Below are 69,187 nucleotides of genomic sequence, written 5' to 3'. Positions count from 1 at the left end.
TAAAAGGACCTGATGATCTGCCTCCCAGGGCTGAAGCCAAAAACTACGAGCCCCCCTGGGTTCAGATGGCCCGGACTCAAATCATGCCTCCGCCACTTTCCAGCTTCAGGTCTCAAAAGGGCCCCTTAATGTCTCTGCGCTTGGTGTTCTCGTCTGTAAAATGGGGGTGCACTGTCGTTCCTCTCAGTCTCTCTGCCTGCTCTGCTCTTTCCCCCTCCTCCTCCAGTTCTGAAAACATTTCTTTTATGTCACCGCGACCTGCTCTGGCCCTTGAACTGCCCGCACGCTGCAAAAGTCACCTCCTGCACGCCCATGCTGTGGTCTGTTTGAACCTGGGACTCCAGGCTTAATTGGTACCCGCCACCTAGTATTGTTGTGAGGATTAGATGTGTTAGTACGTGGAAGGGAGTTACAACACTGCCTGGCATGTGGTGAGGGCTACACATGTGTTTGCTAGCATGTTGTCATCATCATCATCGTCATTGTGGCCATCATCATCGTCATTACTATCATCTTTGCAGACGGTTCTTTATGTACCAACCTACCCTCCTCTGGTCTTTTCCATCTAACCACCCACAAATCCACCCACCAATCCACCCACCTATTCATCCACTCCATCTACCCACCCATCCACCCACCCACTCCATCCACCTGCCCATTCGTCCATCCACTCCAGCTACCCATCTATCCACCCACCCATCCATCCACTCTATCCACTTATCCACTCTATCCATCTATCCACCCAACTACCCACCCTTCCACCCCTCCACCCACCTATCCACTCATCCACTCTATCTACCCACCCATCTATCCATCCACTCATCCATCCACCCGTTCACCCATCTACCCATACACCCATCCATCTGTCCTTCTCCAATGGGAATATGCCCATGTGCTGTTAGGGAATCTGCATTTTATACTCCACTTTACATTCTGTTGAACAAAATGGCCCTGGTCTGGTTAATAGGGGCGGGTGGGTGGAAACCTCACATCACTGAAGTGCTGTTTTCCTGGGCTCTGCATCCATGGGCAAACCAGACTTTGTCTAGGTGCCTTTGGGTGTAATCAGTGTTGTAGATCAAGAACATTTGTCATCAGATATGTTGGCAGTAAGAAAGATCATTCCAGGAAGATCTGCAAAATCAAAAGTAACCAAATAACTGTTTATGCCATTTTTATGTTTCCCATCTCCCTCATCGGGCTGGGGGTTCCTGGAGGCAGAGGCTGTGTCCCCCTCTTGTCCCATCAGACAGTGTTTCCCTAGACAGGGGTGGTCCTTCTTTCTCCATCTCTCTCTCTTTGCCATGACCCACCCCAGACCAGTGAGCCGAGGGAGTTCTGGTGGGGCATCCTTTATTCCATCCTGCTCAGTGGCCGCACAGAATGAGAGGACCCCATGGCTGTGGAGGGCTGCCCTGTGATTCCTGAGGGAACCTTCCGCCTCATCACCTGCCACGCCCCCACGGAGGGAGCATGCCACCTGTAATCCATCATCTCCACTCAGAGGTCTAATGGACATGTCTAACAAGTCCAACGTGGAACAGCCAAGCCCCCACTCAGCTTGACCACCCCCCACCTTCCAATCTCTCTGATGACAACTCGATCCTTTTTGCTGCTGGGGCCCCAAACACTCCAGTCATCCTTGCGCCCTCTCTTTCTCTCGTACCTGCATCCAATCAGTCAGCAAAGCCTCTCGGTTCCATCGTCAAGACTGATTCAGAATCCAACCACTTCTCACCACCCCTATTGCTACTCCCCAGGACCAAGCGACTGTCATGTCTTGCTTGGATGACGGGGAACAGTGCCCCTGCATCATCTGCTGTTACCCACACTTTCCTCTTGTAGCTTATCGCCTGTCTCCCCAGAATACCAACGCCTCCAGAGCAGGGATCGCAGTCTGCTTTGTTCGTCCCCATCCTGAATGAGTGCCGAATACAGAGCAGGTGCTCGATGAATGTCTGTCAAATGAACGAACGGAAGTCCATAAACACCCTGGGAGTAGGCGGGAACCAGCATTCGCCAGAGCCCTGCAAGGGCTGGCTCCCACCTAACCCTAAAAAGGGGGTTTTCAGAAACGAATCAGCCCCCCTCAGCCCGTTGCTCTGAGCTCCTTCTCAAGTGCCCTCCCCACTGGCTGGCCAAGGATGTGTAGCCAAGGTGGCTTCTGCCACCTCTGGAGTTGAGGTACAAGGGCATAACCTCACCTTTGGGGGGTGGTATGGTGCTGTGAGTCAGGTGGGCACTTCCTGTCGGTGCGACCTGCAGCCCGGATTCTCTTCCTGTAAGGTGGAGATACTAGTGATAATCCCTGGCGTTTCCTCTAGTGAATGCCAGGTGCCAGGTACTGCACCGGGCCTCTCACACTTAGCCCATGTAATCCCCACATCGACCCAAAGAAACAAGTACTATCATTGCGACTTTCATCTTACACGGGAAATGGAGCCGCAGAGCCGTGAACTACCCCAGCGCGTAGGCTGGGCTGCATCGGAGCCCAGGCAGTTCAACTGCATTGGGCTTTGTACACTGCCTGATCTCCTCGCATATGAGATAAGATCTGTAAACTGCTTGGTCCAAGATCCAGTCAACCCTTGGAGGACGCTGACCTCGTTAACAGTGTGGGGTCAGGCACCAACTGTGAGGATGGAGGTGGAGCCAGGGAAGGGGGACGGGGGCTGCTGCCCCACCAAGGGCACCAGCTGAAACCTTCTTCTCCAACCTCCAGAGAAACCTCGGCGCCTCCTCCCCTGACCTCCTGGACTGACAGGCCTGAATGAGAAGGGCTGGGCGTGGAGCCAGGAGGTGGGGACTTAGCTCAGGCAGGCTAATCAGGTCTCGGAGTGAAATTAAAAGGGAGGAGGAAAGCACCGACCCGTCAGAACTCACACTCCTTCCTGGCTACGAGGTGCCCAGGAGGGGAGCTGGGGAGACAGGGCGCAGGAGGGCACAGGATGTCCACACAGAAAGCTGTGCGGCTGTCCCTGAAGAAGCCCACCTACGCAGTGTGTGTGGTGGGCGTCAAGACGTATGTGGATGTTCGCAGGTGAGACCTGAGAGGTGCCCAGCTGGCTGCAGAGGGCTGGGCTAGAAGGAAGGACACCAAGGCAATGGGGTGCATGCCTGGTGCCTGTTCTAACAGCAGAGCAGGTGGAGTTGGCTGCAGAGCCCGGGAGGAGAGAACAGCGTTCACCTCGGGGCGCTGGCTCCTGGGCCCAGGGTCAGGACGCTGGGCTGGAGCCCTGGTAAGAGTTCAGGCTCTGAGGTCCGGTCTGTGCACTCTGGTGCCCAAGTGGAAGTGTGTGGAGCATCGGGATGAACTGTTGCCCAAGGCGGGGAGCAGGCCTGGGCGTCCCCCGGTTTCTTGCCAACGACCTATCTCTCTGAAGTGGAGGGGTGGGTTGTGTGGCAACCTGATCCTTGGAGGCTGACCAGGGCGATAGGCATCAGGAGGGAGTGGTTAGGGGATGATGCCATGAGTTAAAAAATGAAAAGAACTTGCAGCAAGATCTGGAGTTTGTGTTCGCCAGGGTGATGGTGGTGGTGGTGGTGGCAGCGGCGGTAATGGTGACTATGGTGACATCTGAGGGGCAGTGGAATCATCAGCTTCTCCTCTTGACCCAGATCCTCTCTGTCCTGGCTCTGCCCAGATCAGGGCAGGCCCGGGGATCTGGCCCAGGCTCAGTTTCCGCCACCTGGCCACTGATGGAGTCAGACCTGAGGGTCTCTGGGGGCCTCTCCAGCTCCGACAGACTAGCTATGGATTCCATCTTGCTGGATCAGATAAGGCTGGAGCCCCTGCAGATGGGGGGCTCAGGGCAGGAACCCCTCCCAGAGGGGGCTGGGGCTGAGCTCCTATCCCCCTTGGGTCTTAGTACCTGTGTTCTCCCAGTCCAGTCACTGAACGCTGGGCCCGGCTTCCCAGCTGGGCCAGGGGAGCCTCTGCCCCAGAAGCCCTCCCCACCCCGTCTCCAGCCGTGGAGCCCCAGTGACAGGCTGGGGAAGGAGATCTGGGAGCACCGGAGGTCAGAGGTTGGCTGGAGGTCACACTGGGGACCCTGCTGTGGGGTTGGTTCTCTCAGAACTAAGTGGCCAGCAGAGACCCCATTTTCTCTTGCCCCCTTTTTTTAGAGTACATTTTCCAATCACAATTGGCATGAATATTATGTTCGTTTCAGGTGTGCAGCCTAGTGACTAGACATTTATATAACGTATGAAGTGATCGCCCCCATGCATCTAGACCCATCTGACACCGCGCATAGTTACGACAGTACCACTGATTATCGTCCCAGTGCTGCTGTACTTCCCATCCCCGCCCCTTGCCCTTTTGACACAGGGCTGCCAGACTTAGCAATGAGAATTGCAGACCGGTTAGGTTTGCACTTCAGATAAACAGCAATTTTCTTTTTTAGTGCAGTAGTCCTGTCCGCTGTTTTGCCTTCTACGACTTCAGTTACCTGTGGTCGACTGGAAAGATTAAATGCAAAGTTCCAGAAATAAACAATTCATAGGTTTTAAGTTGCGCACTGTCCCCGGTAGTGTGACGAAATCTCGCATCGTCCCCTTCCATCCCGCCTGGGGCGTGAATCATGCCTTTGTTTAGCATCTTCGTCACGTGGCCTCGGCCTCATCTGACGTCGTCACAAGGAATAGAAGGGTGGGTCCCGGACAATGAGATATTTTGACGGAGAGAGAGGCCACAGTCACATAGCTTTTATTTCAGTACCTTGTTATAATCGTCTCATTTTATTATTAGTTATCGCTGTTAATCTCTTGCTGTGCTTCATTTATAAACTAAGCTTTATCGTAGGTGTGTGTGTGAGAAAAGAGCATGGCGTTTATGCATAGAAGCACCAGCCATGGTTGCAGGCACCCACTGGGAGTCTCAGAACCCCCTGCAGATAAAGGATGACTAATACATTGAGTGGAACATACTTGTATTCAAAAAGTCTGCTGTTTGGCTGAAACTCAGATTTAGCTAGGCCTCCTGTGATTTACCCGGCAACCCCGTTTCAATGCCAGGAGAAGGGGAACGGTCTCTAGGGGACCTCCTCCTCCTGATTGCCGACCCCTGTGCTCGCCCTGGGGGGCTGTCTCTGGAAGGTGATTTCCAAACCGCTGGCCCTGTGCGGTGCCCTTGGCTAGGGCCAGAGGCATCTGACTGGGAGCTGGGAGGTCTCTGACGGGGTGCTTGGGAGGGCTTCCCCTCTGCTGCTGGCTTGCTGTCGGGCCTGGGCCACACCACTGGCCCTCTCTTAGCCCCAACAAGATGAGCTTCGTCCCCTCTGGTTCAGCAAAGAGTAGAAGGGCCCAGACTCTGGAGCTGGATAGACCTGGGTCCTCATTTTAGCTCCCTCTACTCATGCAGAGCAACTCTGGGCAAGCTGCCACACTTTTCTGAGCCTCAGTTTCCTCATCTGACAAACAGAGAAACAATAGTAAGCACTTTAATGGGGCAGGAGGAGGATCTATGAGATGTGTGTGTGTGTGTGTGTGTGTGTGTGTGTGTGTGTGTGTAGGGCCCCTTGCATGCTGGGTGTCCCGGGAGTGGGAGGTGCTCACGGCAATGACGGTCCCCTGGGCCCCCTTTTCTCCAGGATCTGCTCTTCCCATCATGCCTCAGAGGGTGGGAGGAGCAGAAGACGGACCAGGGTGCACATGGTGGGACCACAGGACGATGCTGACTGTAAATCTCCTTTGGGGTCACCAAGCACCTTAGCGTCCTCACGTGTGGCCTCTGCCCAGCTGAAGGGGACAAAGAAGTTGTCTGTGTTGTTTGTAGCTGCAGTGTTCTGCTTGATTGTGGGAGGGGCTGCTGCTTCAGGGTCCTGAGTGAGCACTTTGAGTCCCTCAGGACACTTCTGCCCCAGTGTTGGTAGTGATTAGGGTTGTTGCCACCAAGACGCTAAATTAGAAAACAGAAGTTTATTCTGCAGTGGATTGGAGGTCTGCCGTGGATGCAGAAAGGAGAGTGTGGAATTGTCAGGAAAGGTGGGAGATGTGGAGATGGTGTTGTCAACCTAGAAAAGCTTTAAGAGGAGCCTGCATCTCACTCCCAACAAAGAAGCTGCACTCGATAATGAGCTTGAGGCTCCCCTGCCCCCATTGCTAGCTGCCTTGCCAGCTGAGGTCAAATAAGAGGTTTCTATTTAGCCCTGCTGGTAGAAAGGGGAAGGCCCCCAGAAGAGGTGTGCCAGTCACCTGAGTTTGGAGTCTGAATTCTCCAGGGGAGCCTGGGGAGGTGGGCGTGTGGTTTGATGTCATGGGAAGTGATTAATTCTCCCAAGTGCTGAATGGACTGGCGATCTGGAGAAATATTTGTGTTTGGGATAATTGTGTGCCCCAGGGTGTCTCAGCCCAGGGAGCCCTTAGAAATCCCCTGACTTAGCGTGCGCGGCAGATCCTACCCCCCACCACTGCAGTGAGCCAGCTCACCACGCTGCCCCCTTGGGTCTGGCCAGATTGCCCTTGCTGTCCATGTCCTTGCTTGAAGGTGGTCCCCAGAGGACACATGCCAAAAAGAGAGGGGCTGGGCAGCATGGGGAACCCATTAGTGGCCCAGCCTGGCCCTCCTTGTCTTCCCAGAGGCCAGAGCCCTGGGCTGGAGGCTATAATAAATGTTCATTCTTAGGGATGGAGGAGAAGGCTGGCTGGGGTGCGGGGCGGGGACATTCTGGATTTTTCCAGCCTCCCTCAGTCCTGCAAAAGCATCAAAGCAAAAGGGACCCTTTGGATCAGAGGTGCCAGACTTTGGAGGTCACGGTGGGGAGGTGGGTCTCTGTAGGACCTCTCAGAGAGCCAGAGAGAGGATCCAGACCACTTCATTTTGGGGGGGGGCTCCCTGTACAGAGTTATAAAACTTGTGGTAAATATGTTCTTAATGTTTACAGGAGTAAATTAATGCTTTTACCGTGCACAGAGGTACAATGAGGTGTAACTGTGCTCCTTCGTGGTGATTATTGTACAAGATCGATGCCTCACCAATCACCGTGACTGACAGGTTCCCATGGTGGGGCTGGGGCACGGGTTTAATGCCCATGAGGACCTTTTCTCCTCGCTCCATCCTGTTGCCACGTCACATTCCTTTACTGATGTTAAAGTTTAAATTTGAGGGTTCTTGGAGCATAGGAGGCCAGAGTTTCCCATAAGTCCCATGGGGCCATGAGAGGCCTGTGTGCTGTGGACTCTTGATGTGGAAAGGTGTGTGTGTTCTTGAAACAAAATATTGTTCACCAGGGAGGGCCTCGGAGACTGGCCACCCTAGTTCAGGTCTTCCTGTTGCTACCCGCCCTTTCTGGACCAGCTAGGCAAGCTCCAAGGTCAGCCACTCTCTCCCGCCCTCCTCCGCCCCACCGCCCCTCCCCTGCACCCTCTCCCCTTCTGATCGTTTCCAGCCTTGGCATTACCTTCCCCTTTTCCCCTCCCAGCTCCCATCACTTCCAACCTCCAGTTTTCTCTCCTCCTTCTGAGACCCCACCCTTCTGTTCCTCATGGGCTGGGGCCACAGGGCTGCAGGCTTGAGACAAGCCCCCTCTCCCGAGCTGGTGCAGCCTGAGAGAAGACTATTCCCGATGTAAGACATGAGGTGGGGGCCGTTCCCTTGTGATGGGGATTCCTCTTTGATCCCAGAATGCTTTCCCTGTGATGTGCTGTCCTCTGCTCTGTCCAGAGAAGCTTTCAGTCCTCCCTCTGTGGCTTCTCAGCAACTGGTCAGCTCTGCCAAGTGGTTCTGATGCTCAGAGAAGGGGGTGGGACGTGGAGCCAGAAGGACATGAGAGTCAACTCGATGATGGCTGGAAGCAGGACCGCTCTTAGTCATAACTACTGGCCGGGGGGGTCAGCTGGTCCTCACAGACTGTGTGAACTTGGCCATCACTTAGCTTCTCCGAGCCTGTTTTTTTCCATGCTAGATGGCGATACCTGTTGTTTGTACCTGAGAGTTTGGCCCCCACTTGAAAGATGCAGAATCTCATCGCCCACAGAGCCCAGGCACACTTGTCTTCATCTGGCACATGGGGAATCTGTGGCTGAGAGCGGGGGAGGGACTCGTGATTCCAACTGTCCATCTGGGCCCTCTTTAAGGGACATCCTGGTCCCCAGCCCCTGTCGGCCTCTGCTGGGAAGGCCTCTGGGTGAAGCTGCTGCCCCTCCTCTCCAGCCCCCATCCCCGGGCAGGCAGCGGTCCACTGAAAACAAGGCCTGGCCAGCCGGGGCCCTCCTTCCAGGGCCTGGATGTGCCCCTTCCTGAGCAATGACAGGGAGACGGCACCGAAACTGTTCTCTCTGGGTAGGGGGGGGGGACACGGCCACAGCCTCTGTGATTCTGGACTTTGGAGAAAATGCCTGTGGAGCTGTGGATTGTCAGCCGCAGCCGGCACTTGACTGGAAGCCACAGCAGGCCAGGGTCTGAGCCTGTGTGGCCTGTACCCCACTGTGGTCATTTAACAAACCTTAGCAGCCACTTGCTCTGGGACCAGCTCCGTGCTGGGCTATGGCACAGGGAGATGCTACAGCCCATGGTGGGGGTTCCCCTGGAGCCAGAGAACTTCAGGATGTGGGTGCTAACCACCGCATGGCTCATGCGTTTCTTGGTCAGGTCGGAGAGCGAAGGGAGGGGCAAGAATCCTCTTCCCCGGGCTGTGCCTGCTGCCCCCCACCCTTTGTGGCAGTCGTGACAATGATGGCAGCGGGGTCTCAGTGCTCACAGTGCTCACTGTATTGTGTCAACTGAATCTCACAACAAGCCCACGAGGTCGGGACTGCCATGCTCCTAATTTTGCAGACAAAGAAACTGAGGCCCAGAGAGGTCGAGAGACTGGTCTGGGAACCTTCTGTGTTTCTGGGGCTCTGCGGGGGCAGAGTGGGGGCAGGATGGGGGTGGGCTTTGGGGTCAGACCCAAGCAGTGTCAAATCCCTGCCCTGCCACGGTTACCCTCTGGGTGACTTCCCTCTGATTATCAGCTCATCCTCTGCGAAAGGGGAGAGGAATGCTGACCCCCTTCGCAGCAGGCAGGGGCCGTGGGGAGGGGCTTGGGGTGGAGTAGACCTGTGCTGTGGACTGTGATGTACTCGCCAAGCGTGGGCCCTGCCCTTGTCACCCTGAGGTGGTTCCTCCCTCCTTTCTGGGGCTCAGGACGTGAGTGTTGAGACCCTGTGTGCCCCTGGGGATCCGCTATCCTTCGAGCCTGGGACCCGTGGGGGGACTGCCTGGCTCTGTGGGACTGTCGGCCACGGTGGGTCTCAGCTCCAGGCAGCAGGTTCCACAGAGCTGGCTGCACCAGCGAGGCCTTGCTGGGTCCTGCTGACTGGTCCCCCGATATCTCCTGTGGCTTCAGTTCAGGGATCTTTAATCCAGGACACTTAGAAGGTGGCACCCCGGGGGCTCCTGGACCGCAGGTGGCTCGCCAGGGGTGAAGGGGAGCCCTGGCTGCCCACTAGCTTGCTCTCCAGCCTTTCTATTCAGTTCTGCATTGTTCTTCCCTCCTGACCTTGCCTCTTTCCTCACGGTGCCCTGGGCAACTCCCCAAGCACACTGGTCCTTCGCTTCCTGCCCCCCTTATCCGCCCACCCATCCAGAGGCTGGATCCCTGCCCATACCCTAGTTCAGGGGTCGGGCCCTTCCAGCCCCGGAGCCTGTCCCTGAGGGCTGGGGAAGTCCCAGTGGCAGGTCGGGTGGAGGGCATGGGAGGAACTTCATCGTGGTGGCTGTGTTTCTCCTTCCCCTAGAAACCGACTGGGAAACTTGACTTAAGGTGTGGCCTGCGCAGCCTCAGTGGGTGGGAGCTTCTGGGAGACAGGTTCCAGCCAAGCAAAAGGAAACGTTTTCTAATTACCTGAGCCCAAAGCACAGAGAGGTGTGAGGCGGTGAGCTGTCTGTCGCGGGAGGATTCGACCTTGGAGTCCTGTGCTGGGAGGGGCTGGCCAGGGCGACCCCTGAGACAAGGCCTCTGCAGATCCCCGGCCAGGGGCGTCCAGGCTTTCGGTGTCTCTGCGTCCCACTGGAGGAAGAAGAATCGCCCTGGGCCACACATGGAATGCTCTGTAACATGTCATCATAAAAAAATCTCATAAGGTTTTAAGTAAATTTACGATTTTGTGTTGGGCCGCGTGTACAGCCATCCTGTGGGCCATGGGTGGGACACCCCATTGTACGGTCTCCTCACCTTCGGGCAGGTGGAGGCTGGGAGGTCACAGGCACCGTTCTCTTGGCCTGCCCTGGCCGCACCCCTGCAAGGTTCAGGCGTGTGTATGGGGAGGGAAGAACATGGCTTCTCTGCCTCGGTGCCCCCTGTTCTGCCTGGGCCTTCTCTACCAGCTCTCAAGGAACCGTATGGAGAAATGGGTGCCATGGAGTCTCAACATTTCCCTTCTTCCTTCCTGGTCAGCGCACGCAATGCTCATGTTAACGTCAGCAGGGCAGAGCACGATAGAAGACAATCCTCCTCCCTTTGCCAGTTGTGTGACCCCAGGAAGTCACCTAATGCCCCCGAGATTTCTTCATCTGCCAGATGAGGGCAATAGCACACACCCTGGAGGGTCGGTGTGCGGTGCGGGCGAGATCACAGGTGTCAGAAATGGAGCACGTGCCTGGCACGTCCCGTAGGTGCTTGAAAGTGCTGCCCAAATATACTCACCCCAGTGTTACCCGTGAGACGTGCTGTCCCTATGCCTTCACGGGTGGGTGGGCACCTACCTTGCCTAAGCGAGTGGGCATGGCTGAGGATTACCTATTGATTTGCAATTCTCTGCCCACTCCCCACCCCCCCACCGCACCTCCTCTTTGAGACTCTCTGAGAATTGACTCCATTCTCCTTGCACCTCTTTCCTGACCTGGAGCCCCAGGCCTGCTCTGGGCATGCGGTGAGGGACGCAGCAGGGTGGGTCAGGCAGGACGCTGCTGTGGCCGGCACAGAGGGACTGTGCAGGGGCCTCACGGGGGTCTGGACCTGTGCCGTGGGGACGGGGAGAGGACATGGGGTTCCGGCCGGAGTGGGCTGAGGTGCACGGAGGAGGAGTGATAGGAACAGTGGCGATGGCACCTGACACTTATTAAGCACCTACTGTGTGCCGAACACTTTACTTTTTATTTGTATTTTTGTTTTAACACCTGTTTTTTCGTTTGTCTTGTAAAAGATTTTATTTATTTATTTTTAGAGAGAAGGGAAGGAGGGAGTAAGAGAGGGAGAGAAACATCAGTGTGTGGCTGCCTCTCATGTGGCCCCCACTGGGGACCTGGCCTGCAACTTAGGCATGTGCCCTGACTGGGAATTGAACCAGCAACCCCTTGGTTGGCAGCCCGTGCTCAAGCCACTGAGCTACACCAGCCAGGGTTGAACACTTTAAATATATCAGTTCATGGAATTTCCCAGCAGCCCTAGCCAGTAGCTCTTTGGATTCTATCCATGTGACATGTGACAGAGGAGGAAAACCAAGGCTCAGGGCAGTCAGGTGACAAGATTTGAGGCCCCCTTCCCGAGTCTACACCCTGCTCCACAGAGAAGGTGCCGCTTGAAGTGGCTCTTCAAGAATGCAAAAGATGGCCCCTGCCACACCCCACCGCCACTGTTACTTCCTGCAGAGATGGGGAAGGGCACAAGGGGCAGAAGGCAGGTGAGGGCACAGCTCGTCATGGTGACCCTGGAAATGATGATAAAGATCATGACCGTCACACTGCTGGGGTGTCTCCTGTGTGGTTACAACTGTAGTTCCCCTCATTGACACGGCTACTTCAAATTCATCACTTTGCCTGTGAGTCTGGGGACACGCCAGGGATGCACCTGGGGGCTTGGTCAGGTCTGGGGGCTGTGCCAAAGCGAAGCAGCCAGGCAGGCAAGGATTAGGAAGCTCCCTCGGGGCAGACTGGAGAGCTGGTGAGGCAACCCCACTGGGGGGCACCCTGGGGCCCACCCAAACACCCATGCCTTCCTGTTCCACCCCTAAGAGCAGCCCTTAATCCACAGCACCCCACACAGATCTGGGAGCCTGCGAGAGGAGCAAAGGCCCGAGCCTGCCTGGCACATGACCTGCTAAGTGTGAGCACTGGTGGAAAACCCAGTCCCCCTGCTTGCGGGCTGCGAAGCTCACGCTGGGGTGGCCTCAGCTCTTTTGCATCTTTTTACTCTGAGAGGCAGCCACCTGGATGGAGGTGACAGGGGCAGGGAAGGCAGTGGGGCCAGGACTCAGGCCTCTCTTATAGGGCAGGTGACCCCTGGGCCTCAGCCCCACCCATCATGTGCCTCCTGAAGGAAGCCACTTTTCTCCAAGGCCTGTCTGGATCTTGTACCAGGGACTCACCTGGCACTTGCAGGGGAGAAAGAAGCCGAGGCCAGGATCCCAGCGCCCCAGACAGGGGCGAGCTGAGGTGTGAGCTGCTGAGCTAGGCGAGGGGGCAGGAAGGAGGTCAGGCCAGTCTCGGAAGCCCCTAAGACCCCCAGAGGAGTGGTATCAGTTCTTTACCCTCTTCTTCTTCTTCATCATCATCAGCAGCAGCAGCATTGTTATTGTTGTTATTACTATTTTCTACCAAGACTCCAAATACGGGGTTGTGTGGCCAGGGCTGTGACTTGGAAATGTCAACTTTTGCCCAAAGCTGGGGATTGGCTTCCCCAAACCCCCCACCCCTCAGAAGGGCTGTGCCTGGAGATGGCATCCCTGGGTGGGGTGAGGCAGGGGTCTCCCACAAGCTGGCAACCCTGCTGCCACCCGCTGGCTGCCTCAGCTCGTGTCTGCTTGCTCTGGGGATGTGCAGGCAAGGGCTCTGGGGCCCGGCAGGTGGGGTCCAATCCCAGCTCCGCCGCCTCCCAGCTCGGCCGTTCCAGGAAAGCCAGTCCTGGTTGCCCTGGCCTAACGCATAGAACCAGGGTTTGCAGTGCCCTGGTCCACGCCAGACACCGAGCTGGGCACGGGCGATGGATGAAAAATGCATCATCCAGTAAACACGCTGGGTGACAAGTTCGTGGTTAAAATGAAAATGGGTCATGGGGTTAGGGAATGTGGGGTCCGGGGTCATTCACGTCACCCTGTCTCACTAGGCAGCTGGGGTGCCTAGTTAAGGAGATGGGGAGCGGGGAGCGGCGGTCAGAGGGTATTTGTTGGGGGGAAGAGAACTACAAACGCAAAGGCCCACAGTGGAGCCAGCTGGGAAGCCGGAGGGGCAGCAAGGGGCTGGGTGTCCAGGAATGAAGGGGTACTACAAGATCAGTCATCCAGTTTGGGGCAGATACAGAGGCTCTGTGGAAAGGTCACGAGCAAGAGGGACATTCCGTGACTTCTGTTTAAGCGGCTCTGTGAGCAGGAGCAGAGAGAGCAGGGGGAAGCAGCCTATCATAAGATTTGGCGTGGAGCAGGGTGTTAGCCATGGAGAGGGAAGGGTGTTTATCTTCTGGAGCTGCAGGGGAAGGTTGGGAAGGTTTGTGAGCGGCAGGATGTGAGTGAGAGGGAAGGAGACAGGACCAGGATAAGTCCGAGGGTGGTGGCCATGGGCTGTCTGGGGCAGGTCTGACGGGGCAGGAGCGAGGAAGCACGGGTTTGCTTTTGGACACGTTGAATTTAAAATGCCTGTTAGGCACCCAGGAGAGATGTTCAAAAGACAGTTATGGTTCTGCAGGTAAGAAGTGGGGGTTCCAAGTATATCCATGTAGCAAGTGGCCACCCCCCGAGGGGTGAGTTTTGACAGAGAGCAGAGGACTGAGCCCTGAGCCCTGGGGCCAGGCGGGCTGGAGCCAGCTGGACACACTCACGAGAGTGCAGTGGAGGATCTGGTAGCAGTGAGTGTGTCTATTCCAATTACACACTAGTGTGATGGGTCCCACTGTTTTTGAGCAAAAAGGAACAGCTCACTATGACTCACAGAACAGACTGGAGCGGGTGGGGGGGCCCAGGGAGATCGGAGAGGAGGCTGTCCAGCTGCCCGGGGGGTGCGGGTGGTGGCGGAGGGACTGGCCAAGTGGATTCCCGAGGGCAGCACGACAGTGGGGAGCCTGGAGGTGGTTGCTGTCTCGGCTCGCTGGAGTCTCGGGGTCTCTGCGAAGCCCAAGGGTGGAGCATCGTGGTTCACCCCATTCCCAGCATCCCTGTCTGTCTCTGTCTCAGGCCCCGAGGGAGGGCTGCTCAGGGGCCTCTATCTCTTAACTGAAGCTCAACACTGCTGCCCTGCTCCTACCCCACAAGCCGCAGATGGGGAGACCACAGCCAGGGTGGGGGTGATGTGCCCAGGGTGGGTCCCAGGAGGGCCAGTGGATGCAGCCCAGGCTGCCCCACGCCCAGCCAGGCGGGACTTCCTGCCAGAGGCCCGCCCCCGCCATTCCCCAACCCAGCTGTAGGGGGTGCTCTTTGGGTGGCCTGGCTGCCCAGCCACTACCCCACTGTGGTCACCCTCCTAACCCTGGGCCTTTGCCCCTCTCCTTTCTCTGTCAGCGATGTGCCGAAGGGCGCCAAGACCTTTGGGGTTTCTGGGAGCTCCGGGGTAGAGATCTTTATGGTCCACGACCCGGCAAGAGTGACAGAGCCTACAGGCAAGTCCCACTGGCCCCTGGATGCCAACGTGGATGTGACTGTATCCGTGGACACAGCCAGTAAAGACTTAAATGATCTCAAGGTAAGAGGCCCTTACCTGCGGTAAGGGGCTGCATCTCCCCCCTTCCCTGCACCCAAGGTCAGAGCCTCCCGACCCATACCTCACTTTCATATGTCTCCCCACGCAGCCAAACCCCACGAGGCTTTCGACACCTCATCCACACAACACACCCTGATACAACTCCGTAGACACCCCAAACATGCCAACCCACCTCAACACCCAACATGACGGATACGCACGCAAATAAATTCTGTTAAAACACAGCCTGCCTCCTCTCCCCTCAGACTCGCAAACAGCCCCCCGTGACCCCTGTGTTCAGCCTACACACAGGCCCCCAAGCAAGCCCCCCACTCTCGTGTAGGCAGGACCCCCGCACACACACAGTGCAGGAGCAGGTACATACCTGAGTGTGGGTATCTCCCACACCTGACGCTGCGGGAAGGCTTCTCTCACACAGATGACGCCTCCTCATTTGCCCCTGGCCACCTACCACATACATAGTGACCCACCAATGGGACAGGACAAAGCAGGGACTGTGCAGCCTTAGAGAGCAAAGGCCCTGGGGCCCGCCATGGGTTCAAATCTTACCTCCTCTGCTTCCTCGCTAGGTGCCTGTAGGCGGGGCCCTGAGTAGCCTCATTATGAATGGGCCCATCTGCTGGGGCCATGCTGGGGGACCTGGGTAGAACACTTGGTGTGGGATCTGGACCATCGGAAGAGCTCATGACCACTAGCTGTTATTATGGGGCGGAGGCTGTTGCTCCCATTTTACAGGTGAAGAAACAGAGGCCTTGAGTAACTTGCCTAAGTCAATGGCGACAGCCGTCCCTTCTCCTGACATCCCCCGTGAATCCCAGGGGGCCAGCGGCTCCTTCTGTGACCCACCCCGCCCTGCCCAGCTCTCCTTGCTCCTCGGCACAGCCTGGGGAGCCAGGGAGGTATCCACAGCCTCTCTAGCTGGAGAAAGCAGCCTGGAACCCAAGCCTGGGGCCTGCGGGACATGGGTCTTTAGCCACAGGGAGGGCCTGGGGACCCCCATGCCTTCCTGGCCTCTAAGCAGGGCTGTTGGGAGGTGTGAGTCACCCCCATTCCCTGGCCACTGCCATCTCTGAAGGGGCGGCCATGCCATCTTAGAGCTGACCCTGTCCCTGCAGGTGAAGGTCTCCTACTTCGGGCAGGGTGAGGACAGTGCCCTGGGCCACAGCGAGCTCTACCTCACGGGCGTCGGTACGTACCACCTCCCGGCCCTCTGTAAATCCCCGCTGTCCTCCATGTTGGCTGGTGAAAGTCTTAGGGGAGCCACTGTGAGCCATGGCCAGCTTCCTCCACCATGGAGGAGGGTGGCATCCTCAGGGAAGAGGACCCAGCGATACTTGGGGCTGCGGGAATCTAGAAACTGCTCTGCCCACATGTCAACAGCTAGATCCACAATGAGCCCCTTTCATCTGGAGTCCCAGCTGTCACATGCACTAGAACCCCAAGATCCAGCACTGAACCTTGGACGGCCACGTGCCCCTTCAGCCTGAGCCCTGGGCAGCCATCACCCAGAGCCTCAGGCCTAGCCCCCAGCCACCAGAGTCAGGGCCACCGAGAGCTAGCAATTCAGCAAGTGTAGGTGAGCAAGCGATTCCAGATTGAAAGCATCCGTCCCTCCAACACCCAGAACCCCACGGGGTGGCCACAAGGGCCTCCCAGAACAGGGCTTCCTGGTTCTCATGGGCTTGGGCAGGGGGCAAAGCTTTCCTCGACCTGGAGGCGGTGGCTGTGAAGATGGGACTGGCCGAGCCCTTGGCGACTCCTCCCCGTCCCTTTCCAGACATCTCCCTCGATGTGGACACAGGCCGCCAGGGCAAGGTAAAGAGGAGCCGAGGTGACAAGGTGAGACTTTCCTGGCTGCCTGAAGACAGCAGGGTTGACAGGCACACCTGGGAATGTGCCTGGGGTGGGGCGGCCCTCCTTCCAGAAGGGCGATGGGTTCCTGGGGTCCGTGGTGTCCAGCAGAGTAGGAAACCCGTCTGAGGGCCAGCAGACCGGCATAGGCAGGAGTTAACTTACACCGGGGGGTGGACCTGCTGTGTGACTTCCAGAAAACAGCTCACCCTCTCTGGGTCTCTCTTATGCCACCTTGGAATTGGGACTGGTCCTTTTGCTTGATGTACCTTCTATTTCCTAGGCTGTATTTGGAGCCCCAAACATGGTAGGTACTTCATAAAAGGGTGTTGAGTGACTGAATGAAGGCAAGGGGGAAGACGAGGCTTCTAGTAGGGGAGGCAGGTGCACAGCCCCTGTTAGGCCCTGAAGAGGGAGCAGGAGGACGGGGTGGGCTCCAGACATTACCCCACAGGGAGTATGTGGAAGATGTAGTTTGAACAGAGGAAGGCTGGGTTGCAGGGCTTTGTGGACCAGGTGAAGCTGGGGCTCACTAGTTGCCCAGCGGGTTGCTCACCACACACGGTGCTCGGACGAGGTGGTGAGTGGTGCCGTGGTACGAGTCACGTTTGGGGCTGGTGCAGGGCAGCATCTGCCCAGAGGGGCAGACAAGAGGGCCACAGAGGCTGGTGGTGGTCCTGTACAGCCCCCCAGACCTGCATTTGGAGGACCTGGGGCTCACTTCCCACAATCTCCTTCCCCTCTTCTGTGAAATGGGAAAGTGAGCCCTGTGTCACAGGGTCCGGTGGGCATGGAGTTAGAGGCACGTCAAGAAGAGCTTTGACCACAGAGACTGGGCTCCAGCCATCAGTCCCGCCTGAGCTCGGACCTTCTGGAAGGGCCTGGGCGGCTGTGCAGGTCAGGTCCCAGGACAGTGCCGGGATGAGCAGGGTCTCCTGGGGTTCTGCACTCCTGTCAAGGTCAGGGCCAAAGCTCAGCAGGCTTGCCAAGACCATTTCTGAGTGTGGCGGCTGTGGCTGGTGGGACCATTGTGCACTGTAGTGCGGTTGTCTGCTGCACCGGGGTGCAGCCACTCTGTGTCCAGACCTGGAGCCCAGTCCCCAAATCCAAGAGCCCTTGGTACACCTCTAAGCCAACCCAGGATCCAAGTCTTCAAGCAAACAAAGCCACCAGCCTTAACCTCACCCAGAGCCCCTTCCCAGGGCCCCCTGGGTGCCATTGACCCCAAAGTCTCTTATTTTACACCAGAAAACCTGGCGCTGGGGCCCTGAGGGCTATGGGGCTATCCTGCTGGTGAATTGTGACAGGGATAGTCCCAGGTCCAGCGGGCTTGACCTTGCCAGCATCCAGCTGACGTCACTGGATGGTGAGTAGCGGAGGGACGTGTGGCGTTGTCCAGGGTTGATGGCGTGGGGCGGAGAAGGGCTGTGGTGGGCGGCGGGGAGACTGCTGGGGGGGCAGATGGAGGGTTATCTTAAGGGTACCACTCTCTTCAGACCTGAAGGACATGTCCCCAATGGTGCTGACCTGCGACGGCCCCGACAAGCTCTTTGACAACCACAAGCTGGTCATGAAAATGCCGTTTTCTGATTCCAGAAGAGTGGGGGTCTTCTGTGCTCGGGGTGAGTGGCCTGATGGGGCCTCTTCCCGCCCAGCTCCAGCCTCTGCTTCCCACACTCTTCTTTCTCCTCCGTTCCACACCTTTCCCCTCCTTCCGGCTCCGGTCGTGACTCTCACTACAGCTCACAAACAGCCATTCCCTCTGGACACGACAAACCGCCCAGGAAGGAGGTTCAATAACTAGTCCCCTTTTACAGAGGGGTCAACTGAGGCTCAGATGCATGAATTCACCGTCATGAGGTCACACAGCCCTTTGTGGGTGGAGCAGGCATTTAAACAAGGTCTCTTGAGGAACAAAGCCCCTTCTTTGTCCCCTGTGCCAGTCTCCTCCCGCCTCCCTCCTCTGGCTGCTCAGCGTGCGGTGAGCCCTCGGCACCCAGACAAGCACTGTCCCAGCAGGGCGAGGTGCGGCAGGAACGAGCAAAGCTGGGGCCCAGGCCCGTCCTGAGAACGCTGCTCTACCAGAGATTTAATTAATCAAAGTCTGCGGCTTAAAGAAAATACCAGTCCTTAACCCTCAGGTGTCCTTACTCATGTTTATAAACAGCAAGACGCCTCTCCCGCCCCTTCCTCCTTCCTCTCCACCCACCTCTGTTCGAATGGACCCAGAACTTGTTGTTCTGGCCAAGTGAGCCTGGCAGGAACCAGAACATTCCTCCAAAGGCATCCGTGGTGGACGTTCAGGCAGGGACCTGGTCTGAGAACCTTGTGACACCAGAACGGGAGCGAAGCCTCAGTGACTGAACTGACAGCCTCTCCTGCTGTGAACAGACCGCACCACGGTGGCTTTTCCCAGCCCAGCCATCCGTCAGGGGAGGAGAAAAGGAGGCGGGCTGAACTAGTATGTTTTTTTAAACTCAATTTTACTGTTCATTTTTTAAAATTGAAGTGAAATTCACATAACCTAAACTTAGCCATTTTTAAAGTGAACGATTCGGTGGAATTTAACACATTCTCAGTGTGGTACAACCACTACGTCTCCCCAGGGCTGGCACGTTTTCTTCACGCCCCAGAATAGAGCCCTGTACTCAATCCCAGCCCCTCCCTATTCCCCTCACCCTGGCAACCACTAGTCTGCTTTCTGTCTCTGTGGATTTGCTTATTCTAAACAGCTCCTGTGCATGGAATCAAACAATACATGGCCTTTTATGTCTGGCTTCTGTCACTTAGCGTAATATTTCCAGGGTCTTCCGTGTAGCATCTATGAGCTCTTCATTCCTTTTTCTGGGTGAATAATAGTCCACTGCATGGTGTTGTTACAATTTGTCTATCCATTTGTCTGCTGATGGGCATTTTCATTGTTTTCACCTTTCGTACCAGCTGCTTTTATCTCCTTCCCTGGTTTAAAGCTCATACTGACCTCCTGAGAAATACAATGTTAGCCTGTTTTACAGATGGGGAACTGGGGCTCAGAGAGGCCGAGTCGCTGAGCCAAGGTCACACAGCTTGTGTGTGTCAGAGCCGGAGAGGAGCCTACGCACGTCTAGGGCAGAGGAGGCTCTGCCCCTGGCTCCTCCCCTCCGGCCCTCACAGCCCCACACCCCCCAGTGCTCACTCCGGTTCCCTTAGGTGGGAATTCCCTCTCAAACTACAAGCAGGTGCTGGGCCCCCAGCATCTGTTCTACGAAGTCGAGCGGCAGCCAGGGGAGCGCAAGATCAGCTTCTACGTGGAGGGGCTCGCCTTCCCCGACGCTGATTTCTCGGGGCTGGTCTCTCTCAGCATCAATTTGGTGGACAAGGCGGTACGTGCAGCGCTGGGGTCTGGGGTAGGGGCTTCAGGGCTTGGAGGACCAGTTTGGAGGTCCCAGGACTGGGCCTGCTGGGGGCGGGGGGATCTTGAGGTCTGATGGGGATCCCTGCAGGGCCCACTGAGTCCTCTTTCCCCCTCCCCCCAGACCCTGCTCGAGGTACTCATCTTCACAGACACTGTGGTCTTCCGCGTGGCCCCCTGGATCATGACCCCCAACACCCAGCTGCCCCTGGAGCTGTATGTGTGCAGGTAAGGCCTTGCCCCTCATACAGCTCCCCTACCATCTCTGGAATCACAAAGATGGGACCAGAATGCTGGTCTGTGGGTGACCCCTCACTCAGACTGGGTGGGTTCACTGAGGCCCCACTTGCTCCGGGCAGCTGAGGTCTCCGACTCACCCTCTATTCCCTGCCCTATCCTGCCTGCAGCAGGCCCGGAACATTTTGGGTTCAGTCGAGGCAATGAGCCCAGGCCTTGTTCAGGCTTCCGGTGGCTGCGGGAGCCCTGGCCTTGCCCTGATGTGGGTGTGCTTCTGGGTCTGCAGAAGAACACGGGAACCCAGACTTCGTGTCCCCTGAGAGCCCTGGCCCACCCCAGGTCCCCGGGCCTTCTGCCATCTCCCAGAATCACTGTCAGGCCCCTTGACAGCTAGTGAGCCTCGACTGGCCAGGCCGCTCCAGGCCTCTGCATCAGAGGTCAGATCAGGGGAAAGGGTCGCAGCTGGCTGGGGACACAGGGCAAAAGGCAGGAAAGGGTGTGGCCGACCAGGTTTGCTGTGCTTCCCCGGGTCCCGCTCTGTGCCGGTGTTCAAGAGAGAACTCTTTCTTGCCCTGTGCCACGCTGACTCCTTTGTTTAGGTCAGTCGGGTGGAACAGGACTAGAAGGGCGACTTCTGCCTTAACCAGTGAGGCCCAGTCCTGTCACTTCCTCCATGGCTGTGTCTGGTGGCTTCAATGCCCTACCTCTGGCTTGCCCCCCGCCTTGCACCTACCACCTGATGTGATCCGGGGACATTATCTGGCTCTGTCATAGCCTGTGAGCCTCTCTAAGACATGGACTGTGTTTGAACCCCCACCTCCCGGGGTCACCCAGCCCAGCACAGACTAGGTCAAGGCTACCCCATCCATCCCCTGCCTCCTGGCCCCGTGGTCAGAGGCCATGCTCACCCTCCCCGCTCCCTGGGTTTTGCAGCGTGAGAGACCCTCACAGTTCGAATGAGAAATTTCTGAGGGACTTGTCTGACCTGGTGTTGAAAGCCAACTGCAAGATGATCACCTGCCCTTGGAATGAAAATCAAAATGACCGCTGGATACAGGTGGGTGCTGGAGCAGATGCTGGGCGAGTGTGGCGGCCCAGGGCGGCCCAGAAGGCCTGAGCCCCGTCCCTCACCTGGCTTCGGAAAAGGGGCCTGCACAGGTTCCTAAGCACCTATAGGGAAGCCAGGCCATTTGGGCTCCAGGACTCAGGGTGGGGGCGTGTCAGGTTAGGGGACACTCCTGCTGCCTGCATCACTGCAGTCTCTTCTGCTGCTCTCCAAATGCCCTGGTCCCAGAGTACTTCCCTGGCCGGGGTCCCAAGATACCTCAGTGCCCCGAAGCCTCTAGATCCTGGGGAAAATCTGCTGCGCCCGCCCTGCCCCAGGCCTGGGGTCACCTCGTCCTGAAAATCCACACCGAGGAGGACACCCCTGTCTTTTTGTCTCCCTTCCCAGGACGAGATAGAATTTGGCTATGTGGAGGCGCCTCACAAGTCCTTCCCAGTGGTCTTCGACTCCCCCCGAGACAGAGGGCTGAAGGACTTCTATAAGAAGATCTTGGTATGTGGCTGAGGGCAGAGTGGGAAAGCCTTGGGTGGCTTCTCCTATAAGACCCCAGTCGGTTTTGCCTGGTCCCCGTCCTTTAGGGGGCAAATGAACATAGGTGGTGGGCTGTGGCAAATGGGGTGTCAGTGGGAGGTTTGGGCAAATATGCAAATGACATGTAAATCTCCCCATGTTCTGGGAGGGGCTGGCTAGCAAAGTCTACTTTGGGGGACTTTCTCCCCGCCCCAGGGGGCTTGACAGAGGGATCAGCCCTGGGGAGGTCTTGCTAAAACCAAGGCTCTTGCTTTTGTGAGCCAGGATAACAAAGGTTTTCTGAACACCTACTGTGTGCTGGGCATGCGCTTTTTCCTCACACTACTGCAGCTCTCACTACTGTGTACTGAGTTTCAGGCACTGCCCCAGCTATACAAGGTTACTCATTTAATCCATGAAGCACAGCTAAAGTCCCTCTTTACTGAGGCTCAGAGACCTTAAGTTACTTGCCCAAGGCCACAGCTCGTTAGTGGAGGCTGCCTGCATAGTCCCTGCGCTTATCTGCTGAGCTACACTTGACCGTCCTAAAGCTCCCTAAAGCTCGGGGTCTCTGCCTGCTACCAACCCCCATGCTCCCACCGCCCAGACAACCCCAGTGAAGGGACAATGAGCCCTGCAGGCTGAGCCTCAAGGGGTGACCTGGCCGGGGCATTTTTCATTAATTCCCCCCGTTTATCATTTCCTGTCTTCCACTTTCTTTGGGTTTGATTTATAGGTTTTTTTTTTTTGCTAGCTGGAAACGAAAGCTAAGGTTTTCAGTGTTTTCTCTCCTAATATATGTGTTGAGAGCTAAGCAATCCCTGCGAGAACAGCCCCACTAGTCCTGTGCAAGAGTTTTACTGTGTTGCATTTTCACTGCCTCTCAGTTCAAAGTATTGTCTAATTTCCACTTTGATCTTGTCTGTGACCCGTGGGTTTTTCCGAAGGGTGTTGCCTACTTCCCAAACACTTGGGGGTTTTCTTGTTACTGTTCTGCTGTTGGGGGGGGTCTGTGAAAGGTGGACAGAAGTTGTTTTTCTCTCTTCCAATTCTAATTGACCCCTCCTTCTGGGGGGCGGGGTCTTGCTGGTCCTCCCCTAGGGTCCCGATTTTGGATACGTAACCAAGGAAATCCTGCTCGCTGGCGCCTCCGGCCTTGACTCCTTCGGCAACCTGGACGTCAGCCCACCGGTGACGGTGGGCGGCAAGGAGTACCCCCTGGGCCGGATCCTCATTGGCAGCAGCTTCCCCAAGTGAGAGGCCAGGGCGGGAGGGTGGCAGAGGGCACAGGGCGCCCACTGCAGCATCCACCCTGCCTCTCCCTCACGATGCTCTAGTCTGAGAATTGGCTTAGCGTCCTGTGTGGAATCCTAGAGTTGTCGATTTGGAAGGTCACAGAATCTTAGGGGAAACTGCTATTCATGGTCTTTTGGCTTGCCTAGTATTCTGTGAGCTTAATTTAAATATGTATTTGTGCATATGAGGAGGCCCCCCATAAAAAGCCAAATCTCCAGCCTCTTGAAAAATCAGAAGAGTGGGGGAGGAGATAGCTCTGTTACCCTCTCCCTGCTGGAGACCCACACAGCTGCTCTCCTAGCAAAGCTTGAAAGGGCCAGGCGTCCACATGGGCCGCAGGTGAGTGGGCGGCTGGTTAGGACACCAAGGCAGAAGGGCCTCAGGGCCTTCAGGTGATCATTCTAGTTCGGGGAGGAACCTGAAAGAAGAGGCACAGGCTTTGGGATCAGATGGACCTCGGTTCAAGTCCGGTGTCTTCTGCCACTTACTAGTGATGTGATTTTTGGGTGCATCAAATAACTGGTGTTTACTGGAGTGCCTGGCACATAGTAGGTACTTGATTAATTCATTAAAACTATTTAGTGCATGCTTACTACGTGCTAGGCACTGTTGAAGGTACCTGGGGTACATGATTCAATTAATTAGTTTTTTTTTTTAAAGATTTTATTTATTTATCTTTAGAGAGGAAGGGAAGGAGAGAAAGAGAGAAATATCAATGTGTGGTTGCCTCTTGTGAGTCCCCTGCTGGGAACTGGCCCACAACCCAGGCATGTGCCCTGACTGGGAATCGAACCACAATCGTGTGGTTTGCAGGCCCGCGCTCAATCCACTGAGCTGCACCAGCCAGGGCTAATTAGTTATTTTTTAATGCTCCATGCCTCAGTTCCCTCAACTGTAAAACAGGCCTATTAAAAGTCCCGGTCCCAACTATGTTACTGGCATTACTAGGCATAAAGGATTCCTGTTAACCATGTCTGAATACTTAGGCATTGTCTAGCTGCCCCCACAGCAGTGGGTCTGCTTGGAAGGAGGTTGGAACTCACTGGATGAAAATTACTGATCACTTACCTACTATGAACATAACACTTTACCCAGGTTTCCTCATTAAATTCTGACAACACCCCCATGAGGTTGGGCGGATTGTTATCCCATTTTACAGAGGAGGAAGTTGGGGCTCAGACAAGTGGAGTGAATGTGCTCACTTATGTGTTCGTTTACCACTTTGATAAACAGTCATTGAGACTTCTGACAGGTCAGGTCAGGGACCCAGTGCTGGGGCTGAAACACATGTCTGGAGGCTCTCGGACTCAGAGTGAGGACCCCAGCTAGGGTGGTGTGGGGTCTCCAGGGCAGCTGTGCCCCCGCTCCAGCAGAGGTACCATCGGAATCCAGGTCTCCTCTTTGGGCCCCAAACTAAAATGTAACACCAGGCTTCTGTCCTGCGTTCCTGTCTTGGGCTCTGTCCTCAGCAGGGAACAAAATAGATAATCCCCATACATTCCAGCAGGGAGGGACGGATGGTGAGAGAACGTAATAAGTAGGGAAATAGTCTAGCATGTTAGGTAAAGAAAGCCTTAGTGAGAAGTTGACATTCAAACAAAGCCCTGAAGAAAATGAAAGGGTTACAGATGTAGGGGGAGAATGTGTAAGGGAGTGGAAACAGCCAGTGCAAAGGCCCTGAGGCAGGAGACAGAGCACAGCAGGGAGGCCTGTGGGTCTGGACAGAATGAGCAAGGAGTGGTTTGGGGGATGAGGTCCGAGAGCTTGGCAGGGCAGGGTTCAGATCATGGCTGGAGCCTGTTATGTGTGTGTATATCATAGATTATCACAAAAATTACAGTGGATAGTGTGAGGAGCCTCAGGCAGCACCGGTGCTCTCAGCGAATGCCCCGTTCACCCTCTGCATCGTGGGTTCTCCTAGCTCCGTGCTCACATTTAAAACGACCTTTGTGCAGCTCTGCCTCCTGGTGGTGGCTTTTATGTAATGCAGAGAAGAGGGTTGATGGCCTCACAGGATCGAAGTTGGCTGGTCGGTCTTGGAGCCTCGGAGAGAGGGTTTCAGAGCATCCAGAGGCACCCTGCCCCTCCTCAACCTCGTTCGTCTCTGATTCCTGCCACTTTCTGCTCCTAAACAATTTCTAAAGTCTAACTCTCTTCCACCATCTCACTGGGTTTTAAGAAATCTTTAAAAATTGCTGGCACTGTGTTAAAATAACAGTAATACAGAAAATTATTTTCTACTATCCCAGTCCCCAAACCAGAGCAGTATCGCCATGTGTCTCTGCTTGTTGGGTCTTCCTTCTAGTCTTTGTCTATGACATATTTGCATTACATAGACTGTGGCCTCTCACATAGCTCTTCCAAAGAATTAATATCATCCACTAATGTTTTTTGAGCATCTATTATGTAAGAGGTACTGAGTGGATATAGACAAAAACCCCAGACATCTTGGAGCTTGCATCCTAGTGAGATGCCAGACAATAAACAAAATATCAGGTGTGCCAAATGGTACCATATGGTGTAGACCAAAATAAAGCTGGTGAGGGGGTTGAAGAATTGTTGCAACTTCAGACACTTCATAGTGGAAGAAGGTGACGTTGAGTTAAACTTGAGAACAAGTGAGGGAATGAGCCATGGGGGCACGCATAGCCACTCTTAGTTACAGGAACAGCATGTGCAAAGGCCCTGAGGCAGAAATGTACCTGGTATGTTTGAAGGATAGCGGGAGGCCTGCAAGGCTGGAACTGAGTGAAGAAAGAGGAGAGTGGTGGGGGTGGGGGGTGGTCGTTGGGTTTGGTGGAGCCATGCAGGTCCTCGTGAAGACTTTGCATTTTACAGTTAGTGTGATGGGAGTGAAGTGAGAGCTTTGTCCATAGGAGGGATGTGATCTGACATATTTAAAAGCCTTCCTCTGGTTAGACTGCAGAGAAACCAGGGTGAATGCAGAGAGAACGGGGAAAGGGACAAGCCACCAGGATGATTTAGGTGAGGGAGGTGCCTTCGGCCAGGTGCTGGCAGAGGAGGAGCCTGGGAGAGGCTGGACTGTGTTCTGTTTAAGGTAGACCCGCCAGATTGGATGCGGGGTGGGGAGTTCACCCACATGTCCTTAAAGTGACAAGGGAGGGCAGGGAATGTGATTCCTTTTTTTTTGGGGGGTAAAACATATTGAAAAACACCTCTATGCATGTGTTTGCACATGGTCCTGTGTGCCAAGGAAAGTTAGAAAGTGCCCAAGTATAATCTATTGTTTTGATTTGGGACAAGTCGAACCCTTGAACCTTCCAGTCCTCAGCCTCCTCCTCTGTGACATAGGAACACAGCCTTTGCCTGGGGCCATACCAGAGTCCCTGCATGCACAGATGGCTTTGGGCAATGTCTCCTTCCTCACAGCTCTGGGACTCTAGCACCTGCTCCCCTGTCCCCTGGACCCTGTTCTAGGCCACCTCAGCCCCTCCCTCCTCCTCCGTCTCTGCTAACAAAGGGTGGTTTGAACTTGCTCTGACTTCATATCAAGAACCACAGACTGAACAGGGCAGTGGTTCTCTTGCACACGAATCAGCTAAGATGCTTGTCAAAGCGCAGACTCTACACCTTCGGAGGCACTACATCTTCAAAAACTGCAGCGTGAAAGACTTCGGGGCCCCATGGGGATGCCCACAGGTCACCATGAGTGACAGCCGCTCTCTCCCTCCCCTGGCAGGTCAGGTGGGCGGCGAATGGCCAAGGTGGTGTGTGACTTCCTGAAGGCACAGCAGGTCCAGGCGCCTGTGGAGCTCTACTCGGACTGGCTCTCTGTGGGGCACGTGGATGAGTTCCTGAGCTTTGTACCCACCTCCGACCAAAAGGTGTGCCCCCCTCCTGCCTGAGCCACCTCTGCCCTTGCCTGACCCGATGAGATGAAACAGGGCAAAGCTGCTTGGAACCAACTCAATATCTGTATCCACAGTGAGCTCAGAGTCAGAGCGCCCTTGGGGGCCGTGTGCATTCATCTTGGAGGGCTTCTTGGAGGAGGTCAGTCAGGGCTCAGGTCAGGAGGGTACTTGTTCACTCACTCTCACACTTACTGGGTGTTTCCTCTGATCCACACCTCTGATTCCGACCAAGACCCTGGTGAAATGTCACTGATAATGATTAGTAACATTTACTGAGCACCTACTATGTGTACATGCTTTAATGTATTCAATCCACATGAGGTGGGTACTATTACCATTGCCCACCTTTGCAGGTGAGGAAGAAAACCAGGCTCAGAAAGGCAATTAACTGGTAGGGTTAAGATTGAAACCAAGGACTCTGGGCCGATATTTCACCCATGCAGCTCCACTGCCTTGCGGTGTGGGCAGGGAAGGCACAGCCCCCAGGCAGCAAGCAGCCTGGAGAGAGGCTGAGTTCCAGGGGAGTGAAGTGGGGACGGGCCTCCAGGCATGGAGGGGGCCATGGACAAAGGCCTGGAGGCGTGGACCAGCGTGGAGAGCTGGGCGGGGGGGCTTGGTGCTGGTAGTTCTCTGTGGCTGGTGGGCAAGTATGACGTGCAGAGGGGCACCCCATGTGTGGTCTGGTCCCTGAACTGCAGCCTCTCCTGAGTTTGGGGTCTCTTGCATTTAGGGGGAACCCGTGCACTGAGCTACTCTCCCTCCCTCTGTGCCAGGGTTTCCGGCTGCTCCTGGCGAGCCCCAGGGTTTGCCTTAAACTGTTCCAAGAGAAGAAAGAGGAGGGCCATGGGGAGGCAGCCCAGTTTGACGGTGAGCACCGGTGACCCAGGCCCCTTTGGGGACGCTGCCCTTTCATTGCCAGCCCTGCTTACCGCTGATGCCCTTCCTGACTGTTCCCCGTTCATAGGCCCTGGGTCGGCAGATCTCTGAGCTCAGAGCCCAAAGTCACACATTCTCCCAACTCCCCAACATGGGGGCTAAGGATGAGGGCTCTTCCTTCCTTGGGCCAGGGAAGGAGTGACCAGAGAATGGTGATCTGCCCCAGGCACATGTAAGGGAGTGACCTCCTCCATCAGGTGGGCGGTTCCTGGCCACACCCCAGGAGAGGGAAAAACAGGAAGCAGTGAGCACGCCCACGTGCCAGTCTGTGTCCGGCACTTTCTGTTCTGGCCCCTTTGAATCTCCCATACCCCTCTCCTTGTCCCTCTTCACAACGGAAGAGACTGAGATACAGAGAGAAATGGCTTTCCCCGGGGCTATGGGGAGGGGGCAGTGGGGCTAGGGACTCAGGAGAAGAGGGCCCAGAAGCCAGATGGGTGGTCAGGGCCCCTCTGTGGTCCCTCCTGTAGGATCTGACAGACCCTCCCAGGGCCTGGTTGGCCCCTTTGAGCACCTTCCCCTCCCCCCACCATAGACCTCAGTGCTCTCACCTGAGGAATGAGCACTGTAAGGGATGTGGGGTAGCCTGTGGCCTGGATAGACCTGGGTTCAAATGCTGGTCTTGCCATTTGCTGGTTGTGGCATGACTGACAGGTGGGTTCTGAACTTCTTGGGGCCTCAGTTTCTTCTTCTCTGAATTGGGGGTGATAATTAACCCTGCCCGGCATTGGCTTAAAGGTTAATAATAAGTTTAGCGGGGGGCCTGGAGCAAGGTGGGTGTCCAGTAATGGTAGCTGTACTGAAATTAATAGGTCCTGTGCCCAGTCCCTTCCCAAGGGGTCTGTAATCCATTCCCAGGATTTACCTGCAGCCAGAGCCTGGTCCCATCAGGGTTTCTCATCTCCAGCTTTCTGTATTCTTGCTTCAGACCCTCGCACTGAGGTGTGGGGAAATCCTGGCCCAGATTATGTAGCCCCAGGCCCGACTTGGCCCCAGCCAGTTCTCCCTGAGCCAGGTACTGTCTTGTCTCTTTCTCTTGCAGGGGTAGAGCACCAGGTGAAGAGAAGCATTAACGAAATGCTGGCAGACAGACGCCTCCAGAGAGACAGTCTCCATGTACAGGTAAGGCACAGGCCTGCTGCCTGCTCTTGGGGGTCCCCCACCCTCCAGGGAGAATAGCTGGGGTGGGTGTGAGGGGTTCAGCCCTGAGCCTTTGACTGTACTGGGGGCTGCTAAGACCTGTGGGTGGGTTCCCCGCAGTCTGATGGAAGAGACAGAGCCAAGCCAATGTGATGGGGGGCTCTTGCCCTGCCTTTCCTGGAGAAGCCTGGTGAGGTGAGAGAGATGGAGCCCTGCTTGGGGGGTTGGGGTTGGGGGGAGTCAAGAAGATCTGGGGAAGAGAATGGGTGGACTGGGGTCTCAGGAAGGGGCGGAGCTAATGCCTGTCACATGCCTGGTGCAGGTGGCTCCCTGCTCAGCAGAAGGAAGGAAGCTGCTTGCTCCTCCGCACTCTCTCCTGAACTGCCGAGATGGGCTGGAGCCTAGGCTGCGCTGTGGCTGGGACAGTGGGGTGTAGTGGCACAGACCTGTGGAGCCAGAATGCAGGTCCAAACCCCAGCTCCACCACTTCCCAGCTCTGTGCCCTCAGGCAGGTCACTTGAGCCTCAGTTTCCTCGTGTGGGGGTAGCAGTGGCACAAAGATCAAAGGAGCTAAAGGGCATAGAGGCTGCGCACAGTGGGCACTCAGCAAGCCTCAGGTCCTCACTCACTCCCCCCAGAGCTGCATCGACTGGAACCGGGAGGTGCTGAAGCGGGAGCTGGGCCTGACGGAGCGGGACATCGTGGACGTCCCCCAGCTCTTCTACCGGCAGGGCTCCTACGCAGAAGCCTTTTTCCCCAACATGGTGAGGGCATGGGCGTTCTTTCCAGTTCACGGGCCTCACAGGGTCCTGGTGGGGAGTCAGCTGGGCGTCCAGAGAAGAAGTACTCCCTGTACAGTGTGCGAGGACAGAGGCACAGAGGCTAGGGTGGCCCACACACCCCCTCAGTGTTTGTGGGCTTTCTGTGCAAATACAGGCCATCAGTGGTTCTTAATGTTGGGCCATCTTGTCCCCCAGGGCATCTGGATTGCTACCACGAGGGGAGTGCTCCCAGCATGCATTGGGTGGAGTGCAGGGATGCTGCTAAACACCCGCAGTGCACAGGGCAGCCCGCATGGCTAAGGGCATTGTTTCCTCCCAAATGGAAAGGGAAGTGTGGTTTGTTCCAGATGTTTCAGGCTTTCGTTTCTGGGGCTCCTGAGTTGGGCAGGTGGGGCAGGCGGTGGCCACCTCTGTGGCTGTCATTAACCCAGGCAGCTGACAAGCTGATGAGCAGATTGTGAGCTCTCTGGCATGGCCCCTGGGAGGGGCCTGAGCGATGGTCTTGGCATGGTCCTGGCCAAGTCGCCCATTATTCCCTCAGGAAAGGATGTAGGGATCCCTGTCCCCTACCCACTAGATGCCAGTAGCTCCTGCCTCGTTGTCACAGCCAGGGGCAAAATCGCCCCTCATCGAGAACCACTCTTCTGTGGCAGTGCTGTTGGAACTTTCTGGGGTGACAGAAATATTCTGTTTGCACAATATGATACGGGAGCCCCTGAGCCACATGTGGCTGCTGAACACTTGCAACGTGGCTGGTGTGGCTGAACAACAGAATTTTTACTTCTCTTTAATTTTAACAGTCACATGTGGCTAGTGGCTGCCATAACTGGACAGTGAAGTTCTAAGGGGTGACCAGCTCTGGCTGAGGGTTGCTGGCAAGGCCTGATGGGAACCCATGACCTTGGTCACCCCTCCTCTGGCTGTGGTGTTGGTCATACCTGCCGGAAGCCTGCTCCCCAACCCACCTCCCTCTGTGGGAACCTCCCAGTTTCAGTCCAGGCCCTGCTGAAGAATCCCAGATTGTCCACACTGGAAGGGCCCTTAGGAAATGCTCAGTTAACCCCTTCATTTGTCAGATGTGGGGAACTGAGGTTCTCAGAGAAGAGCGGGTGACTAGACCTGCGGTCTAGTGAGTGGGCCAGCGAGTGGGCCAGTCTCCGGTCTCCTGAGTCCTCATCCAAGAGGAAACCCACCTGGCCTGGCCCTGGCCCTGCACCAGGCTCCTGGCTCTTCTCCCTATCCTTAGATATTCTGTTGCCCCATTGTATCCCAACGTATTCTGGCCCATTGGTGAGCAACTGGGTAGTTCAGGGCCAAGGCCATGGGACTGACTCCCCAAGACCCTCCAGCCTCATGCTGGTCCCAGCCTAGATGGCTCTGCAGGGTGGAATTGAGAGTGAGGGGCTAGGGCTAGGAGAAGTCATAGAGGCCCGGGCAGCCCGCCCACCACGCTGAGATGACCCAGCACTACCCTCCAGACAGCAGGTCCAGAATGTCCCCTTAAACACCCAGGGCAGCTCCTCTGACTCTCAGTCTCGGACTGAGCTCTCCCCTGAGAAACCTCCATGCCCTGCCCTGGGGAGACTTCCCTCCCTGGCTCTACGGCCCCGAGCCATAGCCCCAGAAAAGGAAGCAGAGATACCACTGGAAATAAAACCCCTGGTCCCTTGTCTCAACCCCTGAGCCCCAGGCTGCCAAAGTGCCATATTCTGGCAGAGGATAAAGAGCACGAATTTCGATGTGAGTCAGACCCAAACCAGGTTTTAGTCTCTGCTTTCTCTGACTGTGTGACCTTGATCATGCTACCTAACCCATCCACATCACAGCCTCAGAGGAAGGCCTCGAGGTTCAGTGGTGATACATCTGGCACATAGTAGTTGCTCAATAAATGGTGATGATTATTAAGGCTTCCGGGGACAGCTGAGCAAGCCAAGCACACTGCCCCATCAAGGGCAGTCACACTGTGGCCTTGTAGACTGTGTGTGTTTGTCGTACAGGTTTCTGACAGATGATGGTAAAATCTCGTTCTAACCAAGTTGTTAGGACAACTTTCTGATAGATGGAAGAAAGTGTTAGAGTGTCTTTAATTCATATAAATGTCCCCTGTGTGTTACGAATAGCCCTGCCAGCCGTTAACCCTCTCTTCCAACCATGACTCTATTTCTTCTTTGCTGTCATAGACCTTTGTTCTTGAGTCAGCCCCAGCCCTGGTGGCCCAGGGATGTGGGCCAGGGAGGGACAGGCCCTGGGGATGGGTCCACCCGAGCCACAGGCCAGAAGCAGCCCCTGTGTGTAGAGTGTTCCCAGCCAGCCAGGCCTCCTCCCTCTTGCCTTCTCTGTCCCACAGGTCAATATGGTGGTGCTGGGCAAGCACCTGGGCATCCCCAAGCCCTTCGGGCCCATCATCCACGGCCGCTGCTGCCTGGAGGAGAAGGTGCGGGCCCTGCTGGAGCCGCTGGGCCTCCACTGCACCTTCATCGACGACTTCTTGTCCTACCACAAGCTGCTCGGGGAGGTCCACTGCGGGACCAATGTGCGCAGGCAGCCCTTCTCCTTCAAGTGGTGGCACATGGTGCCCTGAGCCTGTCCCCCACTGGCGTCCTCTCTGCCCACCTGTCGGGAACCCCGCCAGAGTGAGAGCAAGGAACCTCTTCCTGGCCTCCATCCTCTTGGGGGAGGCTTGGGCACCTCCCCAAGTGCCTGAAAACGTGCTGGCCACTGTGGGCACTGGGACACAGGGATGGACACCACACAGCCTCACCTCTGGAGTGGCCTATGCAGCCCAAGAAGGTCCAGCCTCATTCTTTCCTCTCCTCCTCTCCGTCCACAATGCCCAGAAGTTCTGCAGAAGATCAACAGCTCTAGCATGTTCAAGGATGGTCACGCGTGGCCTCCTGGGATGGATCCCCCTGTGTCCTGGCAGGCCCTTTGTGTTGGCACCAGGAATGGGACCCAGGGAGCCTGGGCTCTTGTGTGAGGGCCCTGGATCCCTCATACCAGAGCCACCTGTGGCTCCTGTAAGACCAGGAAGGGGTCTCCCCCCGAGGTTCCTTCTTCCCTCCTGGCTACCTTCTCCTGCGGGGCACCCCCAGGCTGGGACTCCCAGAACCCTCAGCCACGTTTACATGGGTAAATAAGGACAGGGGAACCCCGCTTCAGAGGGACTGCTTTGAAAAGAAAAAAAGCCACAAAATCCCTTTAATACCCGACTCTGTCCTCAGAAGGGTGCTTGTTATCTGTTTGGAAAGCCTTTAATTACGAGCGCTGACTACTTCCAGCTCCAAGAGGCTACAAAGCCGAAGCAAGGCCTGGGAGGACAGCAAAGGAAGGAGGGCCCAGCAGGAGCAGGGACGCCAGGATGGCAGAGGAGGCCGGGGCCTGGCTTCTGCATCTTAGGGCTCCTGGGCCTTGGATTCTGTCCCCTGGATGTGAAAGCAGCTGGCTGTTCCAGATGTGGCAGGGGGTGGGGGCCCAGATGTTAGAAGAGGGTGGAGGGCTATTATCTCTGCAGGTGAGGTTTAATTTCCTTTAATAGTCTGTAATTATTCCCCTTCCTTCTGCAGGCGGTGGGAGGGGAAGGTTCACCTGGTCTCTCTCAGCAACCCAAGACCTGGAGTATAGCTTGGGTTTCACCTGTGAGCAAACCCCCGTGACAGCCCTGTGTCCCTTCCCAGAGAAGGGAAGATAGAGCCGCCACAGGGTTTGGTAGTCCAGCCCCGGGGGAGGTCACCGGGATGTGCACGGGCAGGCAGGCTTGGCCAGTGCAGGGTGAGAGGTGGCCCTTGCCTCAGACAGGTGTGGGCAGCAGGGAGCAGGCCTGTCCTCTTTCTCCCACTGCTTGTGGGGGCCTTCACCTTCTGGGTTTTCAGTGGCCCCTGGAGAGACCAGATTGAGCCGGCTGCTGTTTCACTCTGCTGGAACACTTAGTAATCAGATGCTTACATGTAAACCCAACCTAGAAAACCAATCAGAATGGAACTGCTCTGGTGTAAGGTGACGAGGGCAGTGTACCTGAATCCTCCCCTTCCAGAAGGCTCTGTGGAACCCCACTTGCAAGCCCCTGGTCTAGCTGCTCACTTCGTGGTCATAATCAGGAGGAAACCTAGACTGAGTCAAGAAGAGGAGGAAGATCTTCAGGGGCCGAGGGCGTGCGGCTGGGGTTGGGACTCCCCAGGGACAGGGCAGAGAGGGGAGGGGGCATCGCAGAGCGATGGGGAGGGTGGGGCGCAAGTCTTCTCAAGTGGCAGGAAGTGCTGGCATTGCTGGAATTGCTGCTGGGGCTGTTGGGGGACCCTGATGTCCCCTCTGACAATGTTCTGGGTGACTGGTCACCTTTCCGATGAATATAAATGTCAACATGCATTTCTTCAAGTGGCTGCCTCCTTCTCTCCTGTTTGTTGGGCTGTGGGGAGGAGGGGAGACAGCATCACCTGCCATACCACCGGGTCCTTGGCTCGACTTCCGCTGGCCCTGAGCAGCTCCTGCCCAACTGGGAGAGCCCCCAGGAGCAGGGCCAGGCAGGCGGCTGATTCATTGGCATGGCTGGCATAGGCCCAGTGCCCTGCAGCGAGCGCCTGAGATGGCTATCAGGGGAGGGTGGGTCCTGCCCCTTCCTTTCTTCTCCCTTCCTGGATTATCTCCTCCATCTCTCAGAGGGCAGGGTGACTGGGTCTATTGACAGAAGTGGGAGAGTCCCCAGCAGGACTGGTGCTGAGGGCCACAAGCCACTATGATTCCCTCTCATTTCTGCCTCCAAAGGCACTAAGTTACTCAATGGCTGATTTGGGGGGTCTGAAATGATCTCCCCTTACATTCTACACACTGGCTCCTGGCTCAGATGGCACCCTTTGACATCCACTCACTCATTCATTTTATTTTAGCTTTTGCCATGGACTAAGAGGCAAAGACTTTTCACCATCAGTCATTCACACTTTAGTCTGAATGAAGCACAGAGCTGTTTCTAAATGCTGGTATCAATTGGGAAGAGGTAAAGGCGTGGGTGTGCTGCCAAAGGGAGATTTGGGGCTCTGAGTGGGAGGCTGGTCCTGTCCCCTGCAGCACAGCAGGCCAGGTCCCCAGGGAAGGCCACCAGTTTCCGTGTCTGTTTCCCAGTTGTGTTCACAGTTGGCTCAGGAGATTGTCTGGGGCTTCCTCCTGAGCCCCAACTCTTACCCAGAGCTGAATCAGCTGCCAAGCCATTTTATAGTAAAAAAAAAAAAAAAAAAAGATGACGCTGTCCCTGGACTCAGCTGCTCAGTTGAAAAGAACTTCTCCCCAGCTGCCCCAGAAATTGGGATATAGGAGCACCAGTCTTAGTCCTGCTTAGGTCCTTGAACTTGGCAAGTGCTTCAGCTGGGAACCCAGAAGCTGGTCCTGGTCCCCACCCTGCCTCAAACTGTCAGCCCCACCAGGGAGGAGGGAGGCGACCTCCCTTCAGCACCTTCTGAGCCTCTGTGGGCAGGGCGCGTCCCTGCCATTACCTCTGCCAGGGCTGTGATCAGCCATACTTTCTGCAGATGAGGAAACCAAGACCCTGAGAGAGGGGACAGAACCCTCGAAGCCACATAGCTGTTCATGGTGGAGTCTGGATTTGAACCCCAGACTCCTTGCCCCAGAGCCCTGGCTCCTGCTGTTCTAGGTGCCTAAATGTCCCCTCTGACCCCAGTTTTCCCACCGGAAAAGTGAGTCTTTCTACTCTGACATTCTAAGCTGCCCCTGGTCGGAAAAAATTTTCACCCTCATTTCTTATTCCTTCCAAAGACTGTTGTATTGATAATAATAATAATGACAACAACAACACCCAAAATAAAATAATGCCAAGCTCTGTACAGCTCTACCCACGTTGTCTCATTTAGCTGCACAACCAGCCTTTATCAGATGGGAAAAGTGAGGCACACAGCAAGTAAGTGACTTGCCCCAGGCCACTCAGCCAGGATGTGGCTGAGGCAGGGCCGACATCCAGGCCTGCTCACAAAATTCCCCACTCTTAGGAACAACGTTGGTGTTTCTCAAAGTGCATCACAATTCTTTGGGGTGCTTGTAATAAAAACCCAGATGCCAGGTTGTATCCTTAACCCGCTGTATCAGACTAGGGGCATGGCCCAGGAATCTGCATTTTACCAACTCTCCCACCATGATAGAGAAGCTCCCCACTAAAGCGTGTCATCTCTGAAAATGCAGGAATAGGGGGTGAGGAGAATGAACGCAGGAAGTGAGGAAGGGATCCAGATCAATACCACACATCTCTGTACCCCAACCAAGGTCCCGGTGCCCTGGCTAAATAACCTGTGTTGACTCGTTCCCCTTTAAAACCATAAATTAACTCCCTCTGTGCTAGGGTGGGAGCAACAGGTTCATATGCAAATATAAGGTTTCTTCCAGCCAATCCTGAGCTCCTGGCTCTGGGAAGGGGCTGGGCTTCCTGAACTGCAGCCAATCAGCTAGCACCCCGGGATAAAGGGGCAGGGGCAGAGTCTTTTAAACCACATTCCAAAGGGCCTGTATGTGGGCAGCGTTGAGTTTTGTGACCCCAGCCCAGTCCGAGGCCAGCATGTCCCTGCAGAGGATTGTGCGTGTGTCCCTGGAGCATCCCACCAGCGCTGTGTGTGTGGCTGGCGTGGAGACAGTTGTGGACATTTATGGGTAAGAGCCAGAGTCCTGGGGTGTGGACCCACCCTGGGCTCTGCCTATGAGCTGGGTAGGGCTTCCTCAGGGCTTGGGCCTGGCTTCGCTGCCTTCTCCTGAGCCTTGGCCTTGGAACATCAGCCAATCACAAAAGCCTGGGTCCTCACCTTTTGCAGCTGGGTTTCTTGAAGATTCTAGCCAGGGGACTTGAAATGTGGGAGACTAAAGGTGGGTATAGAGGCTTGTAATAGCTGAGCTCTGGCCAGGGCCTTGGAGGGGCTGGTATGATGGGACTTGAGCATGTGTCTGTCCAGAGGACTCTGCAGGTTGGGCTGAGGGTCTGGCTGAGCACAGAAGAATAGGAAGAGACACGCCACCCCTCCGCACCCCGTACCCCAAACTGTGAGCCTGAAAATAGAGCATTAATCACTTTTGAAATTGCATATACTTAGGTAGCCCTTGGTGCTAGGCATGTCCTAAGTGCTTAACAAGCCTTCTGAATCTAATTTTTCTAACAACCTCGAGAGCTAAGTTTATTATTAGCTTCATTTTGTTAGACAGGTAAGAAAATGGAAGCACAGCGAGGGTAAGCCTTCTGCTCAGGTCACTCAGTTACTAAGTGGCCAAGGCAGGATTTAAACCCCTTCATGGCCAGGAGTCACAGGGATGTAGCTGTTTGCGACTCGAGGGGGAGGGGTCTGGTTTCCTCCTGCCGCTCAGTGCCCAGCATGTGCCCCTACTGTCTGCCCGTGTCTTTAAGGCCAGTGGCTGGAGGTGAGACCCGCTTCCCCCTCTCCCAGGAAGAAAAGGAGAGTTTGGGCAGGATCTCAGGAGTTGGGCTTTGGGAACCACCAGGAAGCTGGCTACTAAGCCTTCTGGGGAGTCTGCAGGGGCCCCAGCTCCTGAGGCTGAGCTAGGGACACAGGCAATCCAGGACCTGAGAGGGGAGAAGGCAGGGCCATGTCATCGTCGCCAACTTAGAGACCAGGTTTCTCCACCTCCGCACTGTGGACGTGATGATTCCATGGGGGGATGGGGTGGCAGTCTGCGGTGCCATCCTGTGCGCTGAGATGCTGAGCAGCGTCCCTGACCTGTACCTGCTAGATGCCAGGAGCACGCCTTCCACTGTGACAACCACAAATGTCTCCAGACACTGTTGGATGTGCCCGGGGTAGGGGGATCACCCCAGCTGAGAACCAGTGTCCTAGATGAAAACTTAACAATTGGAGTGAACTTAGAAGCAGAGAGGAGGTGAGGAGCTGGTCGTAGGAGGGAACTGAGTCTGAATAGGCCCAGGCCAGCTAGGTATCGGGAACTAAAGTCTGGTTGAGGCTGAGTGTGCAGTGAGGAATGGGAAGGGGATTTGGTGGCTTCTGAAGGAGAGGGCAGCCACAGAGGCTGCTCCAGAGAAGTGATGAGTAAGGAGGGTTACCCGTGGGGCCAGGTTTCACAGCCTATTCCACCACTGTGTGCTCTCGGGGTGACTCACCTGTCCCAGCTGGCTCCTGCCCAAATGGCAGTTCGACCTGCCCCTGGAAGCCGGGGGCTTGCTTCTCACTCTCAGGAAGAGCTCCCTGAGAGGCTGGAGGACAGATTGGGATCACGAGGGGCAACAGCATTGTTGGGGCAATGGAGTGGGTGGGCCCTGTTGGGGTTTGCAGAGGAGGCTTCAGGTGGGATAGTCATGAGGTGGTGGGCTGGAGCCTGCCACACCTGCAGACTAGGGATTCTTGGGTCCTGATGACTGAACCACCTTGGTCTTTCTTTTGGATCTAGTGTGTGCCCGGCACAGGATGCCCAGCCTGCAGGTCCAGTAGGAGGTGGATCACCCCCTCTCAGGGGTGCTGTGAAAGGGATGCCCGTCTTGCAAGCGGAGTGAGACTGGGTTAGCGCCAAGGTCTCTTCCGGCTTGGCGCACACCAGCGACACCATGATCTAGCAATGCTTGTTCTCAGACTGTGGGCCAACAAGAGAAGGGGCAGCAGACCTAGGGCTCCGTCCTGGCTTTGCATTTTAGCGGCTGTCTGGCCCTGGGAAACTCATGTAACCTCTCTGAGTCTGTCTTCCTCTGTAGGATGGAGATAATAATAATAATAATGATAATAATAATAATAATAATATTGGCAATGCTACTTAGAACCTGCTCCATCCAGTCACTGCCCTGGCAATTTACACATGTTAGCTAATTCTCATGACAATTCTATGAGGTAGGCATTGCTATCCTTCCTGTTTTATAGGTGAGAAAACTGAGGCACAGAGAGGCTAAGTAACTTGCCCCATGTCACACAGCCAGTGAGGGGTGCAGAACCAGGATGCAACCCAAACAATTTGGCTCTGACTTCCAAGGGCTGTTGGGAAGATTAAATGAGATGGTGCATGTAGAACATGCAGGCGATGCCTGGCATGTGATGAACATTCAGTTATGGTGACCGACATCATTATTATCGTTGTTACTGTTTTAAGGCTTTGTCCTGACCCTATGGACAGCCTTAACTGTCCCTAAATCTGCCATACACAAGATGACTGGGGAACAACCTCTGAGCCATACTGGGAGAAGGAGGAGATGAGAAAAAAGAAATTAGCGTAGGCTGAGCAGTCAGGGCAGGCTTCCTGGAGGAAGGGTCCCAACCAGAGCCTTGAAGGATGAGCACAGACAAGACCACTGGACCTCTCTATCTGAGAAAGGGGATTTAAATCCTGTCTCCCTGCCTTCTGCTGAGTTGGAGATGGCCCTGACTCAGTGAGGGGGCTTTGTTTTCCTGAGCAGGGATTCCCATGCTGAGCCACGACCTGGGAATGCATGTGCAGCCAGAGCTGAGAGCTGCTGCCTTAGGTGGAAGAGCAAACAGTCCACATCACCCTTTGCTCAGCAGAGGTGCTCTAATGGGATGAAAAGACTTGGGTACCTTTGGGCCAGTGACCCTCTGTTTGGTCCAAGCTCTGTCACCATTCACTGTGTCCTTTGGAACAACTTCTTGCTTCTTTCTGAGCCTCAATTTCCCCACATGTATCCTCAAGAGGTGGGCACAGAGCTGTGGGTTTCCAGCTGTGCTCACAGAGGCCTCTGAGCCCCTCCCCGAAGCGGCTCCCTGCCACCCACCTGCAGTGGGTGTGAGGGCTCTGATTGCATGTGGGCAGTGGGGCCCTGGGAGGCAGGGACATCTCTGGCTCTTAACTGTTTGGGCTTTAGGAGAGGTGTGTGGCTGCATTTTCCTGGGGCAGGAAGAATGGGGGGTTGAGGAGGGGCAGTGATTCCCTGACCCTGGTTCTGCTGGAGAGGCCAGGAGCTGGGAGCGTCACGGAGCAGGAGAAGCAGCTGGTACCACCCCTCAAGCCAGAGCTGCCTGGACCTTGGTCTCCCCGACCCTGGGGACCACTCAGTGGGGACCTTGTCAACCTTTGTATTCTCAACTACAGGGACCTTTCCTGTCAGTTTCTTGGCTCCGAAAGTCTGCCTCTCTCTTGCCAGAGGTCAGTGGGTTTGGGTTTGCCAGGCAGTGGGGACAGGGCTGGCCATGAGTCCTGGCTTTGTTGCTCACTAGTTATGTGACTTGGGCAAGTCGCCTGTCTTCTATGAGCCTCGATTTTCTCATCTGTAAAGTGGGGATAATATGGCTATGGGAGCGACCTTCATCACCATTGTCACTGTCATCCTCCTCACCATTGGAGGGAAGACCTGAGACACGAGAGAAGACCTGACTTGTCTTGGTACCCAGGGCAGGGCGGCTTACAAGCTCCAGCCTTTCTGAGACGGTCCACTCCTAGCTGTGGTTCTGACTTCACTGGGCTTCAGGATGGTTTTAAACACAGGTTCCAGGTCCCTGCCTGTAGTGCTTCCGGTTCTGAATCTGTTTTCACCAGGTGGGTCCGAGATTGGCCACTGTGAGAGTGACCTGCCGTCCCAGTTTGCCCAAGACCTTCGAGGTCTCAGCACTGGAAGTCCTGCACCGAAGGAAATGCCGCCATCCCTGGCAAACCTGAGCTGTGGGTCACCCTGCTGCATTTCTCCCTCCATCCACCGCCTCCTAGGCTGGCTGGGAGGGCGTGGTGCTGGGGGAGGGGCTTCTCTTGTGCGAGGATGGCCTCCTATGGGGAGAACTGGTGGCTCCAAGCCACAAGAGCTCCAGGGCTGGGCTGGGGGGTCTCTGTCAAGAGCAGCATGCTGGCAGCTTGAGGTGGCCTCACCCGAGGAAGAACTTCGTCCAGGTGAGCCTCTGGCCACTTCTGCTGTCCTTCAGGAACTGGGAAATCTGGATCCTCGCATACCTGATGCAGGTCTCCTCCCATCAACCACCCTTTTGATTTTCCCAACACAGAGTTTCCATGACGGGGCGCGAGCACTGGACTGGGAGTCTGGGCCCCAGCTTCTAGTCCCTTTTCTCGGAAGCCTCAGTTTTCCTGGCAGTGGAATGAGGGCATGGGTTCAGGAGCCTCTGACTTTCACTCACATCCAGAGTCTACACACACCCAGTCCTTTGATGTTCTCCTGACCCCCACTTTATGGACGCTGACCCTGAGGCAGAGGGAGGCCACTCCCCCAAGGTTGCCCACTTAGTGCATGGCGGGGCTGGGATTTGGACCCGGACGGCCTGGCCCAGGAGCCCACAGGCTCAACCGCCTCACCACAGCTCCATGTGTTGCCCCTCAAGAACCATCGCTGGCTCCCCTTTGCAGAGGGGTGGAATAAAACAAGCTTATTACAGCCTGACTTTCAACTTGACCTCCTAAGGCTGCGTGGTAAAAACGTCTTCCCCTCAAATGTGTCTCCTCCTAGTCCTTGTTCACCTGCCTTCCTCAGGGAAGCCTTCCCCAGCCACTCTAGCCCACCCTCTCAAGCTGCCTCTAGCTTCCTCTGCCTTAACTTACTTTAATCAGCCCTTCCCCCAACTGGGCAGGCAGTTTTCCAAGCCTTTCCTATCAATTATCACATATGAGCCTCGTGGTAGCCAGTGAGTTTGGCCAAGCGGGGGTCATTATTCCACTTTACAGGTGAGGTTACTGAGCCCAGGGAAGCTAGGTGATGCATCCAAGGTCACCTGGTGGATGTGCGACCCAGCCTGTCTACTATCCTACTCCTGATTCTGGTCCAGCCACCATGCGAGCTCTTTGCTTTTGCGGGTCCCCCCAGGGAAGGGGCACTTCCCCCTGCACCTTATGCAGGGTCTGGCCCAGGGAGGTCCAGGGAGCTGGGTCAAAATACCCCAAACCCAGGAGTTGGGGTGTAGAGCTGAGTGGGGGGGGGGCTTTTATACCAGAAGGACAGTTAAGGGTGCTCAGCTCTAGCTCCTGGGTGCATTGGGGTCCTAGGGGCAGCTTGGGGTTGGGGGGATGCCACAGAGAGTTTACAGGTTTCCTGGGGAGCTGGAGGCCAGGGCCTGGAGCAGTGGGGCTGTGGGGGGACCCTTCATGCCCAGATCTGTCTCCGTGTGCCTCTGTCTTTCTGGATCTCCTCTCCATCTCTCTGGGTCTCTCCCTGTCTCTTTTTCTCTCTCTCTCTCTCTGTGTCCCAACGCCTCTCTATCCAGGTCCTCTGTGTCCCCGAATGGGGGCTGGCCTGCACACCTGGGACACGACGGAACAGAGGGCACCGCCAGCCCTGGAATGATGGGCTGTGGGAGGGGCCTGCCGGGCAAAATCTCGGGTACCCAGTGAGACCTGCCATCCAGACGAACAACTAACAATATTTTCGTAGAAGCGTGGCCCAAACACGGTGGAGGACATACTTATACGAAAGCAATGATTCATTTTCTATCTGAAATTCGAGTCCAGCTGGGCATTCTGTATTTTTATTTGCTTAATCTGGCAGGAGGAACAGGTGTGTTGGCACCTCATACCTGGTGAGGACTCCGGGCAGGGCTGTGCCCTGGAGTGGGACCTCCCGGTGGAGCACGGCTTGGGCTTGATCTCTTTCTCTTTCTTTTTAAAGCTACTATGAGAAGTATCAGAATCATGCTGGGGGCGGGGGGTGGGAAGTGGAGAGGGTGCTTCGAAGGAGGTCAGGTCCCCTCCAGGCAGGGAAAGCGAATGGGAAGGGCCTGGGTGGAGTGACCAGCTGGGAAACACTGGGGAAGTCTCTTGCTGACCGAGCCTCAGTCTCCCCACATGTGAATGGGAGTAACAATCCCTTCCTGCTGGGGTCGTGCTGAGGGTCAGCTGAGCCGAGAAGGTTCAGGAAGGTGCGGCCAGGCCGAGTGTGTGGGGGTGGGGCCTTGAGGGTTGTGATTAGTGTCGTCGTCACCCTTGGGGAATTGGTGAGAATGTGGACTCAGGGACCAGAAGGCCTGGGTTTGGGTCCCAGTTCTGTCACTAGTTCCATGGCCTTGGACAAATGACTTACTCTCAGTATCCCCATCTGTAAAATGGGGACAATAACAGTACCTACCTCCTAGGTTATTGAGAGGATTATGTGACTTAATACACACGAAGAACCTCAAACAGGGCAGGCGCATAGCAGACCCAGTAAGTAGTGGCTACCTTTAGCTATCAGGTGTGTGTGTGTGTGCTGCTTCCTCCAGGAAGCCTGCTGGTCCCTTCAGCTCACAGCTCCCCTCTCTACCTGGGCTCCCACTGACCCCTGACTCATTGGCCCCGAGCCCCATCTGGCTGCCCTCAGCTCCGAGTGGGATCAAAGGCTCTGGCTTCTTCAACCTGGCCCGCCCCATGCACGGCAGGCACCCCTCAGACAATAAGATGAACAGACTGGTTTCAACCAGAACTCCTAGACAAGCTGGAGTTGGGGAAGCTCTGTCCCAGGCCCAGGTGACAACGCAAACTTCTTAACTGTACAGTTAATGCCCCGGGAAACTCACAAGGGAAATGTGAATGAACATAGAACCTTGCAAGGCAAGACTGTGTATACATTTGTGAGGGGGCCAGGATTGACTCCCAGAAGCTTACTCTGAGGATCTGAGAGGCCTGGGTGGTCAGGGAAGTCTTCCCGGAGGAAGCAAGGGTTTAAGCCAAAGCTCAAGCAGCTGAACCAGGGCTGCCCCCTCTAGCATGTCTTATGGGTCCCTGTTCTTCCCAGGTCAGTACCGGAGGGCACAGAGATGTTCGAGGTCTACGGGTCCCCTGGCGTGGACATCTACATCTCTCCAAGCCTGGAGAGGGGCCGGGAGCGTGCGGACACCAGGCGGTGGCGCTGTGACACAGGGTTGGAGATCATTGTGGTCATGAACTCTCCCAGCAGTGACCTCAACGACAGCCATGTGAGTGGGTCCCCTGCTCTGGGTGCGTAGCAGGGAGGCAGGAATGTAGCTTCTCCAGGGCCCAGTGCCCTCCCTCTCCCGGGTGCAGGGCAGCATGGTGGGTAAGTGCCGGGCCCTGGGGCCAGCAGCTCTGCAGCTTAGAAACACAAAGTTTGTGTCCTCTGGCGTGTAGGGCCTCGGTTTCCCCTAGGTTATCTCTGCCACTCCGAACGGAGGAGAGAAAGCAGGGACCAGGCACAGGAGGTTGCTTTCTGGGGAAACCCCTTCTCCAAGGTGACATTTCCCCAGGTTGCCTCTCCTTCCTCTAACCCACTCCCTTCCTGTCCCCCTTCCCTTCCCAGAGGTATGGTGACTTCCCTTGCTCTCCTGTCACTGCTCACTCAGCTACAAGAGTGAGTTTAACAAGGCCCAGCTGTAGACAACATTCTGGCCCCAGGGCAAGAGACAATAAAAAGTGGGAGATACGGTGGTGGGGGTTGGGGGGGGAGCTCGAGCTTAGCACACATGATGGCTGATGGAACCAGGACTTGGTGTATGGAAGTGGTGGGTTTACACTCCATGCCAGGAACAGTATTTTGAAACACTGGCCCTTTAAGAGCGCTGACCATGAGCCAGGCATGGATGACCCATTCATCCCTCACAAGAGCCCTGGAAGGTAGGGTCTGATCCCTGTTTCAGCAATGGGGTTACCAAGGTCCAGAGTAAACTGTGCTGGGGCCACAGGGCTAGTCAGGAGGAGTGCTAGCATTCAGTGCAGACCTGCCCGAGAGCTGTGGCAGGCTCCCTCCATCACTGCTACCTCTGCTCTCATCCGTGCACATGAACTGAGCCTCTGCACTGGGCTCTGGGAGGCAGGTGGGCAGGACTCAAGGCCAACGTTCTGCAGACAAGGAGACTGAGACCAGGATGGCTCACCTCAAACCACACAGTCAGGTGAGTAGCAGAGTTGGTGACGGTCAGGATGGAGTCCCCAGGGCAGGACAAGAGGACCGGCAGCCTGTGAGGTGCCCCGCCGAGCTGGGGGCTGTGTGGACACCTCCCCTCCCTGATGTTCTTGGCCCCAAGGACCTCAGGGATTGAGGAGGGTCGGAGTGTACCCCCTCCCCTCCCCCTGCCTTTGGCCAGGATCCAGGTAAATGTGTGTCCGAGGCCAGCATTGTCGCTGGGGCCTGACACCTGGGGGTCAGTACTCACAGGATTTAGGGGCTCCCAGGACCGAGGGGGTGAGTGGTCCTGGGAGCCCACTCCCAGGTGTCAGGATCCTAAACCCTCTGGTTGAGATGAGGCCATCGGAGCCAGACAGTTGAGGGACCCACATCATGAGGGAATATCCCAGTGGAGGGCTGGGCCTCCGACAGCTTTGTCGTCCTCACCATCTTCAGCCCCACCTTTGACAGGTACGGGGTGCTCGCCGTGGGCCAGGCACCACGCTCAGCCTGTCACGTGCGTCCCTGCCTTACTCCTCGCAGCCTATCGTCAGCCCTGTGGGGTAGGAGCTGTTATTATCCCCCACTTTACAGCTGAGGAAACTGAGGCCCAGAGCAGATAGTAACTTCCCAGGATGTTTACATGTGTTGCATCCAGAATCTGAGCTCTTACACAATGTCACCTGCCCACCAATGACAGTAGCTGATGTTTCTTGGGCACTTTCTACTAGATCCGTCTTTTACATGTGCTGTTTCTAAGCTGCACTACCGTCCTCTGAGGTAGGAACCTGTATGGCCCCCATTTTGCAGACGAGGAAACTGAGAAGGCTGAAAAAGGTGAAGGTCACAGAACCCAGAGGTGCTGGGCTCAAGTCCAGGCCTGCCCAAGTGCCAGAGATAAAAATTCTCATCAGCTTGGAGAGTGTCCCTAAACCCTGCCCAGTCGGAACTCCACATGTTACAAACAGTGGGGCTGAGACCCACCCCTGGGGCCGGGGCCTGCCAAAATCACATGGTAGTCATCAGCAGTGGGGGGGAGCCCAGGCCTGCCTGGCTTCCCTCTGTGTCCCAATGACAGTCCCATTTTATGGAAGGGCCCACCGAGGCACAGAGAAATAAATGGCACAGAGAAGGCGAGAGAAAGAGCCGAGCTGGTAAACTCGAGTTTGGTGCACGGCAGTTCCTGAGACCTTCTCTTCTTTTGCGGGTTGAGGCTCTTGGCTTTAGCCGATGCGACCCTGGCTCATCTCTCTGCAGGTTCAGATCTCCTACTATGCCAGCCACGAGCCCCAGCCTCTGGCGTACACGGTGCTGTACCTCACCTGTGTTGGTGAGTTGGGGGTCATGCTGAGGGTGTGGCCAAGGGGCCTTGGCCCGGGGCAGGATGGGGAGCCATGGGGAATTACACTGAGCAAGGATCTTTTTACCCAAGTCCATCTGTTTTATTTTTTAACTTAATGTAAAAAAACATACATTTAAAAAATTCCAACAGTACAAAAGAGTATACAGTGGACCCTTAAACAACAGGGGTCTGAACTGCATGGGCCCACTTATACATGGGCGGTTTTCAATCAATCCGTGCAGTTCAGCGGACCCAAGCGGTTCAAACTGTGTTGTTCAAAGGTCAGCTCCGTGGTTGGGAATCCGAGTCTGCAGGGGGCGGCTGTCATTAACGTGCACAGTCGGTGCCCCTCACCTCCAAGTTGTTCATGTCAACTATAAATTAAAAAGTCAATCTCCCTCCCTCTAGCCTGACTCCCAGTACTCCAGGCCCAGCACCCTGCTGGAGACACACTTGCTTCTATAGGCAGGCACACGCGGACCCGTAGGCTAGTCCCCTCTTTTGTAAGCAATTGGAAGCATTTACATCTACAGACGTAGAACTAGACCTTGCTTTTTCCAAATTAAATTTTTTTGCCAATTACCCATAAACTGATATATAAATCCCATGCAAGATGATGCAGATGTTGGAACTATCAGACGGGAAATGTAAAGTAATCATGATTAATGCATTAAAGGCTGTAGAGAATAAGATGGATGACACGCATGAACAGATGGGGAATTTTAACAGAGAGCTGAAAACTATCAGAAAGATTCAAATGGGAATGATAGAAATAAGAATCATGTTGTGGTAACAGATGACACATGCTTTTGATGGGGCCATAGGTAGATGTGACACAGAGGAGAAATAATCGGTGAAATTGAAGGTGGGGCACGTGACCCAAACCGAAACACAAGGAGAAGGAAAGAACGAAACAAAGTAACGCGGCAGCTCTGGGGCCGCACCGAGCCATCCAAACGCAATGACGTGCCCATCAAAATAGAACGTCATTCTATTTAAATGGCCTTTTGAATGGAACTTTGTCAAGCTGACCCTAAATCTCATCGGGAAGAGCAAAGGGCAAGAATAGCCGGAACTATTTGAAGAAGGAACATCTTGTGTAGGGATTCGTGGCACCAAAGACTTTTCCCCAGGTTGTAGCTCTTGAGGCCTGGGATGTAGGTGCAGGATTAAGTACAGACCAGATGGAACCAGTGGAGAGCCGCACACACACCCCTGCGCGTGTGGTTATCACGTGAGAATCAGTAAGTTTGGAACCACCTCTAGTACCATACTCAGAAATACATTTCGCATGAGTTGAAAATCTTAAGGTGAAATAAAAAATTTAAAGCTTTTAGAAGAGAATATCTGTGAACTCAAGGTCCAGTTTGTTTTTAACAAGGCAAACCAATAGCACAAATCATAGGGGGAAAGATCGATAAGTTAGACTGTATTAATATTTAGAACTTTTCTACAACAGAGGATGATAAAAAAATTCCAACTCTGGACTGGGAGGAGATATTTGTAATGTATAGGGTTTACTCAGAGCATAGAGATTATGGAAAACTTCAATCAATAAGAAAAGAAAAACCCAAATAACTAGAAATCAGCAAAAAAGATGGAGAAGCAATTTGCAGAAGACAAAGCCCCAGTGACCAGAACCCAGATGAAAAGATGCTTAACTCAGCGTTGCCAAGGCTGTGGAACTGGGGAGCCCTTTGCATTACGGGTAGGAGTTCGCATTGGTGCAAGCACGTGGAGAGCGATGGGCAAGAGGGCTGACGATGCCCCCTCTTCAGGAGGCATTTTTAGAAGCAGAACTGCTGACTTACAGGAAATGTACATTGTAAGTTTTGACAGATATTGCCAAATTGCACTCCAAAAAGGCAGCACCATTTTACACACCGGCCAACAGCACACAGGAGTGCCCTGCCAGCCCTGCTCACTGTTAACCTTCTCCCGTTTGGCCGATCAGAGAGGTTGTATCTCATTGTTGCTGTAACTTGCCTTCCTTTGATTAGGACTGATGCCGGGTATTTCCCTGCCTCCCTCTCTCCGTACACACACACATACCCTTGTTCATTAGAAAATACATGCTCCGGCCCGCGGAGCAATCAACTGGGGCTCGACCACCTACCTAGAACAAATGAGTTGGGGGGACAAGAGGCGCAAAGAATGGCAGCAAGACAAAAGATTCTGATCAAGCTGCAAACTTTATTTTTCCGAACTGGATATATATATAGGGGGGAGGGAGAGATTAGGTTGCTTGCTATTGGCTAGCTTGAGACAAAGAAGGGCCCGCTTATTGATTACTTGGGTGCAACTGGTACTCGTGGACACCTCATGTGCCTGTAGCTGATTGGCTTGTGGAGCGCATGCACACCTCATGTACCTGTAGCTGATTGGCTTGTGGAGTGCACAGGTTCCTGTAATCAATGCAATGTTTTTAGCTAGAAGGTGTAAGGTTCCCAACAAATACACACACAGAAAAGTGCATAAAGCTCTACTTCCTACACAGACACATTAACAAAGAGTTACAAAGCAAACACTTCAACAGCCCTTACCCAGGTCAAGAAACAGAACATGAGCCGCACCCTGAAGTCTCCCCCAACTATACGTTCTCTGATCCCTGGCTCCTGCCTGTAGAGGTGAGCACTAGCTTGTGATAAGCGTTTCCTTGCTTTTCTTTGTGGTCTTATCACCGGAACGTGCAAACCCAAGTAATAGAGTCCAGGTCTGCCTTTCTTTGGATGTCCTGTGCACGGAATCATATTGTATACATTCCTTCCAATTGGACTTCTCTTGCCCACATTCTGTTTGTGAGATACATTCACTTACTGCGTGGCGGCTGGGTATCTTTTCACGCGTTTAAAAATTATTTCAAATTCTTCCTCCTTCTCCCTCCCCCTACCTCTCTTCCTGGAATGCTCCTCCATTTGGGTTACAAAATCTCCTCCAGGTCTAGGAAGGCACATGAAGAAGGTGGGTTGGAGACTGAGATGTTCAGATTTTGACATGAAGGTGAGGCTCAGACAGGGCACAGGCTGTAGGTGGTGAAGCTCAGATTCACACCAAAGCCCAGGCTCCCTCTCCCATCCTAAGGAGACGAGGCAGCTTCACACAGACCAAGAATGTCTAGGGCAGCCTTAGCTCAGTGCAGGGCGTGCTCCAACACTGAGCGCTGTAGGGATGCAGAAGAGGGAGAGATCAGGGAAGGCTTCCTGGAGGGGGCAGCATTTAATCTGGGCCTTGGCTCTGACCGTGCCTTCTCTCCAAGGCCTCTCTCTTTCCCAAGGTCAGGGAGAAGGCCCCAGATGCCCCTACAACTAGAAATGACTTCTGTTTTCCTGGCCCCAGATAGGCCCTGAGGGTGAAGGTAAAAGGTGAGGACATAGGCTTGTGCTGACCTCCTGGGAACCCTGTGGTGACTTGCCCTCTGCCCTCCCCTTGCAGACATCACTCTGGATTGCGACCTGAACTGTGAGGGCAGGCAGAGCAGGAGCTGTGTGGACAAGGTAGGGCATCTCAGCCTAGGCCCAGGGAGGACTGTGGGGTTCGGGGCTGCGCTGGGCTGGGTTGATGGAGGAGAGGCTGCTATAGTACCCGCTGCCTCCCAGCGGACACACTGTGGTCATGGAGCCCAGCGGGAACCAGGCACGGCTGGGGACCTTCTTTACCAAGAAAAATGCCATCAGCAAGAATTCTAAAGCATGCCCGTGCCCAACCCTGGGCCAGGCCTCGCTTTATGGGAAAAGTCCTTCTGGACTTTCAATCCAGGTTGGGGGTCGATAAACTTATTCTGTAAAAACAAGATAGTAAATATTTTAGGTTTCGCAAGCCAATACAGTCTCTGTTGCAAGTACTCGATTCTCCCATTGAGGTTTGAAAGAACTGTAGTCAATAGGCAAACAAATGAATATCACTGTATTCTAGTAAAACTTAATTTACAAAAACTGGCCAAGGGCGGGATTTGGCCAGGGGGCCATACTGTGCTAACTCCTTGATTGAGGTGAGGAGGGAAACCTACCGAGTATGAAACTGTTGAAGAACTTTGGGCTGAAGCGTGGTGGCACTTCATGCAGTAGGAGTTCAGAGGAGAAGGTCAAGGTGGGCTGGGGCAGTAAGGAAGATTTTCTGGAAGACAGCCCCTTGAGCTGGGCTCTGAAGGAATGTGAAAGGGAGGGCATACCAGGTGGTGGGAAGAACAGGAGCCAAGGTGGGGAGGGAGGGAGGGATTCAGAGTTAGGAAGTTGCCTGTCGAGAGAGGGGACATTGGCTGGAGACACATCACAGACAGCCAGGAAAGATGGCTGTTACTTGGACTTGGTGATGTGGGCAGGAGAGAGCCATTGGGGTTTCTGGAGCTGGAGGTGCTCCCCTGAGAGTGGACCAGCCCTCCCAGGGTGGGGTGAAGCAGGAAGGGAAGGGTCAGGAGGCCAGCCAGGAGGGGGCCAAGGAGGGAGGTGCAGGTCCGGTCTTAGCCGCCAGCACAGATCTGCTTTGTCACTGACAGCGCCAGTGGGTCTGGGGGCCTGAGGGGTACGGAGCCATCCTGCTGGTGAACTGTGACAGGGACGATGTGAACTGTGATGACCAGGACAACTGCGACCAGCACGTACGCTGCCTGCAAGGTGAGGGGGGTCAGGGTAGCCCATGACCCTGGGTGTCCAGGGTCATTGCTCAGTTAGCTTGCAGAAACTCCAACTCCTGGGAACGGCTCTGAAGGCAGAGCTCAGGGCTTCCAGACCCACCTTGCTGATCCTGAAAACCTGCCTCAGCCTGGCAGTGTTCTCTCACCTTCATCTCCCTCCAGGGGAGCAGAGGATGCCAACATTAGTTGAGCACCTACTGTGTGCCAGGCCCTTTCCCCAAATTCACTGTCTGGCTCCACAGACCTGGAAGACATGTCCGTCATAGTCCTGCGGACCCAGGGCCCTGCTGCCCTCTTCGATGACCACAGACTTGTCCTGCACACCTCCAGCCATGACGCTAAGCGGGCACGGGTCTTCCACGCCTGCGGTGAGTTCACAGCCATCCCCGGCTTCCCTGGGCCCTCATTTCCCTGCCTTGGGCCAGTGGGCAGGGTCTGCGCAGGCTCTGCCTCAGGGCCAGAGGAACAGATGTGTGAGCTCTGGAGCAGGTCAGCTGGCATCTCAGGCACAGCCGCGGCCCGGGTTGTTTTACGGGAGGAATGAATTTTTAAAATATATTTTAAGCACATTTAGGAAATGCTACTCCCCAAAATTTTAAGCATACACAAATTAGAGAACAGTGTAACGGCCTTTCTCCAGAGGCATCCACTCCGACTCACTCAGCACTCTTCACCTCTCTCGCTTCATCCATTCCCCCTGCTTCCTGAAGTGTTGCTAAGCCAGTCCCAGGCTCCACGGGTATTGTCCTTACAGAATTCAGCATGCATCTCCAGAAAAAAATTACAATCCCTTCACATAGCCATGGTGCCATCTATCACAAGTCTAAGCAAGGGTATACACGACCTTTTAAGAATACAAACGTATACAAGTAATAAGATGCTCACTTAAAAAAAAAAGATCAAACAGTATATCAGCATATAGAGTGAAAAATGAGTCCTCTATCTCTAACCCTAAACTTGACTCTTAAGACAAGTTCACTGTTGAGGATTTGGTGTGTGTTCCAGCCGACTTAGTTCTAGATGTGTGCCTTGCGTGTGTGCGGTGTGTACATATCCAGCCTCCCAAACGGCTCCTTTTTTATTTAATATTTATTGTATCTTTTTTTCCATTACCAAACCCTTTCTTTCATTGAACTTTATATTCGACGCCTCTTTCTGTGTATTTATTTGGTTCTGCTTCACTCTTTTTCCTAGCTGCATAGTATTCCGAAGCATGGAGGTGCTGTAACCTATCTGGTCCCCTGAGACGTGTGGGTGTTTACAGGGTTTTGATTTTATAGTATAAGTTCCTAAGGCCTCGCTCATGGCTGTACCTGAGTGCAGAGCCGTGACTCATAGGTGCATAGTAGGTGCTCAGTAAACATTTGTTCAATGAACAAGGAAACAACCAGAAGACCCTCCCCTAGAAGTGGTGACGAAGACACATGCCTGGAAGTGGCATTGCTGGTAGGGGTGCGTGTTACTTCGTCAGATGCGGACGCCCCGCCCCTACCTGCACCTTGCCCACACTGCGTGGCAAGCAGCTTCCTCTCCTCTGGCCGTGGGAGGTGAGATGCAGGCGTCGTCTGGCCCGCAGGCGTTCCTGGTGAGGTTGCACAGATCTCCTGCTCTCATGCTCCCCAGGCCCTCCAGGGAGTCACAGCTGCTACTTCCGTCCCCTCCCAGGTCCCGAGGACTCGTGCGAGTCCTACAGGCACGTGCTGGGCCAGAACAAGGTGTCCTACGTGGTGTCCCGCTTCCACGGGGACGAGGAGCGCTTCTTTGTGGAGGGCCTCTGCTTCCCCGACGCCGGCTTCACGGGGCTCATCTCCTTCCACGTCACCCTGCTGGCCGACTCCAATGAGGTAGGGCTGGCTGGGCGGAGCAGGTGACAGAAAGCTCTCTTCCCGGGAGAGACAGCCCCGCTGGTGTGAAGAACTGCAGACTGCTCACCGCCTTGCCGGTTCCCTCTCTAGAGACTGAGGTGAAGCGGCTCGCCCAGGCTCACCAGCCCTCGGATCACTGGGCCTCTGGACCCGAGGCCAGGGCTCTGTCCTCTCTGCTCTTCCCCTGCAGGATTTCTCCGAGTCCCCGATCTTCACTGACACCGTTGTGTTCCGTGTGGCTCCCTGGATTATGACGCCCAGCACCCTGCCGCCCCTGGAGGTGTACGTGTGCCGGTGAGTCTGGGGAACTCTGGGGGGCCTTCTGACCCTGGTGGCCCCTCTGGCCTGGTTCTGACCCACGCTCCCTGGGCTTGTCTGCAGTGTGAGAAACAACACCCATTTTGTGGACGCAGTGGCAGAGCTGGCCAGGGAGGCCGGCTGCAAGCTGACCATCTGCCCACAGGCCGAGAACCGAAATGACCGCTGGATCCAGGTACCACAGCCACTGGGCAGTGCCCAGCCGGGACACTGTCCTGGGAGGGGAGGCTGGCCTATTCCGACCGGGTGGGGCAGGGGGCTACTGGGGAACATCCAGGAGGTCCTGGGCACTGTGATATCCCACCTCAGGACACTGCTTTTTCTAAATCTAGACCTAGAGCTTGCCCCCTCTCTCCAGAACTTTCCGGACATCCAGGAACACACTGACACTGGATTCAACACCCATTCACCCCCAGGATCTGGCTAAGCACTGGGTTGTGCACATACTCCCTGCCCTTAGCAACCTGGACCACTAGTTCTCAATGGAGGGCGGTGTTGTCCCCGAGGGATGTCCGGCAGTCTTGGACATTTTTATTGTCACACTGAGGGTGGCGATGCTACTGGCTTTTGGCCCCTGCAAAAAAGAATGATCTGGCCCCAACCGTCCGTGGTGCCGAGGCCAAGAAGCGCCGATGTGGTGAACTATTGCAGTACGAATCCCAGCTCGTACGATCTAAGATGTAGCAGCAGTGCCAGCAAAGCACCAGCCAGGTTTGCAGGAAGGTGGCGCCACCTCTGTCTGGGGGCTCCGTGTTGGGCTCTTGTCCATCTGAGCTGGACCAGGTCTGGCAAGTGGATGGGTAATGATGTCTGCCATTCCGTGAATGCTCACTGCGCACCATGTGTCCTTACCAAAGTGTCATTCCCGCTTCTTGACAACTCCCTGTCATTGCCCACCCGAGGAGCTCCCAGAGCTGCAAAGGCCCAGGGAGCTGGGAAGGGCCGTGCTGGGACTCAGCGGATGGGGGTCCTGGCAGGGGAGCAGCACGTGCAAAGGCCCAGGTGTGGCAGGCGTGAGAAAGAATGCGCACTCTGGCCAGGGCCAAGCTGCTGTGATGGGTAAGAATTGAGGTGGGAGACCTCAAATGCCAAGCCAAGGATGTGTGGTATGGTTGGAGGCTCATCCAATGAGGTGGTGAAGGGCAGGACCCCGAGTGAGACCAGTTGGATTTGGATTCTGCCTGTGCTACTGACTAGCTGTGCACCTTTGGACAAATAACTAGACCTCTCTGCTCCTCACTCTCCTCATGTATAACATGGGTCTAGTAGCGCCTATACATAGGCGTGTCATGAGGATGAACGGAGTTAATATCTGTAAGGAGCCTAGGGCAGGGCATGTAATATTGAGCTTCTCATTGGGTGTGTAGTTCGTCTGGGCGGGGCCCCCTTTGCCTCCAGGACCAGAGGGCTCAGGATTGACCCGGGCACATTTATGGGTCTGAGAAAGAGGCAGATTGGTACCTCCTCGTGTCCCCGAAGCTCTATCCAACTGTCAACCCTCCATGACCACACGCGGAGGCCAGAGGTTCTGGCTGATGCCCGGAGTCTTGCTTGTCCAACTCAGGCCACTCTGAGTCCTTCTCTGTGTCCACTCTGCCCTGACCCAGCATGGTGACACCCCCAAGGTCATGTCCATGTTCTTATTCATTCCTGGCCTGTCTTGCTGTGTGACCCTACACAAGTGCACCCCCTCTCTGAGCCTCCAGCACCTCCTCAGCCAGCAGACATCATGGCCCCTGCCCTTGTCACTCCTGAGGACAATGTTCTCTGAGGCAGAGACCTCCTGGGAGCAATCCCCCCGCCCTCCAAAGTGCTCAGTGTCAAGCAGGCGTGGGGAGTTGTTGACGGCCCACCGCCGAGCTTCTCTGTTGTTTGCAGGACGAGATGGAGCTGGGCTATGTCCAGGCGCCACACAAGACCTTCCCGGTGGTCTTTGACTCCCCCAGGAATGGGGAACTGCAGGACTTCCCTTACAAACGGATCCTGGTGAGTGGTCTGGGGCGTGGCCCAGCACTGAGGGTCAGGGGATGTTACCTCGAGGGCCACACTGGGGTGTGGAGAACCGGGGGCAGCCCTGGGAACCACGATCTTGCAGAACAGGAATGGAGTTGCCAGGTTAGACACAGGCTAAATTTCAGATAAGCAATGAGTATCGTTTGGGTATAAGTATGTCCCAAACATTGCATGGGACATGCTTATACTAAAATATATTTGTTGTTAATAAAAATAATAAAATATATTGTATATCTGGAATCAAATTTAACGGGGCATTCTCTATTTTTATCTGTTAAAAATCTGACAGCCCTGGACAGGGCGGGCGGGACAGTGCAACTGTTCAGAACAGCAGCTCGGCTGTCACTCACGTGCTGTGTGGCCTTGCATGAGTCACTCTCCCTCTCTGAACCTCCATTTCCTCATCAGTAAAAACGTCATCACAGCCCCAGCCCCATATGTGTCTGTGAGGCTGCCCTGTGTCTGCACAGAGGGGGCATGCAAGTATTATTGGTGACGAGGATAATTGTGCAGACAGCGATGGCTGACCAGGGCCACCTTGAGGAAGGAGGGGAGATCCCAATGGTGCCTAGAGAACGGGAGCGCCTCCCCATCCCCCCCGCCACCAGATCACACAGCTGGCAGGGCCTCTCACCTCTGAAGGGCCTTCTAAGAGGTGGCCCTGGGAGGTCCCCTCCTCTTCCAGAGTTGAAAGACTGAGACTTAGAAGGCTGTCCCCAGCCTCTTGGATCCCAGGGACTGGCCACTCTAGAGCAGCCAGATGACTGTCCTTGGCTGGACTTGGCAGGATGCCTGTGCACAGAGAAAGGGGGTAGCCATGGCCTTGGGCTCTGTGTCTAATGGGGGGGCTCAGGGGCAACCAATGCTCTCTTTGCTGCCTTGCTGTGACCATGGGGGATAACATGCTCTAACACGGTAGCAGGGCCAGCAGGCCTCTGTGTTTCCCAATGTTGGCCCTCGCGCACATATGTAATATCAAATAGTTCGGATCCCAGCCTTCGACTCAGTGTTTGCATCTGAAGGATGGGCAGCCACTGCCACCGCATCTTTAAGGAATTCAGAACCCGGAAAGTTGCTTTAAGCTCTTCGTGGTGAGCTGTCTGCCCTCACCCCAGCCAGCCTGACTCAGTTTCCCCTACCAGGGTCCAGATTTTGGCTATGTGACCCGGGAACCACAAGGCAGCTCTGTGTGTGGCCTGGACTCCTTCGGGAACCTGGAGGTCAGCCCCCCAGTGGTGGCCAACGGGAAGGAGTACCCCCTGGGGAGGATCCTCATTGGGGGCAACCTGCCTGGGTAAGAGAGGAGCCGGGAGAGATGTTGCCGGGATGGAGGCTGGGGCAGGGGTGATGGAGGCTGAGGGGTGAGGGGCTATTGCACTCCCCAAAGAGAACCAGAAAGAAGGAACGATAAAATCATAGTCCGAGAAGCTGCGGGTGGGGAGGGTGGTGGGCTCTTCACTAGACACTGCCACTTAAATTGGGAAATTGAGAAGGCCAGAGCAAGCAGGGACCCAAGGCACCATTCAACCCTTTTGTTTTACACGTGGGCCCAGAGAGGGTGAGCGACCTGGAAAGGTGACACCAAAGGTGAAGTTATAACTAGATGTAGGTCTTCCAATTCAGAAAATAAGTAGACGTTGCTACCAATGAACTCTTACAGAAGGAAAAGCTTTCAGTCTCAATAGTCCTGGGAGAAACTGCATTTAAGTCAGAGCTTGTTTATACTATGATGTAAATGACTACTATCAGATCTTTTCCTGAGAGCAGGAGAAGGGAGGTATGGGACCTGAGAAGTGAGATGGTGGTAACACACACACACACACACACACACACACACACACGCACACAACTTATGTCTTATTCAGCATGTAACCACAGGGGGCTGATGGAAAAGAAAGGAATTGTATGGTAATGGTTGTTTGCTGTATGATAGGCCAACACATAGAGTTAACCAAGCTCAGCAAGGCAGTTAGAACGGACTTGGGATCGAATGGCGGTGACTCAGGAAGCTTCGGAGGGGACTGACTGATCCCACAGGAAGAGGCAGTTTGGGCAAGGCCACTAGATCCTTTACCAGAGGGCAAAGAAAATGAGATTGAAATTCACCACCATGACCCCACCTCCACATACAGCGTCATAACCCAGCGACTCTGAGTGGCCTGGCCCAGGTGAACCACCTAAGACGCTAATCCTCACCCAGCTGTGAGAAACAGCAGAGGGGGTCGCCATTTCCCCCGCTCTGACCACGCCCCCACATACAGCTTAGCGTCACAACCCAGCGACCTGGGAGTCCAAGGCACTGCTTCCCACACTTAAAGGGCCAGAACAGACCAAAAATGTCTCAAGATCTCAAAGCCCCAGAGCCCATAGATCTAAGCGATGAAGAAATAGCAAAACGCTCAGACGCACAGTTTAAAACACTGGTCATCAGGATCCTCACAGAACTGGTTGATTATACCGACAAATTAGACAAATATATGAAGGCGAAACTAATTGAAATGAATGGAATTGCACAGGACACCAATACCAATGAAAAGGAAACTGGGACTCAAATCAATGGAGTGAACCAGAAGAAAGCAAATAATGGCCAAACAGAAAAGTCAAGAAGCAAGAATTCAAAGAAATGAGGAGAGTCTTAGGAACCTCCAGGACATCTTTAAACACTCCAACGTCCGAATTATAGGGGTACCAGAAGGGGGAAAGGCACAGCCACCAGTGGAAAACTTATTTGAACAAATAATAAAGGAGAATTTCCCCAATCTGGCAAAGGAAATAGACTTCCAGGAAATCCAGGAAGCTCAGAGAGTCCCAAAGAAGTTGGACCCAAGAAGGAACACACCAAGGCACATCATAATTACATTAGCCAAGATTAAAATGAAGGAGAGAACCCTAGAAGCAGCAAGAGCTAAGGGGACAGTCACCTACAAAGGAGTCCCCATCAGACTGTCAGCAGATTTCTCAAAAGAGACCTTCCAGGCAAGAAGGGGCTGGAAAGAGGTATTCCAAGTCATGAAATCCAAAGACCTACAACCAAGACTGCTCTATCCAGCAAAACTTTCATTTAGAATGGAAGGGCAGATAAAGTGCTTCTCAGATAAGATCAAATTCAAGGAGTTCATCATCACCAAGCCCTTATTATATGAAATGTTAAAGGGACTTATCTAAGAAAAAGAAGTTAAAGCAACATGAACAGCGAAAGGACAACAAACTCACAGTTATTAACAACCTAAAACAAAAGCAAACTAAAAGGACAGCTAGATCAGGAGTGGAAACATAGAAATGAAGATCTCAAGGAGGGTTAGCAACAGGGGAGTGGGAGGAGGAAAAGGGGGGAGAAGGTACAGAAAATAAGTAGCATAGACAGTAGATAGAAAATAGATGGGGGGGCAAGAATAGCATGGGAAATATAGAATCCAAAGAACTTGAGACACATGGTCATAAACTAAAGGGGGGGTAATGGTGGGGATGGGGGGTAGGGTAGAGGGGAATGAAGGGGGGAATAGAACAACTGTAACAGCATAATCAATTAAAAAATTTAAAAATAAATAAATAAATAGATGTCAAAAAAAAAAAAAAGAAATTCACCACCACATAATGCCGAGGCTTTCAGGCCCCTTGAGGGTGATCTTGTCCACCTCTCTCCCCACTCGTGTACAGGAGGGTGAAGCTGTGAAGAGAGAAATGTAAGGTAAACTCGAAGAAGGACCACCTGCCGTGGAGGTGGCATTCAGGGGTAAAAGCGGTTGCTTGGAGAATGTGAGATTGGGGTCTGAGGACTTGCCTGGATGACGAGATATATATAGCTTCCCTACTTACAAATACAATGCAGAAATCTTGAGCTCTTGTCTTTCCATTACTGCATACCTCTTTTGTTTCTTTGTTTAGTTAAGCAACCTTTTTCAACTCTTTGGGCCCCAGGTCAAGTGGCCGCAGGGTCACCCAGGTGGTGCGGGATTTCCTCTACGCCCAGAGGGTGCAGCCCCCCGTGGAGCTCTTTGTGGACTGGTTGGCTGTGGGCCACGTGGATGAGTTCCTGAGTTTCGTCCCTGCCTCCGATAGGAAGGTAAGGACTTGGGAGACAGGGCTGTCCCTGGCGGCTGGGTCAGGGGATGAGCTCCCGGGAGCCGTGCTGAGTCCAGGCAGCTCAGCCCGTCTGCTCTCTCCACACAGGGCTTCCGGATGCTCCTGGCCAGCCCTGGTGCCTGCTTCAAGCTCTTCCAGGAAAAGCGGAAGTGGGGCCACGGCAGGGCCCTCCTGTTCGAAGGGCTGGTTGGTGGGTACCAGTGTCCCCCATCACAGTTCTCAAACCCCCTCACTTAAAGCAAGACACATGGTGACTTGAGAGAGGGATGGCAAATTTTAAAGCAGGACTGTCCCCCCAAAATCAGGAGCCCTCACTTCTGTGACTGCTCACCTTGCTCCACCAGCCCCTGTGGGCCGCGGCTGGGACAAAGCTGGCAGAGAGCACCGTGGTGGAGGATGGGCAGCGGGCTGGAGTGGGGCCAGCTTCATGCCTGGGACCAGTGCAGTCCCACAGGGCCCTCTGCTCAGAAGGGCCCCTTGCCTGAGGTTTGATGCCCAGTTGTCACTGTCTTGAAATTCACAATAGTCTGTGCTTTGTGATAAAAATCTGATTAGTCAATGGACCGTCTATTGGGGGATTAGAACCTGGGCTCATGGATGTTCCCGTGAATAGTTCTGTCCCCTGCTGCCTCCCAGGACTGAGTTCCCACCCCCCTCCCAGAACAGTCCTGGGACCCCAGACGAAAAGTGTAAGGAATACAGATCTCTCCCACGCCGATGCTCCCAGAGGGACCATGACCAGCCTCCTCTGAGCTCAGATCGAACCTTAAAAATCCTCCTCTTCAAATGTTATGTACCAGGCAGGGAAGCCCTCATCATCTTTCTCTGAAGCACCAGGTTGGTGGTGAATGAGGCCCGGGAAGAGGCTGAGCAGTTTTTCCAAGTGCCCAGCTGGGAAGGAGAGTGGGGGGACTCATGGCTGTCCGGCCACACACAGCCGCCATGCTGCCCTGGTGACAGCCACGGCTGTGACCAGGGAAGCCCAGCATCGCTATATAATAACATACTTTGTGCCCAGCTGCTGGCCTGTGCTCTACCCTAATTGTCCCATTAGACCTTGTGGAGGCCTGGGGGGATCCCTGTCACCCCCCTTCACACCGGAGAATGCCTGGAAGTTGGTCCCTGGCCCAGAGGCAAGGACGTAGCAGAGCAGGCTCTGAACCCCAGCCATCTGACTCCAGCTGGGGTAGAAGGGATTGCCCAAAAGGGTGGAGGGGATGCCCAGCTGGCAGCTGGGTCCAGGAAGCCATTTCCTGTCCCACGGTCAAGGCTTCAGGCCCTTCCCGAGTGCTGGGCTAGTGTTCGATCTCAAGCTCCTCTCTGTTTCTCAGCTGTAAGACCCTGGGCAAGACTTTCACGTCTCTGAGCCTCAGCTCCCGGATTTGTGTGGGGATAATGACGCACGTCCCGTGAGGCTGCGGTGAGGGTTAAGTGAGGCGCTAAATGCATAGCTCCGACCTCAGGGCCTGTTGTGGTAGGAGCTGCATAGACGGCGCCTGCAAGGATGATGCTGGCTCTAACCTCCCCTTCCCTGTCCAGCCCCGTCTCCTCGGACACCCCAGGCCTCCGCGTGCTGCATGCTTCCCCTGGTGGAGGGCCAGTGGTGTCCACCACGGCGGGCACCGGTGGGCAGGTGGTGACCCAGCCCCACCCTCGCTACACAGAAGAAGAGGAATCATCACCAACTGCCCTGGGGGAGGGGCTTGTCAGTGCCCAATGAAAGGCATTGCCCCTTCCAATGAACTCAAATACTGGTCTAATGCTCACAGCGCTGTGGCCCTCTGCCCTGTTCCACAGAGGGGCCGGTACTGGCCCCTCCCTTCAGGTCTCTCTCTCCCCCTCACAGGGAGCGTGCAGGTCAACACCATCTCCATCAACCAGGTCCTCTCCGATGAAAACCTCATCAGCTACAATAAATTTGTGCAGGTACAGGGCATGGGCTGTGAGTAGAGGTAGGCAGGGATGGAGACAGGGATGGGATGGGCATCTGAGGCTGATGGTTCCAGAAAGTTCAGGCTGGACGGGACTAGACAGAGGCACTCTAAGCCCCTACTCTGACCCTAGAAAAATGAGTGGGTAAGACATGTGCCTGTGCGGAGGACAAGCATTGCAGCCAGCGGGAACAGCACAGAGGATGGCCCTGAGTAGAATGATGGGGCTCAGAGTGTATAAGGACAAGCCAGGAGGTCCACAGGGTCACACGAGGCCTTGTAGGGCATTCCTAGGGCATTGGCTATGGCTCTGGGTGAGGTTGGAGGTTACTGAGCATGGGGAGCGGGTAGTGGGCAGAGGAGGGACCTGATCTGACATAGGCTTTGAAAGGATCTCTGTGCTGCTATGTTGAGACTGTATCATTGCATCACAGGGGTAAGGGCAGACAGTGGGTCCCAGCAGCAAATGCATGGCCCGTCAGCTGTCTAAGCTTAATCGAGGGAATATTTACAAAGACACAGGCAGCATCTGGGGAAATCAGCAAGGTCTGTGCAGTGTCCCCAGGCTGGAAAAGGGGAGCTGTCCCTATCCCTAGGCCTGAAGGAGTTAGGGACCAGAGCTGTTGCTGGAACCCAGAGAGGTCACTCTGAAAAGAGGGGTGGGAGACAGGAGCTGTGACCTTCAGAGCCAGCCCACAGTGACCTGGCAGGGAGGGAGTGGGGAGAACCAGTACCCCCCTGCACCATCCTACCAGCCCCCACCTCCTCCCTGTGTCCCCATTGGCTGGATCCCAGCAGAAGCCAGTGGCTCGGGACACCTGGTTCTCAAGGGTCAGCCTCCTGGGGCACAGAGCGGAGATGGCGTGCAGTGTGTCCAGAAGGGCCAGTGGGATCTCTGGGATCCTACAGACACAAGTGCCGAGATGGGGTCAGATGTGCAAGGATTTGCTCAGGGACCTCGGGGAGAGAGGGAGGGGGCTGGAGGAGATGGGAGCTCCGACCCTGAGCAAAGGAGAAGGCAGGCAGGCTGGGAGGTAGAAACCGGGCAGCCGTCAGAGTCCAGATGGTGTTCAAACTGAGACTGGAGGAGGGAAGGGCGCAGAGAAGGGAAGAGGGCCAAGGATGGAGCACTCTGGACCACTGTCATTTTGAACCCCGCTGGTGGGACAGGACCATGAGGAGTGGCACATAGGACAGGTGTATTTTGATGAAGGGTACACAGGTTGGTATAGAGAGCTGGGCAGCCCACACTGTCTTACCCAGACAGGACCCCACGGGGACCCCTGTACACATAGGCAAGGGTTCCCAATTCTGCCTCCCCCTGCCCCAGAGCTGCATCGACTGGAACCGGGAGGTGCTGAAGCGGGAGCTGGGCCTGACGGAGCGGGACATTGTGGACATCCCCCAGCTCTTCAAGACCGAGAAGAAAAAGGCGGTGGCTTTCTTCCCTGACTTGGTGAGACCACCATCTGGGACTTAAGGTTTCCTCACAATAGGCTTCACGCCTCCACTCTCTGAGAGGCAGGATGTTTGGTGCCTGCCACGTTTGGGATTGCAGTCGCCAGTGGGGGTGGCAGAGAGAAGCAGGGGTTCCACGGTGGCCCGCAGAAGGGCTTCTGGTTGGCTGATCATCATGGTCCCTACAGATGCTTACTGGCCAAGCCCCTTGCTCAAGGACCACCAGGAAAGGGCCACTCCCCCCTCCCAGGGGCTCACTTGACATGTGCAGAGTGAAGAGGTTGTTGCATGAGGTGGTGTAAAACCCACAGCGTCAGCTGGGAGGGGAGATGTCCATCCTCCCCTTTCCTCCGGGCTCACAGCTATTCATCCAACCTCCACACGTTAGGGTGCCCTGTGGGAGATACGGAGATGATGCAGCTGCTCCCTGCTCCCAGGCAGCTGCCGGTCTAATCTGGAGAGGGGGAAATGCCTCCCTTCTCTGAGGACCTGTCCCAGTGATGTTCTGTATCATAAAGTGGTGTGGCAGTTCAGAGGTCAGACCATCCCAGAATGCTGCATGGGAGCAGTGGCCTTTGCTTGAGCCCTGAGGACTCAGACTTTGAACTTGCATCTGGAACACCTGGACGCAAGCAGGTCTGATTCAGCAGGTCTGAGGCAGGGCCTGAGACACTGCTGCCTTTCTAACCAGGACCCAAGTGACATGGATGCTGCTATCTGAGGGCCACACTTTGGATAGCACTGCTGGAGAGCACCCAGCTTCCCTCCCTGCACCCCCTTTCCCTCCCTGCCCCCACCCACTCCCACCTCCATCCCCAACCCCCATCCATCCCCAGACCCTTGCAAGGAGCCTGTCTGCACCACCGTCTGCACCACGGTTGCTTCACTGCCCCACCCCCTTTTCCTTCCCTCTCTGACTTTTTTGCCCTCTTGGATTTCCCCACTTGCAAAGCCTCTCATCACTCCCCTTCCTTCCTGCATGTTTAAGGTGGCCTTGCGATTACCTATGTGCCACCAGAAGCTTGTGCGTGGGTTCGGATTCCTGTGTTTGCAGAAAACAGAGGGCTCCCAAGCTAGCTTCACCTAGAGAGGGGGGTTTAATATGTCCTAGAGAGGACACCATGAAAGCGGAGCGCAGGGATGGCTGGAGTGGGGGGCTGCAGGGGGGGCTGGGACCATCTCTTAACACTGCATCTATTTATATCGCTCATCCCCCTCCCTCCTCCTTCCTCCCCCGTCCTCCAGCCTGGCTTCCTTTGCTTCTCTGTCCCTGGGGATGGACATGAACATGGCCATGCACGATAGATACAGACACAGAGACTGACTTGACTCTCCTGCCATGTCAGCTCCAGAAATTCGAGCGAGAGGATCTGATTAGTCTGGCTTGGCTCGGATGTCTACCGTGGTCCCTAGGCTTTTAAAAGGTGGGGATTCTGTAGCACAACCCGCCAACCAGGAAGGCAGTCACTAGAGAAATAAGTTGTCATTGTGAGCTCTGCAGATGGTCCTGGGGAAGCACAGCTGGCTAGAGTTCTTACCAGCCCAGGTCCCTCTCCCGCCACACGGAAGAGCGAGTAGCTATTTTTGAGGCTGCCTAAAAGACAAACTCAGGTCTTGCCAGGTGGAGTGAAGGTGTTGGGGTGGGAACTGAGGATGAAGTGCCGCCCCTGACCTGGGATCTCACCTTCGCAGGTGAACATGCTGGTGCTGGGCAAACACCTGGGCATCCCCAAGCCCTTCGGGCCCATCATCCACGGCCGCTGCTGCTTGGAGGAGAAGGTGCGGGCCCTGCTGGAGCCGCTGGGCCTCCACTGCACCTTCATCGATGACTTCACTCCATACCACATGCTGCACGGGGAGGTCCACTGCGGGACCAATGTGCGCAGGCAGCCCTTCTCCTTCAAGTGGTGGCACATGGTGCCCTGAGCGTGTCCCCCCTGCCATCCTCTCCCCCTGTGGGGTGGGACCTCTGCCCAGGTGATGGAGACTGAGACAGGCCCCTAAATAATAAGGGTCAGGAGACCCCAAGTGTCCAGATGGAATGCCAAGGGTGACTCGGCCCTCTCCGAAGCCTGTTTCCTAGAAATGTTCATGCCTCATCGGAAGCCCATTTGCTCCTTGGGCTTGATTTCACTTGGCCTTCCGTGAAGGAGGACCTCATTTCTTGTGGCCTCTTCTGCAGATCAACATGACCTGTGGGGGCTCCTCCAGACATCCCCACCCCCAAATCCTCCATTCACAGCCAAATTCACTCTGGGATCTAGAATCATCCACGCACCTCATCCATCCTCTCGGCCTGTGTATCCTAATGGAGGAAGGACCCATGGTTCTGCTTTGGCCTGATTGCCCCGCTCTCTGCAGGAGAACAGCTCAAAGTCAGATCCCCCCCACAGGAGAGATTCTGCCCGTCGCCCCACCCGCAGGGAAGGAGCTAGGGTCCGCTGACCTTGAGGCAGGACCATCCCCCAATTGCCAAACTCCTGTCCAGATCCTGAACTCTCCACTTAGCCTGCCCAATGCCCAGTATGAATGAGTATAGAAGGTGCTTGTAGGTGCACGTGCAAGAAATGATAGTTGTCCCTTAGCCTTAAAAATTCCCCATCACCTGATATTCAGAAACCTGGCTTTGTACCTCCTGGAATGTCTTGGTGATGAGGGTATCCAGGGAATTCCTGGAGATGGGGAAGTCTGTGGGTACAGGGGCGAACACATCCTCAAAATACATAGGGTGCTTGGGTGGCCCTGGGGCCTCCCTCTGCTGGAGGGGACACCCCTGGCAGGAGGTAGTCCTGCTGTGCCACAGAAGGGACCTATAGGGGCCAAACCCACCAAGACTGGTCTCAGTGGGGCAACTCTGGGAATAAACTGTTCCGTGTGCTGGGGGAGAGAAAGGGGGGGGGTGGGCGGCATGCTGTGGGTGGCAAACAGATGTGCATCAGTTACGAGTGGTCCAGCTGTGTCCTTCCATCACTGGCTAATAAACCTATAGAAGCACAAATGGTTTGAGTCTGATTCTGGCCCTTTTTTAGGATCAGAACACGATAGTAAGAACAGAGAGCTCCTCAAAGTTGAAGCCTTTACTTGCCCGACCTATGAAAGATTTGGGGACGATAAGCCCAGATTTCGCTAAGACTTCGAGGTCACTCTGTCTTGGCCACAGGATGAGTTAGGACTGGCGGGGAGGCACAGATGCAAGTTCATGGTCAGATGCCGGGCAGCAAGGCCCAAGCGAGCGTGACAGGGCAAGGGCTGGGCTGCGGCCGGAAGGTTGCGTTGTGAGTGTGGTAATGGGGGAAGCCGGATGGAGCATGTGGCGAGCGGGGCGGCCTGCTGCGAGCGAGCCCTTGACGGCACCCCCTTCCTGCCATGGGGAGCCCCATTAGAGGCCAGGTGGGCTTGCGATGGGGGCCCGGGAAACCACTCCCTTTGCCCGTCACCCTGCCAACCCTCCCACTGTCGCCAGATGTGCGAAACAGCAGCACTCCCAGGCTGGCCCCGGCACTGGGCTGCTGCTGGGTGGTCAGAAGAGAGCTACGGGGGTCTCCGATGCCGCCTCCCCAGCACCGTCTGCTTTGGTTCTCTGGGGCGGACTCCTAGTGCCCCGCCTTGGCCAGATTTTATCAGAATAAGGCCACCTCCCGAGGAAGTTGAAACAAATGAGGATGTTGAGAAAAATCCAGTTTTTGGAAGGGTTTAATTAATCAATGTTACCCCAATAAATTGAGTAATAAAAAAAGAAAGTGAAAGGGTTTGGGGTGGGGAGTGTGACTTTCTTGAAAGCAAGTACTTAAAACTGGGAGAACAGGGTTGAGATTCCCAGGTGGCCTTTTTTTTTAATCTTTAGAGGGGAAGGGAAGGAGAGAAATATCAATGTATGGTTGCCTCTTGTGCGTCCCATGCTGGGAACTGGCCTGCAACCCAGGTATGTGCCCTGACTGGGAATCGAACTGTGCTACTTTGGTTCGCAGGCCCACACTCAATCCACTGAGCTACACCAGCCAGGGCTGCAAGCTGGCCTTTTTTGCCCCCAGGTACCCTCGGGCTGGCCACAGGGCTCTGGGAGGACGTGGCAGAAAGCCCTGGGCACTTCTCTCTTCCCCAGTCAGCCTCCTGTGCTCCAGGCCGGTGGGGGTGAGGTTGACTGGGCAGCCCCAGGAGCCTGAGCCCGATGCAGAGAGGAAGCAAAATAAATCCCTGTTCGGGCCACCGAAGCCAGCCTTCGCCTCTCCACACAGGGGATTTAGTCGGTGTCTTGGCTTCCTCCGGCTGCTGTAACGAATGACCATGAGCTCAGTGGCTCTGAACAATACAGTTCATTACCGTACGGTTTGGGAGGTCAGGAGTCTGAAATGGATCCAGTATCAGGATGGCTGGGTCCCTTCTGGAGCCTTCAGAGGAGACACTGTGTCCTTGACTTTTTCAGCTCTGGGAGGCTGCCTGCCTTCCTCGGCCTGTGGCCCTTCCTTCCTCCCTCTTCAAAGCCAGCAGTGTGATGCCTTAAGAATGTCTCAGACCTTCCTGCCTCTTCTTCCACTTATAAGGACCTTGGCTGCACTGGGCCCACCTGGACGAGCCAGAAGACTCTACCATCTCGAGTCAGCTGATTCACAACCTCCGTTGTGTCCGCAACCTTGACTCCCCCGGCCACGTAGTCTCATATTCACAGGTTCTGAGGATTCGGTCATGGCCATCTTTGGAGGGCCATTATTCTGCCAGTCTCAGGCAGCTGGCCCCCGACTGGGCTTTCTGGCCTCCATGACCTGGGCCACACACGCCACCTCTGAAATCCAGCCTGGCCACCTGACAGGTGTCATGGAGTCAACAGGAGAAAGATGCCATCAATGGGTCCTCCTGAGCTGGTGCTCAGTCCTGGACCCTCAGCAGTGCTGGGCTGACACCGGGACCCTGTGGGTGCAGACTGGTGACTCCTAAAAGCACTGGGGGCTGCTTCATCAAGTCTGAGGATAAGGGTCACCAAACCCTCAGCTCGGTTTTGTGTTGGGCCGCATTCACAGCCATTCTGGGCTGTACTTGGCCCGTGGGCTGCAGGTTGGATGGCCCTGGCTAGACCACATCCGGGCACTCTGCCCATATGCCACACACACCGCAGGCTCTGGGCAAAGCAGCGCGGCACAGTGCAAAGGCCATGTGCCTCGGAGTCGGACGATGCGATGCGGACCTGGAACTTGGCTGTGCACTTGGCTTCTCTGAGCCTCAGTTCTCTCCTCTGCAAAGTGGACTCCATAGTTGTGCCTGCCTCACGGAGCTTGCGTGGGGTTAAGTGGCGCGATTAGTAGCAGTGACTGGCACATAGTAGGTGCTCAATAATCGGTGACTCTTGTTATGTGACATCCTGCAGACCCTCCTCTAGCCAGTGCTTTTTAGATAAATTCCTAATTTCTGCATTCTAACAGGGGACCAGGACCCTGTGCGACCAAGCAGTAAGATTTTGGGGGAGGGGAAGGGCAGGCTGTCCCAGCAACTCTCAGATCGAATCCTGCTGGTCTGGGCTTCAAGGGGCAGATCCTGGAAGAGGCTCGGTCCAGACTGGAAGCACAGGCCTGTCTTTCTTGTGGGAATTTACAGCTCTGGGTGGCACTGGGCCCGCCTGACTCACCCTGTGTTCAGAACGAGGAATCAGTAACTGCAGGGCCTTGGCAGGAGGCTCCCAGTCCTGTGGTCCCCGGCACCTTGGTTGGCAGCCCCAGAGAGCAGGAGTGTCGAGAGGGGGGCACCTGGGGCTCTGGGGAAGCGGGTGGGAAAGGAACTGTGGGTGACTGCCCAGAGTCGGTGAAAGCCGTCACTTCCTACGAAGTCCCTATGGTCCCATATCCCCTGCAGCGAGATGACGGTGAGTATGAGCCGTGTGCCAGGCACATGCCGGGCCCGTGCTGGACCCTTGGCACACACCCTGTCACTGGCTCTGCATGACAGGCTAGCCAGTAGTGACTACTGCACGGAGGAGGAGGCCGAGGCGCAGCGGAACGAACTTGCCTGGGTCACTGAGTTAAGCGGGGAGACGGGTGTAAGCTCAGACACGGGACCGCCACAGCCTGGGTTCTTAACCAGCCATTCTAATGGTTCCCGACCTGTCTGTGTGTTAGGGTCACCTGGAAGGCTCTAAAAACCTAGCAGGGTGAGGACCCCTCCGAGTCACCCCTCGGAAACTCTGTCTTGATGTAATTGCCCCGTGATTCTGACATGCCGTCGGGGTACGGCGTCAGTGACCCAGGCCACACTGTCCTCCTAGCACCCCTGCCCCTCCCCCTCCACGGTAACCGGCCCCCCTCCTCCCAGAATCAGCAACCAGGAGAACCCAGTGGCCATGGGGGGTGCAAGGCACTCTGGGAAATGGGGTTCTCTGCAGGGAAGCAGCCTCCCAGGGTTGAGTCCCCATGATAGACAAAGGAATTCTTTGCTGCCGCTAGCCACCTCAGACCAGAGGAGAAAGACAGAAGGCCATTAAAATTTAAAAAGGCTCTCTTTTACGGAGGAGGCGTCCCAGGGCCCAGCCTTTAGTTTTCAGTTGCATTTCTTTTTTTTTTAATTGCAGCTTTTTAATTTATTTAAATTATTTTATTGTTGTTCAGTTACAGTTGTCTGTATTTTCTCCCCACACCCTTCCCCCAACCCCCTCCAAACCCACCTCCCTCCCTCGCTTCCATTTCTATCCATTTCACGTGGTCCCACCCTTGGGGATTTAGAGTCTGCCTTCTCCTCCTAGCTGTGGTCACCCAGCGCCGGGCCCAACCCCCGCAGGTTCCTCCCAGTCTGCTCCTCACCCTGTTCCCAGGCGCCCTCAGGCTGCGGGGCTGGGGCTCCCTGGTGGACAGAGAGCCACGGTAAGCAGAGTTTCCTGGAGAGAGATTAGTGGGCCAAGAGCCACCTCAGAGGGAGCAGACAAGGCCGTCCCCAAGGACCCGGCGGCTGACAAAGGCGTGTGAGCAAGTGTCTGTCTTTCCCTTCCCCCTTCGCTGTTTGGGATGATGAAGCAATTCACCGATGTGCCCACACAGAGGTAAGTTGAGGTTCTCTGCCCACTTGGACCTGCCTGCTGCTCATGCGTAAGAGCTCTACAGATGGGAAGGCACAACCGCCAG

General features: G+C 55.1%; 2 protein-coding genes across 2 annotated transcripts; both read left to right on the top strand.

Moving 5' to 3' along the window:
• Nucleotides 1-2,891: 2,891 nt before the first annotated feature.
• PADI1 (peptidyl arginine deiminase 1) lies at nt 2,892-34,060 on the top strand. Its single transcript, XM_037154790.2, has 16 exons — nt 2,892-3,040; nt 14,410-14,590; nt 15,724-15,796; nt 16,386-16,447; nt 17,708-17,825; nt 17,956-18,081; nt 19,649-19,821; nt 19,975-20,078; nt 21,021-21,144; nt 21,541-21,645; nt 22,765-22,916; nt 26,660-26,804; nt 27,605-27,698; nt 28,810-28,889; nt 29,546-29,671; nt 32,037-34,060. The coding sequence occupies exons 1-16, from the start codon at nt 2,949-2,951 to the stop codon at nt 32,268-32,270; spliced, it is 1,989 nt and encodes a 662-aa protein (XP_037010685.2). The 5' UTR covers nt 2,892-2,948; the 3' UTR covers nt 32,271-34,060.
• A 2,179-nt stretch (nt 34,061-36,239) lies between these two features.
• Nucleotides 36,240-64,900, top strand: PADI3 (peptidyl arginine deiminase 3). Its single transcript, XM_037154788.2, has 16 exons — nt 36,240-36,331; nt 43,341-43,521; nt 45,705-45,777; nt 49,222-49,283; nt 50,282-50,399; nt 50,662-50,787; nt 52,085-52,263; nt 52,475-52,578; nt 52,666-52,777; nt 54,481-54,588; nt 55,758-55,909; nt 58,534-58,678; nt 58,786-58,888; nt 60,545-60,624; nt 61,960-62,085; nt 63,780-64,900. Exons 1-16 carry the CDS (start codon nt 36,240-36,242, stop codon nt 64,011-64,013), a joined length of 1,995 nt encoding a protein of 664 aa, XP_037010683.2. The 3' UTR covers nt 64,014-64,900.
• The last annotated feature ends 4,287 nt before the right edge of the window (nt 64,901-69,187 follow it).

Source organism: Artibeus jamaicensis, unplaced genomic scaffold, assembly GCF_021234435.1.
Source record: "Artibeus jamaicensis isolate MK-2021 breed Jamaican fruit bat unplaced genomic scaffold, CSHL_Jam_final scaffold_847, whole genome shotgun sequence".
NCBI lineage: Eukaryota > Metazoa > Chordata > Mammalia > Chiroptera > Phyllostomidae > Artibeus > Artibeus jamaicensis.
The sequence above is the reverse complement of the archived record's forward strand: the minus strand, read 5'-3'. Positions and strand labels throughout refer to the sequence as shown.

Excerpts from the sequence above, each read along its gene's own strand:
- PADI1 (XM_037154790.2), top strand. The coding sequence starts at position 2,949 with ATGTCCACACAGAAAGCTGTGCGGCTGTCCCTGAAGAAGCCCACCTAC. Across the intron at positions 21,145-21,540 it reads AAAATGACCGCTGGATACAG|GACGAGATAGAATTTGGCTA; the intron begins GTGGGTGCTGGA and ends CTCCCTTCCCAG. Across the intron at positions 27,699-28,809 it reads GGAGGCAGCCCAGTTTGACG|GGGTAGAGCACCAGGTGAAG; the intron begins GTGAGCACCGGT and ends TTTCTCTTGCAG.
- PADI3 (XM_037154788.2), top strand. The coding sequence starts at position 36,240 with ATGTCCCTGCAGAGGATTGTGCGTGTGTCCCTGGAGCATCCCACCAGC. Across the intron at positions 43,522-45,704 it reads GTGACCTCAACGACAGCCAT|GTTCAGATCTCCTACTATGC; the intron begins GTGAGTGGGTCC and ends ATCTCTCTGCAG. Across the intron at positions 60,625-61,959 it reads GCTACAATAAATTTGTGCAG|AGCTGCATCGACTGGAACCG; the intron begins GTACAGGGCATG and ends CCCCTGCCCCAG.